The 72,089-nt window shown below is 40.2% G+C and overlaps 1 protein-coding gene across 4 annotated transcripts; it reads right to left on the bottom strand.

Annotated features, from left to right (window-relative positions):
- Window positions 1-19,695: 19,695 nt before the first annotated feature.
- SS18 (SS18 subunit of BAF chromatin remodeling complex) lies at window positions 19,696-71,727 on the bottom strand. Of its 4 annotated transcripts, none has more exons than XM_030012100.2 (11): window positions 71,499-71,727; window positions 68,188-68,264; window positions 66,803-66,887; window positions 53,290-53,443; window positions 39,536-39,757; window positions 30,356-30,523; window positions 29,500-29,604; window positions 27,215-27,307; window positions 26,376-26,498; window positions 23,593-23,726; window positions 19,696-21,416 (listed from the first exon to the last, which is right to left on the bottom strand). In XM_030012100.2, the coding sequence occupies exons 1-11, from the start codon at window positions 71,565-71,567 to the stop codon at window positions 21,390-21,392; spliced, it is 1,257 nt and encodes a 418-aa protein (XP_029867960.1). In that variant the 5' UTR covers window positions 71,568-71,727; the 3' UTR covers window positions 19,696-21,389. The 4 variants fall into 4 exon arrangements, with proteins under 4 accessions (XP_029867960.1, XP_040978979.1, XP_029867961.1 ...); XM_041123045.1 differs by lacking the exon at window positions 71,499-71,727 and adding an exon at window positions 70,226-71,059; XM_030012101.2 differs by lacking the exon at window positions 27,215-27,307 and having other exon boundaries at window positions 71,499-71,721.
- Between the last annotated feature and the right edge of the window lie 362 nt (window positions 71,728-72,089).

Below are 72,089 nucleotides of genomic sequence, written 5' to 3'. Positions count from 1 at the left end.
GAAAGTATGGCAAATTAAAATCTGTCTAAAGACGATTTTACAACAGAAGTTTGCAAAATTTTGAAAATGCTTGTAGTGAAAATTCTTAATTAAAAAGACATCTTTTTGGTCAATTAGTCAATTAGCATGACTGATGACAGTGTGCGTAAGTGAAAGGGTTAGTATATGTGTACGACTGAGTCTTAAACATATTGCTGCTCACCTTTTATATTGCCATTTGTAGTTTATTTGTGTTCACCTTTTATCTATGGCTGCTTGGAGTGTGCAAGGATTTAATACAGTCAAATGTTCCCAAGAAGAAGATGCCCACTTGGAGTAGCTCACATGCTGAGACTCAGAGCCTACTGCTACCAAACTGCTTGTAGCTACTACCCACTGTAGCTGCTCCTAAAATGATGAGTACTTACTTACCTTGCAACTAGTGGAGCCACCCAGAATAATAAGGTGCGGAGGGACGGTGGGGGTGGTGCCCCCCCCCAGCTGCAGCAGGACGGCCACCACAGCAACAGCCACTGCCTCTGCCGTTCGATGGGGCTGAGACCTCCACCTGGGCTCGGGGACAAGGAGGGACACACCGCGGCAGCCGGAGCAGGGAGAGGGGGGTAAAGGAAAGGGGGGACCCCATCCCAGCACCTGGGAGCAGGCCCCAGGGCAGTGAGGGGGAGGGACAACGGAGACTAAAAAAGAAATTGTTGCTTTGGACAATTAATTACCAGTTTTTAAAGTAAACCAAATGTCATATAATCACCAGCTAATTTAGATATTTGTGTGGTTGATTGAAAATATGCAAAGAAAGCAGCATTATTTAAAATGATTTTTAAATGTTTAGAATTTATTAGAGTTGACTATGGAAAAGAGATAATTAAGGATTCTAAATATAATTAATCTGCTGAGTTATAAAAAGCACTGCTTAGGTTAGGGGTTTCCCAGCAGTTAACAAGATGGTTGACACTGTAATGACAACTTTACATTTAAAGATGTTTGCATTTCACATAAATATGTATTGAAAAATAATTTCACAGTGGGTGCATAAAGAACATACCTCCATCTTCATTTTAGAACCCTTATATGTGAGCAAGTATAGGGGAGAGATGAGGCTATGGTAGAGAAGAAAGTCCAAACTGCTGCGTGACATGGATTTCCCTTGTCTTTCGCACGTGCAGCATCCCTACTTGAGCAGGCAAGGTGAGGTGTTCATTTCTGGACATGTTAAATGTTGGTTTTTCAAATAAAGTTGATGCACAAACAGTACAAAGGAAGTAGAGAAGAGTTTAAAAAAATAAAGGCACAGATGGTTTTTTTAAAAGCACACTATTTAGAAGGTTTTTTTATAATCTAATGACTGGGAGAGCAGCCTTTTCACTTTGATTCTCCTGCGAGAATCTAGCTCAGGATTTTTGATCACTCAAGGTTTACAGCCCTAGAGACAGGGAGGCATCCTTTATCGAGAAGGGGGCCAATTTAATGGCAGGTCCAAGCAAGACGGCAAAAGTCTTCCTGCAAATAGGTGAGTTTGGTTTGGTTCTGCATATGCTCTTACCTGCCATTGTAAAAAATGTTTGGTTTTCAGACCCTTTGCCAAGTTGACCTGTGTGTTGAAGCTCCAGCATACCCAAAGTGGAAAGCAACACTGGGATGTGGAGGAGGTGGTGCTCTGGCAAGGGCCAACTCGTGCTGCAGGTAGTTAACATCAGTCCCCAAGGCATCTACTGCAGTTTAGCTGCAAAGTCCCTTTGGGGACCCGATGCCAGGATGTGTTGCAGGGAGCCCACGAAGCGTGGATGCTGTGGGTCACTCACACCCAGGGAATCAGACCGAGGAGTGGTCCAGGCACTCAGACGCAGAGGGGAAAGTCATCCACACTGCATGATAGACTGTATCAAACCATCATACCAGCCAGGCACCAGACATTATGGACCTTCTGGAAGGCTGTGAAGCTCAGCTGAAGGACTGCTGCGAGTTTAAACCGCTTTAGGCTGGTCTTCCACATCAGCTGCTGGCAAAACAAACACTTAAGAAACAATCCTAAAAATGCCCAAAGAATTACAAGCATGAAAATTGTATGGAAAGGCCAGACTTCGCTGGCTAGGAGCCTGAGATTTAGCATAAAGAGACTTTGGCACTCACTGATTTCCAATAGGTTATAGATGCTTGAATCCCTGTGCCACCTTTTAAACTGGCAGATAAACATCTAAATCTATCAAAACATAGAGTTTGCCATCAAGTACAGTGAGACATAATACTTCACCCATCAGGAGGATGAGGCTTGCCAGATTTCCCCTGCACTATGCTATTTAGTTTTTGTGCTCATTGGTCCTCAGGAAAAGTAAATTCAGACTGTGCAAGGGAAAGCAAAGTGCAGATGGCGAGCTAGAGTCTGTAGAAGGGCATTCATTCTTCTCTGAAGGAAAAATGCTAGTATTGCAAATATCGTTTCCACAAATCAGGTCAGGAAGGTAAAAGAAAAATCTTATTTCTGGGCAGACCAGGACTGGTTTTCTTTGGTTTTTGTTTGTTTGTTTGTGGTTTAAGATCCTTACTGGATCCTTGCTATTGCCTGACTGGCTGCTGCACCTGGAGAGACTCCCTCACATTTAAGATAACCACTTAGCCTCCTGGAGAGCAAGAGCAGTCAGGGCGAGACTTGTGTAACCTCAACAAACTGAAATCAATCCCTCCTGTCATGGCTTTCCCAACTCTTTGCTTTTGTTTTTCTCCATGCCAAGGAGTATGTCTGAAACCAATGAAAGAGGATATGATACACAGTTCCCTTCCATGTCCTTACCACCTTTAAAACTAGAGCTTACAGTCATTTTTTTTAAAATCACATTTCCTTTTCTTTGGTGCTTTAAATGTGAATTTGACGTAGTAACTTTGCATAGGCTTTAATTGAACTTAGAGTCCTCGATGCTCTGTGTTCAGTTTGAATGAACACACTGTAAAGTAATCAGGACAGAAAGTTCTTCAAGTTGATGTTTTCCACAGACATCTGAGATGTAAATGCTACAACAAGCCACTTATTGCAGAGACCTTCATTGATTATAGCAGCGTTCAGTGCCTACTGTCTGCTGCCAAACAGTTATTCAACTCCCTGCTGCAGGGTATCTTGACTTTGCGTGGGCATAATGGCAGAAGAACATCTGACACCCCAAAATGAGTTGAATGTTGCGGGCATTTATTCCTAAGCTACGTGAATGTCCCCTGCAAGATCCTAGAAAAAAAAATTGCTGAGGTGTGAGCAAATGTAGAGCTGAGACTGGAGAGCTCAGTGCCACCTACCTTCTCTAGATGTCATTTTCCCCTCATTGCAAACAGGATCTTAGGTGGAGACCACGCTTACCTGTCTCTCTGCATAGTAGGATACTCACAAAATGAAAACACACCCCCAAAAGATTACTACTACTAATGGAAGATAATACTGTGGAAAGGAGGAGGATAAAACTCCTGGATACATGTTGCCTGGTTTTAGGGCTTTAATGGGAAAGAAGAGACCTCCTGAGGGCTTCGTCATACTCAGCCTATGCTCCAGTTGCAGTCTCATTTTTATTCAGGGTGCTGGAATTTGGTAGAGAAAATCCTTTTTCCAGAAAGAATCTCCCCCACTAGAATCTAATAAGATTCTGTTTTGGGGAACAAACCACAGAGATCTCAGGGGTGGCCGCAGATCTCCAGAGGCCAGCTCTGGAGATTGCTCCTCAGCCACCCAGGGGAGCAGCAAGCAGTGTTGAAGCCCGCAGCTGAACAGCCAGGGTGCGAGGACAGCACAGCGAGCAGCAGCCAGCCCTGACCAGGGCCTCCTTCCACCCTACCAGGTCCCCAGGACCCACGAGCAGCTTGAGGGCTCCACTTTCCTGTGCACTATTCCATCAGCAGAAGACCACTGACCCGCTTTGCTCTTCAGGAGTGGATTGCGTGGCGGGATTTCTCCAGGCGCAGAGCACGGCTGACGCTGGCACGCTGTGCTCGGTGGCTGTCATCACCGAGAGAGCAACGCCAGCCGCCTTCCTTGGGGGAGGACATGGGAGCTGAGAACGCAAACCTCAAACATCATGTTCTTCTTTTTCCCACAGGAGCGAGGAGTGTCTGCACTGAGGGGAGAGCAAATGGGCACTGGGAGGACCCCGCCACCCACCCACCCACACATACACACACTTGACTGCTTTGCTGTCCCAGGTCGTAAGCTGTTGTTTTTGCAGGCAAGAGGGTCCTGAGCACAGGCGGGTTTTCTGTGCTCCTCTGGCTTTGCTTTCCATCCTGATCTCAGCTATGGCATTACCCATTTCTGCTCCTACATCTGATCAGACTAAAAATAAACCATAAAAAATCACAACAACTCCAATCGGAAAGAAAATAAGTTATTGTACCTCTCTGGAGCAGCTGTTCCCCTCCACCTGTGAACCCTGACGACAGGAGAAGCATGATTCACCAAACTGAAATGAAAACCTTGGGAGGTGGGAGGGGAGCTGCCATGAAACTCAATGCCACCGAGGTCTCCTGGTTTTGGCTGGGATAGAGTTTATTTTCTTCCTAGTAGCTGGTATAGGGTTATGTTTTGGATTCAGTAGGAGAAGAATGTTGATAACACATTGATGTTTTCAGTTGTTGCTAAGTAGTGTTTAGATTAAGTCAAGGATTTTTCAGCTTCTCATGCCCAGCCAGCAAGAAGGCTGGAGGGGCACAAGAACTTGGGAGGGGACACAGCCAGGACAGCTGACCCAAACTGGCCAAAGGGATGTTCCATACCATGTCACGTCATCCCCAGTATATAAACTGGGGGGAGTGGGGCTGGGAGGGATAGTCGCTTGGGAACTAACTGGGCATTGGTCGGCGAGTGGTGAGCAATTGCATTGTGCATCACTTGTTTTGTATATTCCAATCCTTTTATTATTATTATTGTCATTTTATTATCGTCATTATTATCATTATTGGTTTCTTCCTTTCTGTTCTATTAAACTGTTCTTATCTCAACCCACGAGTTTTACTTTTTTTCCAATTCTCCCCCCCATCCCACTGTGTGAGTGAGTGGCTGCGTGGTGCTTAGCTGCCGGCTGGGGTTAAACCACGACACGAGGAAAGGATGTGACAGCAGGTCATGCAGACATATCTGCACCTTGGTTACGGTCTGGGGTAGCGGAGTTTTGAAATGATACATGTCCTGGGACTTCTAAACCTGCCCAGCTCCATCCTAGGTAGGTTTCAGACATATGCCTCTGGCTTCCTAATTAAGGGGGAAGCCACAAGCAAGGCAGAGTCAATCTCTTGGAAGAAGCTTCCCTCTTCTGTGGTTGTTTCTGTCAAAGGGAATGATTAAGATGACTATAAATTATATTAATGCTGTCCTTAAAAAGTCATAAGGAAATCTGCTGTGAGCCAGGCTGCTGTTCCCCTGGAATTCAGAAACGTGCCTGTTTGTTTCCCAAACAGCCATTTGCCGCAGACAAACAGAGAGCAAAAGGAAATATATGGCGCCGGATGGCAATTCAAAGAGTGGGAGAGCTGGGAAGCGCTACTGGAGCAGCACAGCCAGGGCTCTCCTGAGCGAGAGTGTGTGACCCCTCGGATTTGTCCTTGTTACCAAGCTGGTGAGGTTTGGGAGAGCTGCAACAAAATATTCAGTTTAGAAACAATTTTGTTCCCATATCGTATTAGCTGTATTTCCCTTCTGTCATTGCCATTTACAAAGATATTGACATATAAACCGATGTTTGTTTTGTTGAGCTCATTTTCTCTTCCTACCTATTTCCCCTCTGAAATCATGAGGTGAACTATTTGCAGAAACAATATATTTGATAAATATACTCCTTTTTCCTTTTCACAAATTATCTGGGAACAGACATTGATTTTTTATTACTTTGTTCATTATCTAAAGTATTTGTCAAATTGTTTACAATAATATTCCAAACCATGCATTGCTACCAAGCGGCCTGTCACAGCTATCATTAACAATTTGACTTAGTGATTTACTTTCTGGGGCTAAATCTTGAATAATTCTTCATGTCATTTCCAAATCCCAAAGAAACTGTTAATTTGCTTTGCAGGAGCATCTTCTAGTCCCTGCCATGCATCAGGATGACACTGTGCTAGGTGCTGCACAAACGCAGATCAAAAAAATTCTTACTGCAATACACAGTCTAAGTCTAGAAACAGCTGGATATCACCAGAAAAGCCAGAGCACAGAAAAAGGCGAGTATGATGGACACTGTTTTACCACGTGAGCCGTCAAACGGTTGTCAAATATTTTGTAGGTATCATAGCAAAGAAGAGTCTCTCTAAGCAGAGACTGGAAAAACAATGAGGTATTCTACATAAATACCTACGTCATTGGGGTTTATTCATTAATCTGATAGTTATTGTCCCCTATATTACTTAATGTTGCTTGAGTTCTTCCCAGACCTTGCAGGCTAGCTGCATGAACAGCTCTGGTATCAAAACATCTAGAAAAACAATATTTGTAGAGATATTTGTGATCTCCATTACCATTTCTTGTAATTACATTTTCACAGAGTAAAAGAGGTCACAAACACAATCAGAGCAAACGTAAGAAAATGTACTTTCTCGACCTTTAGTTTAAAAGACAATGTCCTAAGTTCAATCAGGAAAAATTCTCATTTTAACTGTAGTCTTCCTGCCTGAAAAGGAAAAAGTCTGCATAAAGAGACAGAGAAAAGACTCCACATATGAAGAATTTTCCCCATAATTTTCCACAAGGAGCTCGCAGCTCTTTAATAATCACCATTTCAATATATAAAATCAAGCTTCAGCAGAATCAGGCCACAGCATATCATATATGACTGCTGGGATTATATAATGGGAAAGTTCTCATTGATTTTTATAAAGCATTGGATCCCAGAGATTTTAAAATTAGGCACGGAGGCTGACCCAGTTTGGGTGGAAAAAGCTTACAGAATCCCAGGGAAGAGCACAGCCCAGGGAGAAGTCTCAGGAGGTACAGTTATTTTTAACCTTTCAGACCTGCGCGACAAAGAATGAATTCTGAAAACTCTGGGTAGAAAAGAGGTATTTAGTTTTGAAATTTTAGAATCCTCTACCCCCTCCCTTAGATCTTGACCCTGGTAGAAAACTTGTACAGCAAACTTTTTTTTCAAATTAGGAAAAAATTTTGAGGTAGACTGAAGCTGCCATTTCACTCGTCCCTCCACAAGTGTGCAAGGCAAAAGTAAAACATTTTCTAGGATGTGATTCAAATAAAGAATAGAATATGCAAGGCTAGAATACCAAGACAGAAAGGGTTTTCATTTTAGCTGGAATCAAGAAAGTTAAATTGGCATACATATGCTGTTGAAATAAAAAGATGCATTTACCCTCAGAATTAACATTTGAAAACTGCTCTGAAATATGCTACAGTTTTCCAGCGATTAAGTGTGCCTCATTAGATGATTCAAACAAAATTTGATCTGGACAAGTATTCTGTTCAAATTGTAATTGAATTTTCTTTCAACCTATTGCAGGTTTCAGCCCTTCTTATAAATGTGACGTGACCATTAGCTGAATACATTTTATTATACGTGCTGGACAGCATTGCAGATAGAAATTTGTTTATTTGCAGTGGAGTAATATTAAACAGGCATTTGTGTTTCAAATCAGGTGGGGATGAGATGTTTGTATTGGTACCTGATCTTATCATACCAGTGCATATATTTTTAGCTGCTCTGAAATGGGAAGAGGACTGAGTACACATTATTTTGACAATCTAGTTATATAGTACTTGCCATTTATGGATTGAAATCCTCGCTACTGTTTCAGCCTCATTATACCGTACAAAAGGGCTAGACTAGGGCTTTAACATACTCCCTTTCCCTGATCCCTAAGGAGGGAAAGATAGGGAAATGCAAACAATAGAAGAGGCAGAACAAGGATGCATACTTTGGGTCTCATTTCCAAAGACCTTCTAAAACTCTGGGCACAAACAGGATGGGGAGCCGTCAGCGAGGCAGGGGAGTCCAAGTTGGCTTACAACTTGTTGGTCTATGACTTCTGTGGCATCTCCCACAGGCATTTTAAGGCTGCCTTTTATTAGCCAGTGTGGAAATTTTACAGCATGGGACTTTGGAGGAGCTCATGAATCTGGTGACGTGGCCAGCGAGAGACAGGAGACCATCTGGAAGTGGAGCTCACCCCTCCCCGATGCTCTGCAGTCCTGACCCACACTGGGACCCTCCCCAGATGACCCCAGCATGCCGGTCCCTGCGCAGGCAGGGCAGGCGGCTCTCCCTGCGCTCGCTGCCGGCACAAACCGGGGGTTACAGCCCCAGCTGTTTGCTGCTGGCACTCGGGGTGCAGCAGCAGCTCAGCAATAGGTAGCTTTGGGCAACCGCGTCTGGGTTAGCTCCTGCTGTCTCTTATTCTGGCTCTCGTTCACTGTGCCTGTCAGGTGTCCCAGGACAACACTGCCTGGGGCAGTGCTGGGAATGGCTCAGGGGATGTATCTTGGTTTTTTTAAAAAAATGTTTCCTTCTTTTTCTGCGCAAGCCAGATCAAATTTCAGATCGTGTCCAAGTCTTGGCGCAAACGCGAAGGCAAGGCACTGTGGTACTGGCAGAAGGTGGCAATGCCTTAAGCTGGTATTGCCAATGAGGACACGGGCAATTTCTCAGATGGAAATCACTGGCCTCACAGCCATATTTTGTTAACAGAGCTGAACCTTTCTCATTCATTGCAAGCTGGCTTTGTTTGAGTCCTCCTTCCCATTTTTAGTGGAAGAAAAATAATTCTAAGTCAGCGCCTTAGAAATTAAGATATTTTTTTTTAATATAATAATCTTCCCTAGCTCTTACAAACTTTTCCTTTTTTACCCACGAATTTTAGTATTGCCACCTCAGCCCAGAAGTCAGAATTGCAATCCTGTCCTGTTGATCCTCAGCCAGCTGCCGTTAGAGACAAAACACAAAGCACACAGCCACAGAAAGGAGCTTGGACAAACTTCATTCTAAGGCAAGAAAGAGTCAGATTTCATTGATCTACAACTTGACATTCAGTTCCTGCAACTGAATAGAAAAAAGGCATTTATAACCTATTAAAAACCCAAGGATGATTTTAGTCTTTTTTTTTCTTCCTTGTTGGAGAAATCAGTCTTTCAGAATAGCCTGGGAGTTGTGAATAAAAAAGAACTTTGCTATGTTTATTTAGAGAACCTAACCCCTTGGAGCCAGCATTTTCACTAATGCATTTTACATTAGCGGGCTGCATCAGGAAATCCTGACTTTTGGTGCCAGGGGGGTAATTAATATCAGATCATGTTTGCAAAATGGTTGTGTTTATGTGGGAATGAGGGCTGAGGTCTAACTGGCAGGATTTGAAGTACTCAACTTTGCTACAGAGCTTCAACAACTTGCTAGAGAGTGGGATGCTGAAATTAAAGTACGAGGTCTGCAGTCTTTAGGATTCTGTTCAGAAAACTTTACAGAGAGTCTGAATGGTTTTTCTTAAAAATGTGAGGGGATTGGAGATAACATTGGAGTTGTTTTGCTCCTGTGGTCTCAGATGTTCCAGGAAGTGCCAAATTATGCATAATATGCTTGTCGGCCCCCAGTATATCCCCGCCACACACACATACTGCTCCCAAGTCCCTGTGCTTACTAGCTGGGAAATATCCACAGATGGTGCAAAAAATATTTTCTCAGCACACCTCAGAAGTACTTGCTTTCGTGTACGCACCAGCTAGCGCGGTCCAAAGCAGTAGGTGCAGGTCAATTAAATAACTCTGAAAAAGATTCTGCTGAGCTTTGTGTCTAGCAGGGACTCTGCTGTGCCACCCCAGTGCTCCCCACCCTAGGAAGTGCAGTTCCCCCTGCGCTTGGCACCCAGCTGCTCAGCAGACCTGCTTCTTCCTCCAGAGAAAGAGGAAGAATACTGACTCTTCTCTTCTTTACCTCCTCTTCCTCCTGGGTCAAGTAAGGGTGTCTAGGGATGGGAACTCCTTTTGTGATGGTGATATAGTCTCCTTCCCTAGCACAGGCACTGTCTGCATCTCCAGCTGGGACATCTCCAGCTCAGCTGAAGATGACAGTGGAAGGATATCCTGAACATCAGTAGGTTCTCAGCATCAAAAAGAGAAACAAACCATAGAAGATGCTGGTGCTTCAGAACAGCCTATTTAGCAGAGAACTTGGATTCTCACCTTCCCAAAAGCCACAGTTTCTCAGTACCAACTGGGAAACTTGCACTGATGCTTAATAAGGTTGAAAATCACTGAGGAGTCCGGACCCACTGAATCACAACGTCATGAATTTGTGTAGGCAAAGTTTAAACTTAAAGGATGTTTTCTGAAGTTAAAAAGGAGTAACAACAACTGAATAGCAGCTGCAACTGATGTTCAAAATGAGAGTTTTACCTACTGGTTTCCCAGCATCCATTTCCATGGGATGTGGCAGCTGGCAGGTTCTCTGCAAGACCATTTATTTACTCCCTCCCCATCAGATCCTTTGCTGGAAGTTCATGGCTCCCTCAGCGGTGGTGGGGATTAAAACTAAAGGTGTAATCTATGTTAGAGCTAATATAGGTTTTGTACTATAATGAGCCAATATACTATTATGGATCTTGTGGTCAGCTCACTATGTTTGATAAATACAATCAATACATGTTATTCCCCTCTGAGATCCACCCACCATCATCTCTCCATGCACACCTCTTGCCAGTAGTCATTTGGGGATAATTATCTCCACCAAAAGCCTACCTCTAATGTGCCCACTGTCTTTCCTCCTGCCATAAATTGGTCTGATACGGGCACTAAGATAACAAATCTAGACTGTATCATTATTATTGCTGTTATTTTACTAGTTACTTGATCCTAAAATAGGGGTAGCAATCTAATCATTTGCTGTAACTATAGTAAAGTTATATGTACCTAATGAATTGTTCCTCATCAGGTATTTGTGTAACTGATTATTCCTGCCTAGAGTCTAGGAGGAATATCCTAAGCTTGAATACTCGTCAGCAACACTGTCTACAGCTTTTGTTCTCTGTGAAGTAATGGAGCACCTCTTCCTTTTCTACCAGTATCTCTGAATAGTTGTAGTTCATTTTGTGGCTTGCCTTGATTTTATTTCAATGTATTCTACTATTCTTTTAAGCTTAATCCTAACAATGAGAGCTTTCTGTGCACTTCCTCTTTTGTTTGAAGGCACTGATAAGCTCTTGATCCTTCACATCGGGATAATTTGTACGTCTATCCATAGTATAATTTCTTTAAGGACTGCCACCTCTCCCAAACTCCTTTTTCTTTAGACTCTTTTCCCCATAACATGTTTCCTTTTCATTCTCTGAGATTACAGACGTCTTCTTTGTGGAAGTTTGCTGTTTGTTAGGCTTCCTGAGGAAAAGTGAACTCCTTGACAAATTTCAACCAAGTTTGACAAATTTCACTCAACTCTGAAAGAGATGTTTCAAGACATTACATTCCTACAAGGGTCATGAAACAACCCAACTAGGAAAGAAAAGAGATTTGATAAATACCTCAGTTCAGCAAAGGCTGCTGTTAGAGCTCAACTTGTTAGGCATCGGAGCATCCAACCATAAGTTATTCTTGATAATACAATGCAAAAATGGGCAACATTGGTTCTGCTGTTCAAAGTACTATTTGCTCCTCTCCTTCCTCCCTTTTCTAAGAGTAAACTCTTACCACCTCATGATCTCTTACTCGAGCTGCCTTTAAGCCCTGCATTGAGAGGTGATTCCTCTTCACTGGTGAGAATGAACACAGAAGACCTCTTCCATTTGGCTGCTTTCCCCATCCCTTCTGTATCAAAACTCCCCTAGGAACCTGCCTGTATTCTGCTGCATCCCCTTCCCAAGACATGTTTGCACAGTTACCATTCCCCATTACCATCAGCTCCTGTGTTTCAGATGACTTGGCTTGTCCTGGTCAATTGCAGAATGGCCCCGTGCACCTTTGGCAGATTTAATTTAAAGTCTATAGTAAACACCCACCACAAGGACAGCATTTGCTCTCTTCCCATTTGTTGCTGCCATGAATTCTCAATTGGCCTATCTTCCATACCTCAGAGAAGACATACTGCCTTATTCACTGACAAAGTATCTTCTCTTCAATTTGTTGTCCTTCTTGAAAAAAGTTCTGTATGTGTTAATGTTCAAGCCCTGTAAATAAATAAATAGAACCACGTTTCTGTTATGCCAATGCGGTCATAACTTTGATCATACACTTAAGAATCTTTCTTTATATTCCTGTACTTACTGCATTTACATACAGACATCTGGACTTTTAAGCATATTGATTCACTACCCTCACTCTTGTTCCTCCTCTGGTCTTACAAATTAACACCTCCCTCTATATAAGCTTTGGTTCCTGACACTTTCAGTTTCTGGCACTGACATCTTTGACTGCTAGGGACTGACTGTGTATTGGGAGCTGCATGGACCTGCAGTACTGTGTCCAGCCTTGTCCCACCCCTGCAAATAAATGGATGAAGTGGAACAAATTCAGTGGAGGGCCACCAGGATGGAGCACTTGCCCTTTGAGAAGAGGTTGTGGGCACAGGGCTTGTTCAGCCGAGATGAGATCGTTTTGGAGGGGACACAACAGCAGCCTCCAAGCACCTAAAAGGAGGTTAGTAAGACGACCAAGCCAGGTACTTCGTAGCAGTGCATGGTTGGAGGACAAGAGACAACATGCATGAGCTGAAGCAAAAGGGGTTCACACTTGCTAAAAGAAGAAACTTTTTCACACGGAGGAAAGTCAGGCAGGGGAATGTAGTGCCCAGAGAGGCTGTGCAGTCTCCATCCTTGGAGATTTTCAAGACCTGAATGGATGAAGACCTAAGCAACCTGATCTGATTTCATAATTGACCCAGCTTTGAGCAGGAGGTTGGACTAGAGACCTCCTTAGGTCCCTTCCAATGTGTATTAGTTTATGATCTTTCTGCCTTCCAAGAATGCTGTCAGCCATCAAAGTCATTGTAAAACATCAAGTTCTCCACTCTCCCCCATGTTGGCACTGGTGCTAGAGACCCTCCCTTCCTTGTCCTTGCAAGTCTCCCGGGTTACATTAAGGAAGCCTTTATGCTTGTGGATGTTTCTTAGTCTCACCATCTCTTCCTCCGCCTAGCTTTCTACACCTCCCTTTACTCAAACATGATTTTTTTGCTTTCAGAGGCTACACAGCTCTCAGATTCATCAGTGTACAGTATCGTGGATAAATGGACCCTCTATGCTCTCATGACTCTATGCCACAGACTGTTGGCATCACAGCCCAGAGTGCACTTAGGGATCTACTCTCCTTGGATATTCATTTATCTGGAGAAAAAGGAATACCAGTCTCTCCTGCTCTCAAGATCTACATCTGCAGGAGATGGTGGGGAAGATGGGGATCGATGGGCCGAGGCCAACTGCATGAGGCTCAAGAAGGCCAAGTGCCAGGTCCTGCACTTGGGTCACAACAACCCCATGCAGCGCTACAGGCTTGGGGAAGAGGGGCTGGAAAGCTGCCGAGCGGAAAAGAACCTGGGGGTGTTGGTTCAACAGCCTGCCAGCAGTGGGCCCAGGCGGCCAATAGCATCCTGGCCTGTATCAGAAATAGTGTGGCCAGCAGGAGCAGGGAAGTGATCTTCCCCCTATACTCGGCACTGGTGAGGCCACACCTCGAGTACTGTGTTCAGTTTTGGGCCCCTCACTACAGGAAAGACATTGAGGTGCTGGAGCGTGTCCAGAGAAGGGCAATGAAGCTGGTGAAGGGTCTAGAGAGCAAGTCTTATCAGAAGCAGCTGAAGGGACTGGGATTGTTTAGTCTGGAGAAAAGGAGGCTGACAGGAGACCTTATCACTCTCTACAACTACCTGAAAGGAGGTTGTAGTGAGGTGGGTACTGGTCTCTTCTGTCAAGTAACTAGTGATAGGACAAGAAGAAATAGCCTCAAGTTGTGCCAGGGGAGGTTTAGACTCAGTATTAGAAAAAATTTCTTTACTGAAAGGGTTGTCAGGCATTGGAACAGGCTGCCCAGGGAAGTGGTGGAGTCACCATCCCTGGAGGTGTTCAAAAAGCGCGTAGACGAGGCATTTCAGGACATGGTTTAGTGGGCATGGTGTTGGGTTGACGGTTAGACTCGATCTTAAAGGTCTTTTCCAGCCTAAACGATTCTATGACTGTATGATTCTAGGGGTGTCCCAGGCTGGGCCAGTGACACCAATCAGTACATCATGGATATCCATGAAGCCTCATATAAAAGGAGTAGTAAACTCTTCTTGTTGATGTAGTCACAGGTGCCCACAGTGCTAGAAATTGAGGACTCAGCACTGGGTGAGGTTCCACATTACCTTATGGATTTTGCCAGGAGAGGGCAGATTTTGTTGTCCATCTTCCTTGCAGTAGATTTTCCCACTCCAAAGTCATCAGCCACTGAGCAATAGAAGGAAGTCTGTTGGGCACTCTCTGCCTCACATGTACTGGTGCTTGGAAGGTGTTTAGAAACTCAGGGAGCAGCTCCCTATAGAGATCTTCACCCAAAAGCCCTGCTTCCAAATGATAAGTATGATGTCTATCCACTAATTGATAGCTGTCTCTTGGGCTCAGAGCCTCCTCATAGCAGTGGAGAAGGTGGTCTCAAACACATACCAAAGGAGGAACTATGATGATCTTATCATCCACGTGAGCAGTTCCATAAATAATTGCTATCTGTTCTTTGTCACAGTCATCTTGCAGTTATCTCGAGCAGCAATGCTACCTTTGTATCTTTGTCAGGCTTCAAGGTCAGTCTTGCCTGCTACCCTTCTAGAAGATGAGCATGGTCAAAAGGTGAGCTGTCATGGCTTACAAAACCAGAACAGATACCAACACAGTCCCATGAAGAGAAACAGCAACAAAAGAGAGCCTACAAGTTACTGAGTCATTGGACCAACATGTTGCAAAGACAAATGCATACCAGCCATCATGACACCCTGCAGCATTCTCCTGCAACAACTCTGAATGGAAAGGTAGGCAGCTCAACAAAAGGTGCTTTGGCCCACTAACTCATTTCAAAAACTGATACAAATCGGTCGTGCAGACATACTGCCAAGCGTTCATTCAAATGGTGACCAGCTGTCAGTGTCACTTAAATAACGGTAATAGGGCAGACTATCAAGAAAACTTAGTCAGCAGGTCACCTCTATCGTGCTTGGCCCATACACCTCAGGTCTACCACATTTTAAACAAATTTCTAAACAGGCAAAAGAACTACTGAAGCAGTCAAATTAATTTTGCTCCTTGCTCCTTCCCCAGCAGAGTGGGTCTCACGTAAGATTGCTGGGTTTCTGCCTTCCTTGTTTGCTGCCAGAGACCAGGAAAACCAGAAGCAATGTGAAATTGAAGGGCATATAATACAGGCCATCTAGAAGGAAGCTTCTGAGGTAATGAAGTATCAGTGCTGTCTTTACAGCAAGGGCATAGCAACAGTCACAACAAGCACCAATGAACACCAGGCTCCATTAGACATGTTAGCCTGCGCACAGGGTTCTCATAGCAGTTACAGATATCCTACTACCCACCAAGCATCTATTTATGGTCCTGAAATCAACCACTTGTCATCAGCCAAAAACTTTGGTGGATGCAACAGAAACCTTCATGCCTGCGTCAGTTTTGCTATGTTCTTACCTTTCCTGAGCCTACGCAGATGCTGAAACAGGTGATACATCTGAAACCAGTATGAAGCTAGCAAATACCTTGTCATACTCAGGTGGGCAGGCTCTCTGGGCTTAAAAAAATTAAAAACTCTGGTGTTTATAGCCAGAACCCTTTTCCCCAACAGTAAGTTTCTAAATAAGGGATTTCATGATAGAATGCAAACATTTTATCCAAGCTGGAAACAGCCTTGGGAGGAAACAGATAGATGTAGTTATCTAAGTGCTGAAATAAGAAGAGCTAGCTCTAAAATCATCTGTATCATTGCTGGGGGAAAAAAAAGAGAGAGAGATATACAGATCATTAACCTTTGAGACTGACACCGTATCAACTTGGCAAGAAACTATCTTAACAAGTAAAGCCATAATCAGTATTTAGATAGAAACTTAAGAACTGTGGCACTTGTTTATATTGTAGCCCTGTGGAAAAGAAGTCTAAAGGTTCTGGGATGAGAAAAGCTATTACTGGAAAAATGTAAAGAAGGCAACTTAATATTGGAGATTAAAAATTATTCACTTAAAGTTTGCTAAAAAACAGTCAGGAGGTATAACTGATCTAACTTAATTTCATAAAAACAAAACGTGTATTTCTACCAAGCCTGCCCTAGCAAATGGCATTTTTCTACAAAAGTATCTGTAATGGACTTGTGTTAAGATGCCAGCACACTTCTGGCAACACCAACTGCAGTAGGTGATTAGAATTTATGCTGTGTAAAATTAACTTTTAGATTAAATGAAAATTATGAACCAAAATGCAAAAGCATTTATATGGCAATTCACCTACGCCATTTGTTTAAAAAGTGTCACGGCAAGCGAATATAACGCAGTGCTCTGAAGAGTTCACAGACTATTAGCTCTAGCTATTCCAGCAGCTTCCTTCCCAGCCTCACAGCTCTTCCCCAGCAGAAACCTGACGAGTCAATATGCAGTCACTGCCATACTGAACTACCTTTGTTTCTTAAAGACCAAGTGAATAATAGTAAGGGAGAATTAGAAAACATTATGTATAAAAAACCTGAAAAAACCCTCCTCTTGTAAAATTATCAGATCTCAGGTATAGGAAAATCATACATTCTGCTGGGTTAGTCAAGAATTTTTCTTGAAAAACTGTGTCACGGGAAGCTTATAAGAATTGAGTGAATGCATCCAGCATCACGCTAGCTTGAAACATAAGTATTTCACTATTTTTAGTGAATGATGTATTTCACCATAGTGGAAAAAAAAAAAAATTGTGAATAGAACATTGCCACTCCAGTTCAGAATTACATTTCAGTTTAATTCTGCAACCTAAACCAACAGCCTCCTGCTAATAATGCCTACTTCCAGGTTTTGCAGAGTAAGGTTCTAAAAGTTATGGTAAAAAGAAATCTAAATACACTCCCAATATTTACTGTCAAGGCACCAACAGAAATACCTTCCAAACTCTAGCATGCTGCTTGTTGCATAAAGCTGTGAAGCATGAGGTTTTATAGTCTTTCAAAATAAACTGTTTCATCTGATCTAATGTAACTGTGCATGTTCTCATATATACATCCAATTCATTTTTTTATTCCTACTAAGCCCCTGGCTTCAATAGTATCTTGAGGACTGAGTTTGCAGTTGTGCATGTCGTAAAAAGCATTTCCTGATATTGATTTTAAAGGTGTTGCCTTTAATTTTCACCATGTCGTCCGTATCCTTGCAAAAATTACACTGTTAAGTACCACTGGCTTATACATACCGACTGCTGAAACAGAGAATCCCAAACATACTTCATTCGCTCTTGACCACTCATTACCGACTTATCTTATCTGAGCTATCTTTTTTTGATATGGGAGAGACAAGGATTAACACAGTAATTCAGAGTATTGATAAAACTCTGATCAGTGTTACAGTATTTTGTTAAGCGTTCCATGCCACCGCTTTTTGAACATTTTGGTGGCACTGTGACTTCCAATACCCACTGAACAGAAGTTCTAGTGCACTAGCTGCAGAATTTCTCCTGACAGTTGACTAACTGCGTGTAAGTAAATTGGTATTATCCCACCCAGTACCTGCTTTGTTGTATTTGTAAACATCAGCCATTTCTTAAGTTCTGCTATGGTCCACTGCATTTCCACTAAGTTTTACATCCTGCATAATCTAAGTAGCACCATTTCCACCTCATTTTGCTACTGGAACATGTATTCTTTTCTCCAATTTATTTGGTAAGTAAGTGTTAATCAGTGGTCCCAAGAGCTCTGGCATGATTTGTTATCCATCTCCATGATGTTTTTATATATAGCACTTACTCCTATTCTCCCCCCATCTTATCTAATTTCCAGTGCTTCACAGTCCATGTTACTGCATGCTGTATTTTTATGGTAGCACCTTCTCGAAGAACTTCAAGCTTTGTGAACATACAAATAAAAACCAATTCTATCAGATTGTGCTACCATCTTTTACAACAATTCTAGTAAATTAAGGGGCACATTTTGGTCTTTATTTATTTTTTTAAAAACATATTTAATATACTACTGAAAATATATATTTTTTTTTAATTTAACTTACGACTTTATCCAGTTATCTATTCACTTCACAAGGTTTGTCTGGGTTCATTTCACAGGATTTCACCCTTATGCTTCTACTTTATGATACAGCAACTGTTGCCCATGTAGGAAAATCAGCTACTTTCTCTCTAAACTTCTCCAGGGCTTCTGGCTGAATTCCACCCGGACTTGCTGATCTAACAATATGTCTTCATTTGGTAAATTTAAGTATTCTCTCCTTTTTTGGAATATAAAATCTGGGTGTTTGTTTTTTTTTTAAATCACACTAAAGTGTTTCAGCATCCTCTGTAGTGAGAACTGTAGAAGTACAATGATTCTTGCACTGAAGTCCTTGCCCCTCTTTAATCAGGAGTATTTTCTAAAAAAAAAAAAAAATCAATTACTTTAAACATATAAATGTAATTTTAGATATGAAAATGAAAGCAGGACTATTTTCAAAAAGATACAATTATCCTGCTCTATAAAGTGGCATGTTTGCTTACTTATGTTACAACATTGTGAAGTCAATTTCACTTGAAACAGTGAGCCAGCTTCTCCCTTCTGCAAGTCATTTACAGAGCAGAAAAGGAAATAAAAACATCTGAAAAGGAAGAGCAATATATGATGGCAAAAATGACAGTGCTATGATAACTAAAAGTCACTGAATTCATTAACTCCTCCTCTTTACTCTTTGAACATTTGTATCATTTCTGTTCACATATTTGATTTGCTGTGTCAGTCCCCCTCTTAGGTCTTATTTTCTACATTCCACATATAGAATGCCAAGCGTAACACCTTTTTTACTAGTTTCCTATTGGTTGGATTTTTATTTCGTAAAGATTACTTACTAAAATGAACCTTGTATCTTGCTATTTCACCCTGGTCCTGTCGTGCATTCCTGCTTCTTTTTTGTATAGGGAAAACTAGTTCTTTTTTAATACATAATTTTAGTAGAAATACTTTTGCGTGGAGCTATCTCCTCTCAAGTTGTTCTTCTGGCATAGTATCAGAGGAATAAGGTAATTTTTGTCACCACCAATTAAAAAGTTTTACGAAACAGGACCGTTATAAAACAATTAAACCTTGCAAATGCAGTAGTCTCTAGGAGGGAAACCCTGGAGGAAATTCTGCTTATTAAAATTGCAATTTTAGTTTCCATTAAAAAGGAGAATAAGACAACAGAAGATGGGCTGGCAAGACAAATTATTTCTTAATGTCAGTTGAGCTTATTTCAAATGAGATAACATATCTACACCAGGTTGGGTTCAACACATTTTTGCGTCCTCAACTCATTTATCTAATTCAGTCATCTTGATTATAGCCTCATGGACCTTCATTTTCAGAGGAAGAATTTTGCAACAAACAACCTACACAACACGCTGATTACTGAACAGTTAATTCTAATTAACTTGGCTATGGCAAGAGAATTTTGATAAAGTCCTAGAATGCAAATACAGTTTGGTTATTCTGGCCAAACTTCTATAAAATAAAAACCCACAGCAGAGTCTCCAGATGAGACATCAGAGTGATAGGGATCTAATTTAAAGAAACAAATGAGAAAATTAAAATCACAAATAATTTATTCTTCCGTTAGAATTGATGGAGTACAGTTTTAAATAGCAATGAAGTACACAGTGGTGGAAAATTGGCACAGAACCTACAAGCATTTCATTCATAATAATGTTCCTCATGCCATATCTGTTCAAACCTTGACGTTTATTTTCTACTGACTTTAAGAAAATTGTTTTCCCTTTAAAAATGAACAAATTGAAAATCTTGTCTTCCATGTATAATGTCATACTTACTATGAACCCCAGTTGTTTTCCTCTCCCCCCCCCTCCCCCCCCCCCCCAACATGATCACCAACTGAAAAAAAAAAAAAAAAAAATTACCATTTTACTCCTGGGCTAATTTTAAGTTTTGTCATTTATAAAAGTTGCCAGGAATTCTTGAATGCATATATTCCTGCACAACAGAATATCCATTTATTTATCTGATACACAGTTGCAGGACAGTCTCAAAACCAATTTTTTGTGTACTATGCTATTATCAAGGTGCTGCCTCTATCTCACATGCAACACTATAAGCATTAATGTAGTTCAAAACAAAATTTGGCATTTACCTCACCAACAGGTTTTATATTTGATGTCATAAAACATCCCTTGGTCTCATGTTAACCAATAAGAAAAATGGACACACACAAAAAATGCCCCCTTTCTAAAGATATTAACTCCCAATTAGGAAAATTTAGATAGGTTTTACAAAGTTGTCTAGGCTATTTTGATACATACAAATTATTCAACTAAAGGTTAAAATACACTTATACAATACAGTCCTGACCTCCATATTATTTTTCAAGTTCTTTGCATATTCAAGCCAAGTAAAATTAACACTTGTCATTTTCTTTGTTATTGCAATTATTAAGAGGGATTACAGCTTGCTTATGCAAAGCTGTGACAAAACACTTGAGAAATAAAACCCAAACGTTTATCTTGTTACCCAAAAAATGTTGCAGAAAATTGTCAAACTATGTTAGAAACAATTTTTACAAAAATGCTTCACTCAGAAAAATTGGAAAGCTTAAAAAATTAATCTTTGCACAAGACTATATTATACTGTCCTTAATTATGTTCCCATTTAGATAACTGGGATTCTCATTCTTTGTACATGGACCTATCAGTGATGTATGATGCTCTCCATCTTTTTTCACTGTTATCTTTATTGTACACCATTTCGAGACTTATACAATCAAGCACTTATCATGCCCCTACCCATTTTTAACAGTAGATTTCTTATCCTGCCCAGCGAGTAGTGTACTGTCTTGCATATTCACCACATGAAAAACATAATATACAAAATATTGCTGCTGTAAAAAGTGTGCATTTCCCCGTTCCCCCTACAAAAAAAATCTGTGGAAAAAATATTAAATTCCCATAACCTTCATAAACATACAAAGCTGTTCGCACCTTTCAGTCTGTAACAGTCTATTTGACATACAGTTCTCAACTCACTGCAAATTGTTATGTCACATATTTTCTGTCCAATATTGCCATCTAGAGTAGAGATGTGAAATCAGTTTCTGAGAATCTACAGTCTTTAACAATTAACCCATAAAGACTGTATACCATAAAACAGCCACAAGATTTTTCCAAAAGCTAGATGGAATGGGAGGTTCTCATCTCAGGAACATGTCCACAGTGCTGAGGAGACAATATGGCTGCTAATAGATATTGCCTACTGGAATGTGAGTACTTTTTCACTGTTGATAATTCCCATACTGACCCTAAAAAAAAACAAAAACAAAAAAACAAACCACATCAAAAGACATCATTAGACCACAAGGCATATTTTCCTGTATTAAAAGCTGAAATCAGAAGACCATCCAAATAAACTATGATGTTAAAAGGTAGAAACAAATAACAATAAATGATAAACCAATATGAATAAGTGGTACAGTTTCATCTCACTAAAAAACCTTTGTGTTTTAATGTAAAAAGTAAGACTGATGATATGGATTTAAAGCCAGGAACCTAATTTGACCAGAAAAGTATACCTTTGAATTCAACAGACTACTGTGAAATTTGCAGAACACCATCAGAAATAAAAGATGGGAATTACTTCTCACCTAACTTTGAAAATTATTTCAAAAAGACAAGGTCACCTAAATTCAAAGTAATTTAGGAAACTAACCTGCCTTCAGAGATACCTAAAAATATTCACATATCAAGCATCACAGAATGGACTGATACATGTATCTCAAAAACCAAGGCACATCCCAGTGAACATAAAGAACTAGTCAACATATCCTATGGGAATCAATTACTCCATACATCCGACACATAGAATTATTACCCTTATTGATATTCTCTATTTCTTTTGACAGAATGTCATGTACTGCAGAGGAGGGCAGAGGTGAAAGCATCAATGCTACACGCTTACCATGATCCTTCACCACAGGGTTCAAGGCTTGCAGAAACAAGTAGTGTGCTAGGAAGCGAACATTCTCCAAACCACAGTCCTGCCACCATTCCACATTAAGTACCATCATGATAAGGCAGTATTTTAAATTCCAGTTTTATGTTACAATGTCAGTTTTTTCCATTGTAATATGGCAATCAGTCAGGAAGAAGAGTTTCAGAACAGCTGCCAGATGAGAATTTAAGCAGCGCAATTCCTATGGGAACGGCTAGTATGAAAGAGAGGTCTTCTATAATTGAGTTTCCCAGTGGAACTTAGGCTCTACTCCTCCAGTTTATGCAGTCTATCTACAGAGAGGGCCATCCACTTCTACTGCAAAGAAAGCTGGAAGAAACTCAGCAAATTGAGATTAAGTTTCCTTGACCCTACATTTGCCACAAGCAAAGCATTTTCCTGTAGCTTATTATTTGCAGGAGGAAGCTATTAGTTCAGTGCATAAGCATTTTGTTTATCTGTTAAATAATTAGAAGTAATTGCATCTCTAAACTACCACACTGAAAGAGTTTGTTCCTTCTTCCTTGTATTTTCTAATTTCTATAGAAAGGAAGCCAACTGTTCTCCTTTAAAAATGTGGGCAATTGTGGTTATTCTTATTTCCAAGGGAAAGTTCTTCTTGAAAGTTCAACTGATCTACTGACATATCAGGATTTTATTTAAACACTAGAACCTCAACTTGATTATAAGGTATATTTAGTTAATCTCCATTTTATTTATGCTGAGAAAGTAATAGCGTATGTTTTAACGATATTTCTGGATTCATATTGCAAAGATTAATTTTTACAGTTTAGTACCTTCTACAGGAATAAAACCTCCACTTCATCCTTTAATTAGAAGACAGTTTTTTTACAGGAGTCCTCCACTACAATTCCAGCCTAAAGTTGTGGTGGTTCTTGTTTGTTTTAAACTTATCTTAGCAGTGACAGGAAAGCAGCAGTTGATTTGCAGGTCACCTCTTTCCCATGTTTAGTGTTCCTTTATATTGCCTGGAGAAAATCTGTGCAAAAATAGGCTTCATGTCTCCCCACACAGCTCTACAGTAGAAGGACCTCTGTTGCACACCTGAAGTGATTCTGCAACTGGAGAGGATTTGTGTTTGTGGAAAATCAATTCAACCATTTTTATTGCAAAGCAGTAATGAAGAATGATCTACCATGAGATTTAGGAACCTCATCTTTCATATTAGTCATTCACCATGAGGCTATGAAACAGATCACCTTAATTTTTAAGGTCCAAAAATATTGCCTGGAGGGCCTCACTTTGCCAAATTGCATTAAAACTTTGCAAACTCAGAAGAGAATGACTAATCACACCTCCAGACAAATGATTCTGGGTAACTTGCCTGGAAATAAAATCCCTGAGAATTGTATATACACACCTGACAAACCAGATCCTCAGGTTCGTTAGTTTAAACGTCCACAAGAAACTAAGATTATCAAATGAGTGTGTAAGAATCACAACTTTCTCATCAAATGAAAGAATACCTGGTCATATCCATAAGGCCTCTGTTGTGGTGGCTGTGGTGGCCCAGGCTGTGTGGGTCTGTATCCCCCATACTGCTGGCCTTGTCCTTGTGGATAACTGGGATACTGAGGTCCTGGACCACTCTGGGAGGGGCCTGGAGATCATTAAAATGGAAACAAACAAACAAACAAAAGAAAGATTGCTTAGGATGTTAGGAAAAAGAACAGTAAAACCATTGAATTTTACAATTGAGCAGGGCTGCAAGTATCACTACTGTGTAATTAGGTCTCTTCCTACTTAAAAACATAACAGGGATCAGTGGTGTTCCCCTCACCCTGGAAAAGCACCTTAGCTGACAGGGCCTGTGCTCCAACCACAGAAACCTTTACCTTTATTGATATACTAATTAGTTATTATCAATGCATGTAGTTCCACACACGAGGTCATAGGACAGGGAAGAACAAGGCAAGAAATGACAAATCACAAAGACGAGCACTTCCAGGATTTAGGGAGGCACACTCTTCTCCTGCTGTATGCTGCTCCGGTTCCAGAAATTTGTAATGCCAGGAGCAGCCAGATGATCGGCGGCGTTTAGCATTTGGACCTTTTGAAGAGACTAGCAGTGCTGCACTGCTCTAAAGTCAGTTCTCACAGTACAGCAGGCAATCATAAATGGGATGTCAGACGAGCAAGTTACATGCATAAAATGTGAGATGTAACAACAGTAAACACTATTGTGGGATGGAAAAAAACACCCTCTACTCCATACTCATCTGGTCATCTTAACTTTCCAGGAAAAGGGTAGAAAAAACCCCTTTGGCTCCAGCCTTTTTTGGCTGTAAAAGGAAGCTGTTCTTTTGTCAATACAAATTCTTTCTGTTACTACTCACAGGGACTCAGCCTGTCTACCATTGGAAGCTGCACATTACTACCATCAGGCAGTGCAGCTGTGTTCTGAACAAAATTAACCTCATCCCCTGCCTTGGGAGAGGTAGTGTACTGTGTATTTCAGTGACACTCTGTATGAATCTTTTGCAATGGATCGAAGTTAGCCTTTTTCAACACCACCCCTTAAAAACTGGCACAGTCAGCAAGATTTGCAACTTTTCAGAATTACTTTCTTTTAAACAAACCAACACCATTTTTTTTCCCCTCAGAAAAAACAGATGAGTTTTAGCAATAATGTAATTCAGTGCTACAGAAGGCTAGTTTTAGCTACATTAAGATGACATCAGCCGGTAACTCTTCCAGTAATTCTGGATCTGTAAGACAGTCAAGAAGCTGACCTGGAGAAGAAAAGCTCCATATGCTATTACCATTCTCCTCAGGCCTCAAATCCCCTTGAACTATGCAGTTTCAGCTTTCTACAGTGGAACAAAACCTTAAAGATTGATAATAATGACTGGGATGCTGATTTATTTTTGCAAATTAGAAAGCAATTAAATATTAAATCGAGCAAGGACACTACATCCTAAAAAGTGCTGTGCTCATCTGACAAATGAAACTTGGTTTTATTTATTCATGGTGATTTTTTATAGTTGAATTCTAAATATTCAGTGACAGGTTTTATTAAATAAAAATGGAACTTCAATATAGAAATTGAGAAGTATGCTATTTGGGTTTACAAATTATGGTGGGTAAGTCGCTCCGACAGATTTCTTCATTCCTTTCCTCTAGTACTTCTTAACCCGAATTTTCAGAGTAAGTCAGATTTTATTTCTTTACTTACAAAATTTAGAATAGTGAGCTAGATGGACCTCCACTCTGAACTTCATTCTGTTAGTATGTTATGTTTAGCAGAATATAAGTACATGAATATTATTTTAGAACTATCAATTCATCCATAACCTCCAAAAGGAGAAAACCTGCTAAAGATGCTCTTGAAACTTAACTCTGTCTCATTAATACTGTATTTAATGCAAATCTGGCATTTATCTACATGGCAAACAAGTCATCCATGCACTTCCTTGCATACCCACAATGCTGAAAGTTTTAGCACTTAAACATGCAACAAAACTAAAAGTTAAAATATATGGAATTAGATTTCAGATTCCTTCTTCTGAGATAAGTATGTTCAGCTTTACAATATGCAAGCAAGTAAAACTTAAAAGAGCAGTATTTTCAGCATGCTCTTCTGACCTCAAGTTTTCAGAAGTAATGCACAAAAATTACATGCTACAAGTTTCCTGTTTGGGAGGTTTGCCCTGAATCCAAGGACAACATTATCTCACCTGTGGCAGAGGATTTCTCATTCCTGCCATACATCAGAAGGTTTGCACTACTAGTACAAATTTATATGACAAACTCTCTTGAAAGCTGCATTGGCAATGCTTATATTCATTTCCTTACTGATCAGTACAAGAATTTAAAAAGAATGATTCATGTATGTTGGATGAAATTTTAAATTTTTAAAAGATTTTGCCCTAAATGGCAAGTCCAAGGACGAAACGGTATAAATGGCTCTTTGCCATCTTTATGCCCTCCTGACTGTGTTCACCTACAGAGGACAGAAAAGAGCAGAGTCTTTCTGGGTCTTTCTAAATTACAGACACCTGTTATAACATTGTCTAGTCAGTCACCTTCGGTTTTTTCTGTGCTACCACACCGTCCTAGATTGCCAGTAGATCTACCTCCCAAAAGATGCTGTCTTCTACGCTTTCTTGTTTGGCCCAGTGAAACTGCAGGCATACAGCTTTTTTGGACAAGCCTGGCCTTTTAACCCAGTAAAAACAGGGACAGAATAGCATATGAGGATCTCTCTTAGTCTTTTCTGTCATTGCTCTCTGTGTCTTCAGGTTCTTACCATAACCCTGCTGTTGTCCTGGATAGCCCTGTTGGCCTGGATATTGCTGCTGTTGTGGTGGATAACCCTGCTGTTGGGGTGGTCCTTGATATGCATCTTGCTGCTGACCATATTGTGAGTTTCCTGTAAAATCATTGCAAGAAAGCAAAAACTTATAAAGATACCTACTTTATTAATTTTTTCCTTCTAAGATGCACAGCCAACAACACAAGAACAAAATGAAAATGCAATATTGATTTCAAAAACTGAACAAAACAAAGAAAACTCAAACCAAACAGAAGGAATTCGGCCAAACAAACTGCAGTTAAAGCCAATTTTGCAAAGTTGAACTGCAGCATTTTCAGCATCTCTGCCAAACGAGCATTACATTTACTGGAACATCACAGTCATAAGATCATGACTATGCTAAATAAAATAAAAAAAGACAAAATTAAGGACAGCTACAAGAGCACAGACTAGCTACACAAGATCAGCAAGCTGTTTCCTAACGGCACTATAATTATACAAAATATATACACACACAAAAAGATATACAACTGAACCAACAAATTTATGTTTAAATAAAAATTTCCATTGAGGTAAAAAAAAAAAATATCTAGAGTGTTTTAGTCATTTTACTGTTGTTAGAAATGGCAAATTGTGGTTATATATTTTAGGTGTTTGCAAGAAATTATTCTGAATGCTTCAAGTTCCCTGCAATTTCCAAGACAGGCAGCAACTAGTATTCTACAAGAGCTTTGCATGGGTTTAAGTCGTGTTGTGTAAGAATTTTTGTTCCCGTTGCAGGTGGGGGAGGAAAGGGAATGTATGTGCGTATGTGTGTGAAGGTATATAGATACCTCCTTCGTAGTAATGTTGTGAGGAATCCTCATAAGGCCTATCGTAGCCTTGTTCAGGATACGACGGTTGCTGATAACCGTAATCATTATGACCTACATCAATTCGACAAGAGACAGGAAGAAACGTTAATGGCCTCTGAGTGAAAACGCTAAAAATATTTCATTTCTCAGAAAAATGAAAAAAATTTCAACTGGATATACATGAAAAAGAATTTTCAATTGTATTAGCCAAAGACTTATTAATATGATTTCCTTTCATATTGAATTAACATGTGACAGGAAAAAAAAAAAAAAGCTTAGTGCAGTAGTTTTAGCAACATCACAGCAAGGGATGGTCTTAACCTTCTGATAATCCTTGTTGGGGGGGCAGGGGGGAGAAGTACTTTATCTTTCACTCAAAAAAAAAAAAAAAAGGCATTTAGGCCTTTCACATGTAAATAACCTGAATTAAATTAGAATGAACAAAGAAAGCAATTATCATACTTTGTCTAACACCTGTTCTGCTGATCTCCAATTCAAAAGCATATGCTAAAAGCAGTGTGAAATATAACAAATAAAGCTCAATGAAGTTATGAACCACAGTCTACATTAAATTTTGCTTTTAAGTGACAGAAAAACAACATTCTCAAGGTTTTCCCTACAAACAGAATTCCTACAAGTCTTAAGAAAACTATTCCTCTTACATTCCAGTCCTGAGTAGGATCATTACAAACAAACCTTTCTTTTCAGAGACTACAGGCATCTCTGATTAAGAAACCAATATATGCAGTAAGCACCCCACCTGTTGTTGTTTTTAGAACAAATATATTTTGTCTTACAGATGGCCAAAATATATCTTTTTGCTAACTTGGTCAAGAAAACAAGTCAAAATTGTGTTTTAATTTGAAATTAAATTATAAAAATTATATACATTTGGAAAAAATTTTGGAATAAAAATAAAGAAATGAGAAAATAGTTCTAAAACTAAGTGGTCTTTGTAATTAGTTCTGCAACTGTACCATATGTCATTGACTGAATCTAATATAAATACATAACCATTAAAACAAGTCTTATGTTCTTTTTAAGTTCTATGTAAGAGTAATAATGAGGTAATGACCAAGAATGAATCTTTAGAAGGAACGGGTCTAAGAAAAGTAATCTGTGCTGCCACAGAGCTGTTGATGGTAACATTGAATTGCCCTTACTAAATTAAATTGCCTGTAACCATTTAAAGTTCATGAGTATAACGTAAAAGTTCCAAAATGAAAGCTTAATAATTAAGAGTTAATGCAACTTGGAAATTAACTCTGCACGTGTATCTCCAAAAATAACACATGTAAGCTTATATAGACATGGCTTGATGTAACTTAAAGTCAATTTAATAGAAATTAAAACTCAAACAACTAACTTGTATCCTTTTATTTACAATGAGTAGTTGCTTTGGCAATTACACAGCTTTGCTTTGTATACATTTTTAAAATGTTAACATCTACCACATTCCTTGAACTTCATAAGATACCATTAAGTTGCACACACGGTTATCACAGTAGTCATGAGTCAGCATCTTTGTTCTCCCAGTCTCTGCTCAGCCTAAAAACAGGTTAATTACAACTTTTCTAACTTATAACGCAATCCAATAGCCTTCAGCACTCTAAATTTCAAGAGGTAGGAGGACAGATATATGAAATTCAAAGTTCTGGTCTTGTCTTGAAAATACTAGGGGGACTTCTAAAGAGGATTCACAATTACAATCTCCTCAGGGCAGGGACCATTTTATTCCTTTGTAAAAATTAAACTAAAGGCCCATACCATAGCAGCAATAACACATTTGTGCGACTTATATGAAAACTAAACACTAAGTTAAAAAATAGAATATTTACAGAAAAACCACATCTTTGTAGCAAGTTTTTCCACTTCAATAATATCTTTAATAAAAGGATATCGCCCCATCTCTTATTTATAAGAAAGTTATGACTGTTTTAATTCATCTCAATTATACTAGATATGCTAAGGAACCCTCCATGCTTTTAGATAAACCAATTGCAGAACTTCATTTTGAAATACTAAAACTGTTGTTAGAGATTCAAATGGGAGTATTAGAAATTACATGCTTTGAGTCAGTTGTATAATTAACTAGTCATAGTAACTTAAACTGTAGTTAACAATTCTGAATTTGGAAAGTTTTGTAAACGTGAGGTATGATATCCAATTACTATTCTTGCCTTATTCCCTAATTTTGGGCATATGACTACATTAGTATTGGGCAGGTATAGAAAATGGGAAAGTTAACATTTATGAGAGATTACCATCAGGGTAATATTGCTGGTTCATGCCTTCTGGAGGACCTTGTCCACCATGACTGTATTGGTCCCCATAATAGTCTTCCTGGCCTGAGTACTGCTGTGGTGGGCCTGAAAAACCACAACCAGTCAATACGTAAATAACTTGTTTTCTCTGTTATAAAGCCTGCTAATTTCTGATTCTAGTATGAGAAATATTTCTCAAATGTACTCCCCACCCATATCGTTGCATTTCAGACAACATATGTAATCTGGTTTACTTAAAAAAAAAAAAAAAAAAAAAAAAGAAAAAGAAGAAAAGAAAGAAAAAAGATCTCTATATACACACACACACACAGAGTTGTTTGGCTGCACTAGATTGAGCACGTAATATATTAAACTTCAGTTTTGAGCTCATTTTAGGAACATGTGTATAACAGACTAAGGTGTTAAAAATAAAGTTATTCCTTTTCTAAAAGGACTGGAAAGAAAAAAAAAGAAAGAAGCAAGATTGTGCAACATTGTTCCTTTTTTGTAATTGAGCAAATTCAGAACAAAGCAGGTACTCTGTTCATTTTCTGTACCTATCATTTAAATATCGAAACAGAATTCTGCACCAGCGTATCTGAGATGTGTATTTTTATATACTTTTTGTCAGAAAGAACTCAAAACAAAAGAAATACTTGTCTTCACGTTTCATGGTGATACCAGTAATCTGTTGCTGCAAGAACCACCCTTAAAAGGATAACAAAAAGAGTCTGCAAACAAAGTCTGTGACACCCAATGACTTGATCAGAATTTGGTGTAAGCAAGGAAGTGATTTAAAATAGTTTTAAAGACGGTTATTTAAAATCAATGTAAAAACACTGAATTTAAGTCCTACCTTGCTGTGGCGGCCTGTATGGAGGAATCTGTCTCTGACCCATCATGTGATTTCCTTGGTTAACTTGGCCCATCATTCCCATAGGTGGCTGCTGCCCCTGGTAATGCTGGCCACCTGCTTGTGGCATGTTGTATTGCTGGGAGGGAGGCTGCTGGTGCATCATTGGACCTGCAAAAGGAAAAGTAGCAAATATGTCGTCTGTAACACATGATTTGTGATTAAATCTTTCAAGAAGAACATTGAAAACCCAACCTTTAAAAAGGAACCAAAAAAGGCTCTGTATTTCTAGTGCTCTCATAAGGATTCGTTGTTTCTGGACCTATATAAACACAGGCGATCAATTCAGTAACCAAATTACAAAATAGAACTCTGCCTAAATAAGGCTGCTTTCTAGATGATTTTTCTTCAAACTACACAGACATCAGTTTATTCATGCACAAAGATAACTGAAACACTTTCGCCATTTTTTGTTTGTTTTAAAAAGCTCCTGCAAAGTGTACATGAAGACCTGATAGTGAAACCTTGGTAAGTCATAGAAAAATCAGTCAACATTGTAAACTCTTCATGGCATAATTTTAATACACATGTAGTTGTTGTTGTAGTCCATCAACAAGCTCTTATCACAAAATAAGCAATTTTATTTAGCCTATAAAGACAAACCATGTGTACCAGTGAGTCAGGCAATCACACAACAGGCCGTATGCAGAAAGGCCCACAGGAATATACGCTCTGCCCTCCACTGAACAGTCCCAAGCAGCCTATAACAAAAAGTTTCTTTCATACCAAGCTGCACCAAGTTTCTGTGAATCACAGGAAAAGACCAGGAGAGATCAAGTACTGTCCATGTTTTATCAACTGAGAAAATCTGATTAAGGCTGAACTTGGAGAAATGCAAACTTCAGTAATGAAAACACAGTTAAAAGAGCACCCTATTGACACCATACAGCAATGAAAACTATGGTTACACCATTTCGTTATATGAGATTGCAGGTTACATTGATTTAACAAAGAACAGCTTCTTCACTTCCTCTGTAGTACCACTTCAGAAAAGTTATTCCAGTATAAAAATATGAGGAGGAAAGAGTTGTGACAAGGAGTTAAACTTCTTGAACAACATATTTTTATAATACATTAATTCAAACCACTTAACACATATTGCACACTTTCTAATGGTGAAACCCTAAGCTTTTTTTGCCTTTTTAAAAAATTTATTTTATAAACTACTAAGACAACAACTAACCAACCTCACAAATCAAACCATCAAACTAGCACAGCCACTCCTCAGCCCATCCCAGGAGAAAAAGGAAGGTTATCATCTAGTTTTCTGTATGCTAGATTTTGCCATTGCATTTATTATTTTTAAATAACTAGGTGCTGGAGCACAAGCAGAAAGTCCTATGTGAAACAACAGTACTGGAAAATTACCTAGACACAGTCAATACTGACAATGGATTTACATAAGGAAAGGAATACACAGTCACTTAGATCCTGTTTATGTGGGGTTACGAGAGAAAGTTAAGCCAAATTAATTAATGGTATGAATTCAAAGTGCGTTAGTTAAATCCCATTAAACCCCTGTGCGGAATGTCTCAGTGAGAAGCAAAGTGGCCTTAGTTCTGCTAAGCTTCATTTTCCTCTGAAGGTAAATATTGGCCACTCTTAAAATGATCCAGTTATGCTTCCACCCTTTAGCACGGCAGTTTCTGTGTCCTGATTTTGAAGAAAAAAAGTGGTTTAAATTGAGATACTGTAATTATTTTTCACTTAGCAAAAATATATTTCATTTTTTGATCTTCTGAACGAGTAGGTAATTTAGATCATTCTACTTCACTGCTCCTCTCTTCGGAGGTACTGAGAAACATTAGGCAGCCTCGAAAAAAAATAAAAACTTGTTGCCATAATATTCCTAGATCTCAAGAAAGCTTGTTAATTAACAATATTAATATTAGTCACAATACAATGTGATAAAATGTGTTGGGTCCCCATGGTGCAATGTAGAGGTTTTCTGTTTGCTTTTTAAATTAGAACTTCATTAACGCTTTGTAGAGCCACAATGAGAATTCACTACCCTGTATCAGACTGTGTATTGTGTTAATAACAGAATGCCTGGCTTCCTTCCAGTTTGGTTCACATCTCTCTCTTATTAAGAAGATACCTAAAAGAAGAACCATGGTCTCTATCGTCTCATGCAACAGAACCATTTTATGGGGTAGTTTTGAGGGGTAAGAGAACTTTGAATTTGTTTTTTCTTTTGAAAAATCAAGCCTACATTAAAGCTACATTTATTCATCGTATAATACTCAATATAACGTAAAACTAACCTAGAAAACCCCTTCACAAAACTTAAGTCAAAAACTTAAGACCATTAGTTCATGATCTAAGACTTTCTCATACTTGTAGTACATATTTTTACAGCCCCCTTAAAATACAGCTCTTGAATGTCCAATCAGGTTACCACAAACTACACTCAGTGAAAGTCATGACCTCTTCCTGACTTGGAGGTAAGACTTCACACACAGAAGTTCACCAAACTGTGCACTGCAAGAGAATGCTCGCTGTTTTCAAAAATTCTCCTTAGAAATTCTCTTTTGGTGAATTTCTACAACTATTTATTCCAGAGAGGACAAAATATCATATTTGTACAGAGTCCAAAATGAGTCTACAGTCCAAAATGTGTCCAAGAAAATATTGTGTAGGACTATCCCTGTAAATATGCAAGTACACAAGCAGACTGTTGTCTTTCCAAGAAACTATTTTAAATTTGGTAGTACAAAAGCCCTATAAATGTTTCTGTATATTCAGAAGGCAGCCTTCACACATCAATAGACTGGAAGCATTCCTGGAATAGAAGTCTAAAGAAAAAGATGCTAAGAAGTAATACTGTAGGTCCTGTGAGTAGTACAGGCAATTTTGGTAGTCATAAAACAGGCATTTGAAATGCACAGTGTAGACCCAAATCAGTCTTATGAAGTAAGTGAATGTATAAAGCAAGCCAGGACAATAGGTCCTAACTGAACTGCTCATTGTTCAATTTTATTAAAAATAGTGTACATTATCAAGAATACACAACATTTTCCTCAACTGCTCATTTCAAATCTGAGACCAGAAGTGCACTGAGGATGAATCATAGAATGGTTTGGGTTCGAAGGGACCTTAAAGATCATCTAGTTCCAAGCCCTCTGCCACAGGCAGGGACACCTTCCACTAGACCAGGCTGCTCATCCAACCTAGCCTGGAACACTTCCAGGGATGCGGCATCCACAACCTCTCTGGGCAACCTGTTTCAGTGTCCCACCACCCTCACAGTGAAGAGCTTCTTTCTTACATCTAATCCAAATCTACCCTCTTTCAGTTTAAAGCCATTACCCCTTGTCCCATCACTACATGTCCTTGTAAAAAGTCTGTCTCCAGCTTTCTTGTAGGCCCCCTTTAGGAACTGGAAGGCTGCCATAAGGTCTCCCTGGAGCCTTCTCTTCTCTGGGCTAAACAACCCCAACTCTCTCAGCCTGTCTTCATAGGAGAGGTGCTCCAGCCCTCTCATCATCCTCATGGCCCTCCTCTGGACCTGCTCAAGCAGGTCCAGAGGAGGATGAAAGAGCTGCAGAAAAACTTAGTGGTTTAAAAAGGTCTCCTTAGCTTTATCTCTTCTACTGAAACTCAGATACTGGTGGTAAATGCTATCAGAGGACAAGAATAACTGCTGACATAGTTGAAACTTCTGAAGAAGCAGAAAAGTGAACAACCACACGCATAAGTGAACTGGTGGCTCTGCTGTTCTGATTAAAGAGCTATGGAAGCAGCTGGGTGTAACCAAAAAGCAATGGTACAAGCTATTGTCTCTTCAGTCTTCAAAAATATTTTAGTTTTGCTCCTAAGAAGAGGTCTATTCTTTAGGCATTTCTCAACATGCACTCGTATCAGTAATGCAATTGAATATGCACATCTAGAGTATTAGAAAAGTACACCGTGCCAGATTACCATGGTAAATCTTGTCATTGTGTCCACTGTTACATAAATAACAAAATCTATACCTAGCAATGCAGCAGCTCTCAGCAAAACTTTCTTGTTGTTTTTCTTTGTTTACAAAAATGCTTGTTTTTAAACATAAGTGATGGTGGTAATTCTTGCAAGAGCTAGCTTAGGAACTCTACTGTAGGGTAAATTTAACTTGCCATTTTCTCAAGATTCTTGACAAAAGCTACAATTCAGATGTACTCGGTCAAATGAACCGAAATCTTAAAGGTGTTTTAACATGAGGGGCAGTTTAAACACCATCTCAAAAGACTATGAGGATACAAAATTTTTTACTACTCCTAATGTATGATTTAGGTTGCAAATTAAAGGTAGTAGAAATTTCTTCACACTTGCTTATTCCACAAAGTTCTCATCTCAAACTGAACCATAATTTCAAGTGTCGTTTAAGAAAAAAAAATACATAAAAATAAGTCATACAAGAAAATTCCTTAGTACCAACATCACCTATCACATCTTGCACTAGGGAAGGAAGATGAAAGAACAAGCACTATGGCACCTGTTTATATCTTTTTTTTTTCCACGATAGGAGAACTGCAGTGTCTTCTACAGCTAGACGTGCTACAAATCCAGCTTTAGCATGATGGCACTTCAGAAGGTGGAAGCAATTTTATTTTTCTTTAACAGGTTAGGTGTGCAAAAAATTGAGACTGTCCTGCTGTGTCCATGACATCATGACTCCTGTAAGCATTTGAGGTATTTAAACATAACAGACTCTGCTTACATGGGAATGAACAGATGGCAAGACATTCACAAAAGGTACTCAACCTCGGGAATCATTTTATCCTGATCTGTCATACATGAATATGTTTATATTTCAGATAACACTGGATGTTCCTATCTTTATGTTCCTTTCTTTGTATGGACAACAAAAGAACAGGAATTCTGCACCTGCCTCACCTCTGCTGTCTCTGTGATCTCTTCATATTTGCTTGTAATTGAAATAGCTCTCAAACATTAATGGAATTTTTGTAAGCTTATATAAATGAAACTGTCATTAAAACAATCTCGGCACCAGATGCAACAATTGGTCTTCTGCAAATAATTGAGTCAACATGATATTTTCATGTAGAGTTCACCTGTTAAAAGTAAACTAGTTCCTCTCTCTCATCCCAAGCAACATATAATGCTCATTAAATACAGACTGGGGAGTTTGGCAACTTTGCTTCAAGTGCTTCTGGCAAGGGAACAGAATCCTAGCAAAAGGATCTGAGAAAGAGTTTCTGAGACGGCCAAGCTTAATAAAACTATCTGAGAAACAAAGTTTCTGAGATGGACAAACTATAATTTCTTGGTCCTTGAAGTATTTGAATTCTACTGCTTATTATTATTCTCTGACTGTGAAAGATCTGTTCAACATAAATAAGAGGAATTTCCATGTAAGTTTCAGGTTCCAGAAAATCATGCTTACACCTCCCCTCTGAAAAATCAAAAACTGGCAAGACTTGAAATATTTCATTCAATATAAGTAGCTTCTCATACAAAAGAAGAAATGCACCCATAAGGAGTTTCTTCCACATTCACTCAGCTCCTGCTGCTTCCTATCTTTTCCAAAAAGGTAGCCAATACTCCTTGCGGATGTCCCAGGCTGCTACAGTAGCTTTTTAATCAAGAGTCATCTACAGAATCTTCCACTTAAAACATTCTGCTTCCTATGTCCAAAATGACTAAACTTCTTTTTTTAACTGGACTGACTATATAAAAACAATACCGTGAAAATTTTGCTTGTCATTTAAGATATTTCTCTGGCTAGCATTTTTATTAACTAGTGCAAATCAGTGATGAGTACAAAGTGGAGACAGAAAGTAAATCCAACAATGGGTTCTGTTACTATGCATTTTATTTCTTAACTAGCACTTTCTCATTTTTTCTTACTAACACCATCTGCCTCAAAACGTGTATATACAGCAAGATGTTTTGCTAGAGAAAGTTTTGCACATAAAAAGTTATGCTAAAACCACACAAAAGTTAGATCAAACCTTTCTGCGTGTTATGGTGTCTTTATCTATTATACGATAGCATGCTTTTTTTCTACAAGTACTGGCCTCATTCAGTACACGGTAGCTATTACTCACTGAAAAGCTATTTCAATATTTTGTTTCCTCCTAATTGTTTGTGTGAGATGCCATGTGTAGTCAAACACTGAAGACAGAATTATTAATTTACTCATGGGTTTTCTTATGGCACTCGTAACTCATAAAAATGTCCAAATCTTCATAATGAATATACTTTCACAACACTCTGGTGAAATCAGATGGTGTCATAATCTTACCATCAGATTCATTCCTCTACAGATGGGGAACCCATGCAGGGAAAGATTAAGGTCAAAAACATCTAGTAATTTTTAACAGCCAACTTGAGATGCCAAGACCTTATCTTGCAGAATATTTAGCATTATATTTAGCTAGTGCTGCTATTAACTGACAGCTATTGTAGGATATCTCATTCTCAATACGGACTACCTCTTTATAAGGCAAAGCAGCAAAGCGTGCTTAGGGGTTCACAAACATCTCTTGACAATAATACTGAGGTTCAGAAATTTTGGTTCGTCTCTGAATGGCAGCACATGCTACCAGTTAAGAAATCTTCAAGTCACAATCTGTTTATTCCTTTTTTGTTAAACTGCATCTCAATGCATTTCCTAGCAGCTCATTCTTGTTTCTTCACTTTGATGAGACACCTGCAGTGTCCATGCTTGGCTGAGACCTCTGCCCAGACAGACTGGATCTTGGCTACCTATCTAAATCCCTCATGGTCTCACAGATTCCTCTGCTATTCTCCCCTGTGCTGTCTTGGAGTCACAAGAGAGTGAAGATACTAAAGTATTTCCTCTAATTTGTCACCAAATCTCAATACAAATGCAACAACTAAGAGTCGAAAATGGAGGAAATGTATTAAGTAGACCTGACTGGGAATATTCTTAGGTCAAAAACCTTAGCTACCAATACATAACAAACATGCGCATCTTCAGACTTAAAGACTTTCTCCCCCCCTAGGTATTTAAAGTTTGACTAATTTAGGACAATATTTTCATTGAAACAGCAAATAGCACCTTGCTGACATAACAGCCAAGTTTCAAAGCCTTGCTCTAAAGCAAGGGGCGCCTGCACGCCTACATTTACATACGAAGTGCTCTATTTACTAATGTTTTTTCGAGACATTAAAATATTTTAAAGAACATAATTTATCACCCCCCTGTCAGAAATCACTCTCCACTTCTGTGAAAGTTCCACAAAAAAAAATTAAAAAAAAAATCAGCCTTGAAGCAGACATTTGGAATGGAAAAAGTCTCAGCCTTAAGGGTCAAAATTTGGCAAAATTAGAGTTACCCAATGTGAAAGTTTACTGTGGCCCTAAGTGCAGGCAATGGTACTAGCTCTTGTTTTAACTAGAGAATTTGCTCTTGTTCTTGAACCTGTAAATCGGCTAGATACTGCTTTATTCTTTATTCCCCAAAGCCACTTCAGTACTATTATTTGTTCAGAACAGAAACCTTTTAAGTATCTTTCTGTCTAATTCCTAATGAGCAATTTTCAAGTTTGACAGAATACTGAAAATACAGCAGGGGAATATTATGAGAAAGAGTAAAGAACACTACTTAGAGATGAAATAATCACTAGTCCTAAATTGTAAGCCAGTCATACAAAGTTGTTTTCTGTAGCGCAACTTAGATGACTCCCTCACACATTCTGCTACATATTTACTGCTAACTCTCTGCAACTAAGACATTTAAACTGAGCATGCACAGGACTTTCCAAAAGCATCTTACAGCATTTACAAAATTACTCCATTGTGTATTGCCCAGAATACACAGATAACTTGCCAGTTCAGAGAAAGAGTAAAAAATATTCCCACTTGTGATGGTTTCCTCTGCTGTGTGCCCATCTTTTGTTTCCTCTGCTGTTAAATTTTAAGAAAAATGCCATTAGCAATGTGGACAATGAAGGACTTCCCACTTTCACTACTGGCAAGAAAACGTCAGAATCATTTGTTTCATCTTGACTTATTTTTGGTGTCTCATTAACTCTGTCTTTTGTCTGTTTTGAACCTTTCTGTGATATAATAATCAAACTGATTGATTGTACACCTCACGAACAAATGGCATCTATGTAACAAAGTGGAGCTTTGGTCTCCAATTAGAGTATACTGCAAGAAGAACCACCTATGCCACTGGAGGATTATTTTTTCTACAATGACCAGGGAGGGAGCCTTAGAAAAAGAAAAAAACATATTCTCCTACAGCACTAGAAAAGAGACAAAATCCTCAAGTCATATCCTTCAGCTAATATATCTATAAGAGTTCATACATATTGGGGAAAAAAAACCATACTTGCTGTAAACATGGCAGCAGCTTTTTTTTTCTTCCTAAAATTCTACAGTATGTCTTTTAGCAGGTGGTATGTCCAGATCCAATGTAGTAACGGACTTCACAGGTAAGCTGAAAATACTGCTTGCTGACTTGTAAAGCACATTTAAAAGAAAATACAGTATATATACAATTTAATAATTTGGTCTGTTGTGACTCTAATGCAATATTTTAATTCTACAATGTCCTTGCACTTCAACAAGGACGTCAACAGGATACATCATCTGTTTATGCTACGCAAATATCCTAGATACAAAATTAGTTTTGAATTTTACTATATACACAAGGACATCTCTTGAAAACAGTAGGGAGTAGCAGATTTGTTCCTGGAACTGAATTTTATTTCTCTAAGATTAACAGACATTCCATGCTAAAACAGCATGCAGCAGAGAACACAGATTAATTGGGTATAAAAATCTGAGGGCTACCTGACTTTAATTTTTCAATTTACCCAAGAGACTGAAGAGTAGAGATGTATTTTATCAACTTGAGCAATAATAACACTTAGATAGAAGTGTAAAGTCTGAGAAAGATAAACTGTAGTTCAAACTTATAACTGATGAAAGCAGATCCATTCCCAGATTGTCACACAATCCCTGAAAACAGTTCAATGAGTGCAAGTAAATAAAAAGTCACTGACACATGGGAGAAAGGAGATGTAGAGTCCTCCAAACACAGGTACAAATGCATTTAGAGAAGGGAAGCTACAAGGAAAGACCTTTAAAAAAGGCCTGTAGCTGAGAGGTTTCCTTTGCACAGAAGCTAACTGGCACCTCACTTACCTTGGTTTGGTTGCATGTTCATGTTTGGTCTGGGACCATAGTTGCCCATTGGCTGTCCCTGGCTCATAGTCATCTGATTCTGCACTGGCATACTCTGCGAGGATGGCACTGAGTGATTATAGCCACCCATTGACCCATGGCTACTTGAAGGCATGTTCATGGAACTGTTCGTCATATTGAGTTGGTTAGGTCCAGGTCCTTGCATAGGCATATGGTTAGGTCCTTCAGAACGAGACAGGGAAAAAGGTTCTACATTAAGTATCATAAAACAAGCAAATATAGTCATACTAAGTCACAAAACTTAATGAAACTAATTAAATACAATTACATTAAAACAAGGCTAAACCAGAGTTTGCTCATGTTTTCCCAATTTAAATTAAAAAAAAGTTAACGAAGTTCAGCTCTACTATGCAACACATTTTCTTTTGTTGAGCAGCCGAAGCTACTACAACAAAGGTGTAAATTATCATATAGCTCATTTTATATCCATTATCATATGCAAAACTATCCTTTTTAGTACTTGCACAACATACCCTGAATTTCAACCTGAATTGCACAAGATCAGTTTAACAGCCAACTTGGTGGCTCTATCACAGCTATATAATTGTTACAATAACTGTAACATTCCCATTTATTCAAACAAACCATACTATACACTTTTCTGAAAGTAACAGTTAATACTTTTTTTTTTCCAAAAGTCAGGCAGTATTAACATTAACATGGTACAAATACATGTAGAATAAAAATGGCTGAAGGCATATTTAACATTGTTTGAACGTATAATCTACAGCCAATATTCTGCAACTGTGTTTACAGGTTATTAGGGTGGGAGATGATGACTGGAAGGACAGCCATCAAGTTATCACCTCACCTCTCATGCCTGCAAAGATGCAAAGGAAGAGCAACCTGTTCATATACCCATGAGGCCAACTACATCTCTTCACCCTTTACTTCCCCTCTTCCTGACAACACAGGTTGGAATTGGATTGTTCTCTGAATTAAATCTACCCTCAATGGGTATTTTAAAAGTATAAATGTTACAATACCATCTGATCAGTTTACTTACTACTTTAGCTGGGTTAAGTGAGCAGCTACTAGGAGTAAAATTAGTAAGAGGTATGACTGGATATAAATATGACAAGTGAAAAAAGTAAATGAAATGCAAGAATTATGCATTTGACAAGCGCCACATGAAGAGTTTACAAAGTGTCCTGGTTTCAGCTGGGATAGAGTTAACTGTCTTCCTAGTAGCTGGTACGGTGCTATGTTTTGAGTTCAGTATGAGAAGAATGTTGATAACACTGATGTTTTCAGTTGTTGCTAAGTAGTGTTTAGACTAAAGTCAAGGATTTTTCAGCTTCTCATGCCCAGCCAGCGAGAAAGCTGGAGGGGCACAAGAAGATGGCACAGGACACAGCCAGGGCACCTGACCCAAAGTGGCCAATGGGGTATTCCATACCATGTGACATCACATCCAGTATAGGAACTGGGAAGTGGGGGCGGGGAATTGCCGCTCGGGGACTAGCTGGGTGCCGGTTGGCGGGTGGTGAGCAATTGCACTGCGCATCATTTGTACATTCCAATCCTTTCATTATTACTGTTGTCATTTTATTAGTGTTATCATTATCATTATTAGTTTCTTCTTTTCTGTTCTATTAAACCGTTCTTATCTCAACCCGCAGGTTTTGCTTCTTTTCCCGATTTTCTCCCCCATCCCACTGGGTGGGGGGGAGTGAGTGAGCAGCTGCGTGGTGTTTAGTTGCTGGCTGGGGTTAAACCATGACAGTCCATTTTAGCGCCCAACATGGGGCCCAAAGGGAGATAACGACAAACCTGACCAGAGCTTGTTAAAACAAATTTGTTATAAGCATTCATTATATTGGTCTAATAGTCGCTGGTCATTATGTTGATTTATGTGTTCTTAGAGTTGTTGCTCTGGTTTTTAAAGTTCTGTTATGTATCACCTCGCTTGCTGTATGTAGTCCCTCTTCTGCTGCTTATCATCCGTGGGAGGTGGATTAAGGTTTTCGCTTTGATGTATTGTATAACACTGGTTTATGGTATGATAAAGTCGTCGGCTGTGGGATTAATTTGGTACTTGCACTCAGCACTGTCACCTTTATACTCCGGGAGCCATGTGTGGGAAACTATTAATAATTACACCATTTACCTTTCCTCCTTGGAAAACCAGTCTATGGGTGGGGTACCTTTCTTCCCCTCTCCTTTCTCCTTCAGTCCAGTTACAACGGTGTTTGAGAATTTTGAAAAATTTGAACACTCTTGGGATGTTGGGACCAGCACGGTCCTAGCCCTACTGCTAGGAATTAGCATGCTTCTGAATGTGGTTCAGCTGTTGTTTAAGGTTAAACAACTATTTAAGAAGATCACCCAGAGATCTGCCCCAAGGCTGGATAATTATGAGTGGCAGGGTGTGTGTGGTAGTATGGGCAAGTACCTAGAAAAGTGGACACCTCCAATGTTTTGGAAATTCACCCCTGAACAAGTGCAGAATCCAGAAGAACTAGTAAAATATTTAGAAAAGGTATGCTGTCACCCCAGCAGCTCCAGAGAGGTACAAATCACTGCAACGTGCTGGGGCCTGGCCCATGCCTATCGAGCCCTGTTCGACACCACTCAGTACCCTCAAGGGGAAGAGAAGGTCTCTGGACCTAACAACAAAACGATGAGCACTGCAGTCACTCAAACCTCAGCAACAGGCACTGTGGCCCCTCCAGCCCCGGCGACGACCACTGTGGCTACCCAAACCTCAGCGACAGGCACTGCAGCCCCTCCAGCCTTGGCAATGAGCACGGCAGCTACCCAAACCTCGGCAACAGGCACTGAGGTCCCTCCAGTCCCAGCAACGAGCACAGCAGCTACCCAAACCTTGGCAACAGACACTGCGGTCATCCAAGACCTGGCGAGCGGTACTGCAACTGAACGAGCAGACCAACCTGCACCAGTATCAGTTGCCCCTGTACATAAAAAGAAACATACCAAAAAATCAGTTCACTTAGCGAAGGATGAAGGCAAACCAGGGTCATCACGGGAACAGGAGGAAGAGGCAGAACCAGAGGTAATAACCCGGTCCCTATCCTCGATTGAGCTGCGGGATATGCAAAAAGATTTTGGCCGCCGTATAGGTGAGCATATTATCACCTGGCTCCTCCGATGCTGGGACAATGGGGCTAATAGCTTGGAATTAGAAGGTAGGGAAGCCAAGCAGCTGGGATCGCTTGCCAGGGAAGGTGGCATTGACAAGGCAATTGGAAAAGGGACACAAGCCATCAGCCTCTGGAGGCGACTCCTGTCAAGTGTGAAGGAAAGGTACCCCTTTAAGGAAGATGTTGTATGTCAATCAAGCAAGTGGACAACCATGGAAAGAGGTATCCAGTATCTGAGGGAATTAGCTGTGCTAGAGACGATTCATCATGACCCGGACAACCCAGAATTACCCAAAGATCCAGACGAAGTCCAATGCACATGACCCATGTGGCGGAAGTTTGGTGCGATGGAGCGTACCATCGGCCTATGCCAACTCACTGGCAATAATGTTCTAGAAAGACAAAGAGGCACCGACAGTGGATGAAGTGGCTCGCCAACTCCATCAATACGAAGAAAATCTCTCCTCCTCCCTACAAGCCTGCATTTTGGCTGTGGAGAAGCTGTGCGAGGATTTCCAGCAATTCAAAGAGGATATGTCCTATTCCCCACCTGTAAGGACCAATGTCTCAGCTATTAGGAGTGAGCGCTCCTCTGCCCAAGAGAGAGAATATAGAAGGTACACACTGCGAGGTGCCCTGTGGTTTTACCTATGTGATCATGGAGAGGACATGAGGAAATGGGATGGAAAACCTACCTCGGTCCTAAATGCCCGGGTACGTGAGCTGCGAGGAAAAAACACCACAAAAGGGGATTCTACTAGGAAAAATGCCGCTCCAGTTTCCAAACAGAGTAGAAGGGCTGATCTTATTTCTGATCCTCTTGAAGGGAATTCTGAGCCAATTTTACGAGAAGTGAATACTGGATACTCTGACCAGAATTAGAGGGGCCCTGCCTCCAGCCAGGTGGGTCTATTGGACTGTATGGATTCAATGGCCTGGCACGTTAGACCCACAGGAGTATAAGGCTCTAGTAGACACCAGCACACAGTGCACTCTAATGCCATCAAGTTAGAAAGGGGCAGAACCCATTTGTATTTCTGGTGTGACAGGGGGATCCCAAGAGTTAACTGTATTGGAAGCTGAAGTAAGCCTAACTGGGAATGAATAGTAGAAACACCCCATTGTGACTGGTCCAGAGGCTCCATGTATCCTTGGCATAGACTATCTCAGGAGAGGGTATTTTAAGGACCCAAAGGGGTATCGATGGCTTTTGGTATAGCTGCCTTGGAGACGGAGGGCACTGAACAGCTGTCTACCCTGCCTGGTCTCTCTGAAGATCCTTTGATTGTGGGGTTGCTGAAGGTTGAAGAACAACAAGTGCCAATTGCTACCACGACGGTGCACCGGCGGCAATATCGTACCGAGACTCTCTGATTCCCATCCACAAGTTGATTTGCCAACTGGAGATCCAAGGAGTGATCAGCAATACTCGCTCACCCTTTAATAGTCCCATATGGCCAGTGCGAAAGTCTAATGGGGAGTGGAGACTAACAGTTGACTATCGCGGCCTGAATGAAGTTACGCCACTGCTGAGTGCTGCCGTTCCAGATATGCTAGAACTTCAATACGAACTAGAGTCAAAGGCAGCCAAGTAGTATGCCACAATTGACATTGCTAATGCGTTTTTCTCAATCCCTCTGGCAGCAGAGTGTCGTCCACAATTTGCCTTTACTTGGAGGGGTGTCCAGTACACTTGGAATCGATTGCCCCAGGGGTGGAAACACAGCCCCACCATTTGCCACGGACTAATCCAGACTGCACTGGAAAAAGGTGAAGCTCCGGAACACCTGCAATACATTGACAACATCATCGTATGGGGCAACACAGCAGAAGAAGTCTTTGAGAAAGGGAAGAAAATAATCCAAATCCTTCTGAAAGCCGGTTTTGCCATAAAAGAAAGTAAGGTCAAGGGACCTGCACGGGAGATCCAGTTTTTAGGAATAAAATGGCAAGATGGACATCATCAGATCCCAATGGATGTGATTAACAAAATAGCAGCTATGTCTCCACCAACTAATAAAAAGGAAACACAGGCCTTCTTAGGTGTCGTGGGGTTTTGGAGAATGCATATTCCAAACTACAGTCTGATTGTAAGCCCTCTCTATCAAGTGACCCGGAAGAAGAATGATTTTAAATGGGGCCCTGAGCAACAACAAGCCTTTGAACAAATTAAATGGGAGATTGTTCATGCAGTAGCCCTTGGACCAGTCCGGACAGGACAAGATGTTAAAAATGTGCTCTATACTGCAGCTGGAGAGAATGGCCCTACCTGGAGCCTCTGGCAGAAAGCACCTGGGGAGACCCGAGGCCAACCCCTGGGGTTTTGGAGTCGAGGATATCGAGGATCCGAGGCTCGCTATACTCCAACTGAAAAAGAGATACTGGCAGCATATGAAGGAGTTCGAGCTGCCTCAGAAGTGGTTGGTACCAAAACGCAGCTCCTCTTAGCACCCCGACTGCCAGTGCTGGGCTGGATGTTCAAAGGGAGGGTCTCCTCTACACATCACGCGACTGATGCCACATGGAGTAAGTGGATTGCACTGATCACACAACGGGCTCGCATAGGAAACCCCAGTCGCCCAGGAATTTTAGAAGTGATCACAGACTGGCCAGAAGGCAAAGATTTTGGAATGTCGCCAGAGGAGGAGGTGGCATGTGCTGAAGAGGCCCCGCTGTATAATAAACTGCCAGCAAATGAGAGGCAATATGCCCTGTTCACTGACGGATCCAGCCGCATTGTGGGAAAGCATCGGAGGTGGAAGGCTGCTGTATGGAGTCCTACACGACAAGTTGCAGAAACTGCTGAAGGAGAAGGTGAATCAAGTCAGTTTGCACAGGTGAAAGCCACCCAGCTAGCATTAGATATTGCTGAAAGAGAAAAGTGGCCAGTGCTCTATCTCTATACTGACTCATGGATGGTGGCAAATGCGCTGTGGGGGTGGTTACAGCAATGGAAGCAGAGCAACTGGCAGCGCAGAGGTAAACCCATTTGGGCTGCCACACTGTGGCAAGATATTGCGTCCCAGCTAGAGAATCTGGTTGTAAAAGTACGTCATGTAGATGCTCACGTACCCAAGAGTTGGGCCACTGAAGAACATCAAAACAAGCAACAGGTGGATCAGGCTGCCAAGATTGAAGTGGCTCAGGTGGACCTGGACTGGCAACATAAGGGTGAGGTATTTATGGCTCGGTGGGCCCATGATACCTCAGGCCATCAGGGAAGAGATGCAACATATAGGTGGGCTCGTGATCAAGGGGTGGACTTGACCATGGACACTATTGCACAGGTTATCCATGAATGTGAAACATGTGCTGCAATTAAGCAAGCCAAGCAGTTAAAGCCCCTGTGGTATGGAGGGCAATGGCTGAAATATAAATATGGGGAAGCCTGGCAGATTGACTATATCACACTCCCACAAACTCGCCAAGGCAAGCGCTATGTGCTTACAATGGTGGAAGCAACCACCGGATGGCTGGAAACATATTCTGTACCCCATGCCACTGCCAGGAACACTATCCTGGGCCTTGAAAAGCAGGTCTTGTGCCGACATGGCACCCCAGAAAGAACTGAGTCAGACAACGGGACTCATTTCCAAAACAACCTCATAGACACCTGGGCCAAAGAGCATGGCATTGAGTGAGTGTATCATATCCCCTATCATGCACCAGCCTCCAGGAAAATTGAGCAATACAATGGACTGTTAAAGACTACATTGAAAGCAACGGGGGGTGGAACTTTCAAACATTGGGATACACATTTAGCAAAAGCCACCTGGTTAGTCAACACCAGAGGATCTGCCAATCGGGGTGGCCCTGCCCAGTCAGAATTTTTACGTACTGTAGAAGGGGATAAAGTCCCTCTAGTGCACATAAAAAATATGTTAGGGAAGACAGTCTGGGTTATTCCTGCCTCAGACAAAGGTAAACCCGTTCGTGGGATTGCTTTTGCTCAAGGGCCTGGGTGCACTTGGTGGGTGATGTGAAAAGATGGGGAAGTCCGATGTATGCCTCAAGGGGATTTGATTTTAGGTGAGAATAGCCAGAATTAAACTGTATTATATTAGTTGCTATATAACCCTGCTACTGTATGTTATCATTACTATAATTGTTATATGCTATATGCATAGTACTATAGTAAGAATTACTTAGATCAAGCAAGAAAGAACTGTGATAAAACTGAGCAAAGCTCAGTAGTGATGGAACCAGAACTGACTCCAGCATGCAACAATCCAACAGTGCACACCATCCTCCTGCTGCGCCAAATGTCACCTGCTCATCACACCGCACTGAAGCCCAATTCTGCTCTACCGACTGAGAGGACTTTGCACCATCCCTCCTGCCCAGAAAGACTGGTATGACAGATGGAGCCCAGAGTCGGAAACTAAATGAACTCAATGAACATTTTATGAACATAACCCATAAACTAAAGGAATGACATCTCTGTGTGTGTATACATATATATATCTCATTGTTCATATGTCTTAAAGGGATGGAAAGGTGATTATGATTGAACAGGATGTAACTAAAGGTATGGGAACTGAGCATGACGTCAATGGTATAGAATAAGGGGTGGATACTGTCCTGGTTTCAGCTTGGATAGAGTTAACTGTCTTCCTAGTAGCTGGTACAGTGCTATGTTTTGAGTTCAGTATGTGAAGAATGTTGATAACACTGATGTTTTCAGCTGTTGCTAAGTAGTGTTTAGACTAAAGTCAAGGATTTTTCAGCTTCTCATGCCCAGCCAGCGAGAAAGCTGGAGGGGCACAAGAAGTTGGCACAGGACACAGCCAGGGCACCTGACCCAACGTGGCCAACGGGGTATTCCATACCATGTGATGTCACATCTAGTATATAAACTGGGGGGAGTAGGCGCAGGGGGATTGCCACTCAGGGACTAACTGGGTGTCGATCAGCAGGTGGTGAGCAATTGCACTGCGCATCATTTGTACATTCCAATTCTTTTATTATTGCTGTTGTCATTTTATTAGTGTTATCATTATTAGTTTCTTCTTTTCTGTTCTATTAAGCCGTTCTTATCTCAACCCGCAGGTTTTGCTTCTTTTCCCGATTTTCTCCCCCATCCCACTGGGTGGGGGGGAGTGAATAAGCAGCTGCGTGGTGTTTAGTTGCTGGCTGGGGTTAAAGCACAACACGAACATATGTACCACCAGAGTAAGTCAACTGTAAACAAGTCAAGTGTTGATATACACAGAGTTCACCAAGAAGATGCCATTGTTGCCAAACATGCCACAGGTTTTTTGTTAAGCTACAAAACCCTAAGAAATACAGAGAACTCAGAGAAACCTAAAGAAACTATGCCAGTGGAGTTGTAGGAAGATAGTGATTTGGTTACATATCTCTCTGTGAAATAAAAACAAACAAAGAAACAAAACAAAACACATATCTGCCTTCAAATGTAAACACCTCCCGAGTCCTGTCTTGGCTAAAGAAATAACTGCACTATCTAGGACAGAATGAAGGTGAAAAATAAGGACATAGAGAGTTGTATGCAAGGTCATAGAGGCAATACTAACTGTATTGGATTTGTGTGGCAAGGTTTTGGTAGCGGGGAGGTTACAGGAGTGGCTTCTGTGAGAAGTTGCTAGAAGCTTCCCCCATGTCTGACAGAGCCAATGCCAGCCCGCTCCAAGACGGACCCACCACTGGCCAAGGATGAGCCCATCAGCAAAGGTGGCAGCACCTCTGTGATAAGATATTTAAGAAGGGGAAAAAAAAAGCTGCAGCAGCACAGAAACTGCAGCCGGAGAGAGGAGTGAGAACATGTACGAGAAACAGCCCTGCAGACACCCAGGTCAGTGAAGAAGGAGGGGGAGGAGGTGCTCCAGGCGCTGGAGCAGAGATTCCCCTGCAGCCTGTGGTGAAGCAGGCTGTCCCCCTGCAGCCCACGGAGGTCCACGGTGGAGCAGATATCCACCTGCAGTCTGTGGAGGACCCCACGCCAGAACAGGTGGGTGCCAAAGGAGGCTGTGACCCCGTGGGAAGCCCACGCTGGAGCAGGCTCCTGGCAGGACCTGTGGGACCCATAGAGAGAGGAGCCCACGCTGGAGCAGGTTTTCTGGCAGGACTTGTGACCCTGCAGGGGACCCACACTGGAGCAGTTCATGGAGGACTGTCTCCTGTGGGAGGGACCCCACACTGGAGCAGGGGAAGAGTGTGAGGAGTCCTGCCCCTGAGGAGGAAGGAGTGGCAGAGACAGTGTGTGATGAACTGACTCCAACCCCCATTCCCTGTCCCCATGCACTGCTGGGGGGGGTAGGTAGAGAATTTGGGAGTGAAGCTGTACCTGGGAAGAAGGGAGGGGTGGGGGGAAGGTGTTTTAAGATTTGGTTTTACTTCTCATTCCCCTGCTCTGGTTTGATTGGTAACAAATTAAGTTAATTTTCCCCAAGTCGAGTCTGTTTTGCCCTTGATGGTAATTGGTTGAGCAATCTCTCCCTCTCCTTATCTTGACCCCCAAGCCTTTTGTTATATTTTCTCTCCCCTGTCCAGCTGAGGAAGGGAGTGATAGAGTGGCTTTGGTGGGCACCTGGCATCCAGCCACGGTCAACCCACTACACCAACTGACCTGCAAACAAAAAGATGCAGAAGAAAAAGATAACAATTATCAAGGAACACATCTACTAAAAGCCAATATGAAGAAACAGAGAGTAAGTTTAAGAATATGTTTATCCTCTTGTCCTTTTCAAGACACCTTACTGAAATGAACACATAAGCTTATTTTATCAAGGAAAGTGAAAAAGCTGAAAAAGGTATCATATATGCAGTTCACTGTTCCTGCAAACAAGGCAAGCCGAGATTGCTGAATTGTACAAAGGCGGATCCAACACAAATGCAGAAAAAATAACTCAGTGAATAGCATTATGACCATGACAGAGAACTACAGATGCCTATACTGTCCCCTCTTCAATTCAGCACTGCCTAACTCTGTAATAGTGGAGACAGTTTAATTCTGAAAAAGTGAGATTGTCTCTAACCACGAGATCAATCAATGTGTTAAAGTAAAGATAAGGTGAAAAAAGCTCCAGACTGTAGAGCCAAGCAACTATTGGAGGACTGCTAGAAGACTACTTTCTTAATTTCTTTCTGAATAAAAGGAAGGAATACACAGGGTTAGTGCCAGAAAGTCAGGGCCTGGGAGTGGTTTTGTTCCTTTTTGTTTAAAGGAAGAAATTGTCAATAACAAATTTCAGAGAGCTAGCCAAACACACAGTGGAGTAAGTTTTTAAAAACTGGTAATGTAGGAAGCAAAATGGGGGAAGGCAAAAATCATTGCAAGAGAGAAGTTGAAAAAATAAAACACCTTCTCTAAATGGCTAGTTTATACTTCACATCTCTGTTAGCACCAAAATAGGAGAAAGCACTCATAACAAAAAGCTGGCACATGAAATGTCAGGCATGCATATGTTCTGGGGTCACAATCAGGTAGTTTGTTAGGGAGAAGCTAGAAGGCAAGGACAGAGGAAAAGCTAAGACCATATTATCAAAAAACCTTGCAAATGAAAAATAGTAAGAACACACTTTACAAATACATTTTTTTTATATTTTGCCAAAATACTTCACGGGGTTCTCCTGCACATAAGGACGCAAGAGTTGATTTTTTTTTTTTTCTTCATATGAATACACGAAATAGGAAGAACGGAATATGAATGAACGAGATATGAAGTGCGTATCTGCCATTAAAGTAACTGCTTTAAATGCTATTCTATTATAACACAGAATCTAATTAAAGTTAGTGGAATAAGTATCTATCTTGACTATGAACAGAAGTTCTTTTTCCTCTTAACCACTTATGGACAGTATCTTGGCTCTGAGAAGCTGTAAGCCAGCCTAAGTGCATTTGAGACTACATTTGCAGGAAGGAAAGATGACTTTGAGAGAACTTCTTGGTAATACACAAGCACCTGTTATTCAGGAAGGTCACCTACCAGTACCAGGACAAAGGTCAGAGAACCCTACAGCTAGTCTTACCTTTAAACTTTCTACATATGATAAAACAAGCTCAAAAACCCGGAAAGATAACTTGTCACCAGCACAACCCAGTTCTTCATCTCCTTCCAAATCCAGACCACCCTTACGTTGCATCACACAAACTCTCAGTCAATGTAACTCTTCAGATAGGAATTTTTTCAGGTAAAAGCCATAATCTGTCACAGGTACAGATAACACTCAATTCCACCACAGGCTGAAACAGGTTCGTCATGACTGTCTTTCCTGGTAAGAGGATACAGACACTTATTTGTCAGGGGATGCAATTAAGGGCCTCAGCACCACTTCAGGTCCTTCATTAACCAGAACACGGGTATGAGAAAAATCATCCTTTTCCCTTTAGGTAATGGGACAGGTCTACAGCAGAACTTTAACTCAACTCATGCCCTGACCATCACTAGGCAGTTTTTTTAATCCTCCCATCAACCCTTCCATGCATACTCAGGCCTGTGGAAGCCCCTACTCAGATAAGCCCTCCAGAAATCTGATATTTTTAAGAGCCTGCATTTTATTTCTTCCTGGCTGGTCAACTCATAGTTGTCAATCGTGGATTCTCTTGGTTTGCACATTAGTGACTTTATTCCTTTTGGACAGATCATCTCATCAGATATTTAAGGTTTTGTATCTGGCTTCTATTACAAAGTGTCTACATAACTTTAGAGTAAGTGCCCTATAAACAGAAAGGAAATGAATACACTGCAGAAATTATTACAAATACATGTCTATGAAATACAGAAAGGTGTACATACAGGCAAACTAGCAAACACTTAAAAAAAAATCATTCAGCTATCCACTTAACAAGATGATTGTGTTTCTCCTTTTCCAATTCCTAACTATGAAATTATTTTAGCATGCCTTTCTGACATTAGAGATGCCCTCATCCTAAGCTGTTTATCTTCGCATCCTCAGAGACAACCTTAAACAGAGAAGGGAAGGAACAGACATTCAAAAAGAGGGAATATGTTGGAAGAAAGGCTAAATTAAAGCTTAGTTGGAAACTGTATTTAAGTATCTGTCTAGGTGAATACCAAAACAAACCTATTTACCTTGCACATATTTTTCTAAGAGCTCTTTTCTTATTCTATCTAATTACAAAATATGTATGTTTAAGGAGTGACTTTTCTCCCCCGTGGCTCTGCAGTGAAGTCATTATGCTCACATTGCGACTCAGTAATCCTTCTCCTTGGAAAAGATCATTATAATAACAATAATATGATTACACTAGAGGGTCAAAGAGACTGATTTGTGAGAGGCAATGCTATTCTCCATGGGAGCTGATGGATCTTAGATGGATAGAGGACTCCACAACCAGAATATCTCTGCCCTACTTAGGGAGCAGCATATATTGCTCTTTCCAAATCCAAATGCAGACCATGACCAATATGCATGATGAAACTAACTTCTTCTCTAGATCTTTTATTACAGTTCTTACACGTGGCCTCTGGAGGCTATTCAGCCACTCTTCTCAGAAAAGCTGTCACTACCAGGTCTGTTTTATCAAGATTTGCACAGAATTAGAGACTACAGCAATCATATCTTTTTACTTCATAGTAAGTTTTGCATAGTTATTTACTGTGTTTGCTGTCATGGAGCTTATCCTTGTGACAACTGAGCGACGAATTTTCAAAGATCCTTTGACAGCAGTTACCTTTCCTGAAAGAATCAATACCTTGAAGAGCTTTTGTATGAAAAGTTGCTCCATACAAAAAAAAAGAAGGGGTCCGGAACAAAAGCAATCCTGGGACTGCAATTTTAAGCTGAAAGCCAATTCACATGAAATAGGCAGTATGACTTTATGAGTGGAAATTCTGGAAAACTGCCTCTATATAAAGAGGCAAGCTTTTCCAGGGCCTACTCCATTCTGATCTGACTGCTAAAGGGAATAGTTACCCCAAAGCCAGTACTGGTAGGTACAATGTGGAATTTTATCATCTTGTTTCACTGCTTTGTTTCTGACTTCCCAAGCACTTTTCTTTTTATTACAAAACAGGATGGCATAAAAACTGACTTAAAATTTACACCTAGAACAATAATCTGGAGGCTATTTCTTTACAAATCCCTTACGATTCAACACATCTTCAATAATAAAGAACACAGAGGATTAGTGGAAGCTGGATGACTTTCTGTATAAAAGCAATTTTTTTTTTAAAAAAAAAAACATTTACCCACATTTGAAACACCCTCTTTAAGATGTATCTATTTTATTATTATCTAATTATTTAGCTACAATGATTTCACATTATCTTTTGATGGAAGGATTTGTGTTCACTCAGCCACAGGCCAATACCTTTCCCCAATAAGCCTTCTAAAGCCAGCTGTACTGCACGGTTTCAAACAGACTAAATTTAGCCAGTTCTGTTCATCAGAGGAATGCTGTGTGTCAGCTACATCAAAGCCCAAGGGCAGCCTGATAAACACTGAATACAGGTCACGTAGCTCTGTAGCTAACAAACTCTAAGAGAGCTTGTACTCGGGGGCATTCAAAGCAGTTTTGTCATCAACAATCTAGTATCCCTTGAGCCCCCATGTCGTTTCAGTTGCCAGGCAACGCTGGTGTTAATGTCTTAGAGGAGAAAAACTTACCAGGCATCTGGCCGTTCATCTGGTTCTGCATGTGTGGCGCAGGAGGGCCCCCACCTACCATACCATCTGAAGACATGTTGTGCGAGCGCGGAGGTGGGGGAGGGCCGCTCTGACTCATCCCTCCCGGACCCATAGGCATATTCTGTGTGGGTGGCTGAAAGGAGACAGTTTAGTCAAACACGAGAAGCAGTTAGTCTGACAAATATATTATATGTACATATGGTACAGCAGTTGCCTATATTGTTCAGCGGGGTATGAAAGAAAGCACTGAAATGCATTTCTTGCTCTTTCTGATACATTTAACTCCTCCCAATATTAATTTTGGCAAAACATTTAACATTTCAATCAATTTTACGTGAAGTATTACATGCAGACAACACCACAGCACCTTCAAGCACCGCTTTATAATAAAATAAAAAACAAACAAAAAAACCAAATCAATGCCTCATTAAAAAATTATATCTGAACAGTTTAAGATTGCTGGAGTCGCTCCCTCCCACATGCGCACAAGCTTGCCTTCGAAGCAACATTTGGTGAACAGAAAAATAACTCTTCCATTATAATTCTCTCACATCAACAATTTGTTACTGTTAACAGACCTTGCACCAGGACAAAACAGGTACAACAGGAGATGAAAGCCTCTGAATACTCATAGACTAGCAAAAAATTTGCACCTGGGTGTGGTAAAATGTTTGCGATCTCTTCCCCTCTCTCCCCCGAAGCGCTGAAGGCCTAGTTCATAATTTTGTGCCAAACACCCCCTACAGACTGGAAGCACATTAGTGCTGGCCTCCAAAGGTCCAGAGACAGCTGCCTAGAAAGGATGTTTTTGGCAAATTTCCTAATGAAATTGTGAGGAAAATAACTGAATAACCTTGAGAGTTCAAAGAGGGAGAGCAAGAAAAACAGTAAATACAAGGGGGAATTCACTAGTAGGTTCTACTCACGGCAGCGTAAGGAGATGCAGAGACTGCTAGTAGCCAGCTTCATTTTCCTATTAAAAACACCTGTGACTGTATGATCCTCTTCACATACCTTAGCCAAATGCTTTCAGGGGAATGAAAATCAGCTCTGAGAGAGCAAATCCCTGGATCTCTGGCTTTTGAGGACCCTCTCTAAAAGGCCGTAACTATTCATGCAAAACCCTTCCCGCGAGACAAACGTTTGTGTATTTTTCAACATTTCTCTTCATAGAAAGAGCCAAGGAGGTGATCCCTAACTACCCATCTAGCCCAGCCCCCCTTATACCTACACCTATTCATCAGGACATTCACAAAGACAAGATGTAATACAGTGGAAAAGAGTAACACTTTCCAAATGAGTGTAAGGCAGGACCCCTTTTTGGCCTTGGAGATAGCAATATCTGGGTAATACAGACACACACAGATGTATTGACTTCCCAGGGGAAGGGGGTAATGGTATTAATTTATTTTCTCAACATTTCTTCAAATACCTCAAGCAGGTATTATTTTCCCTGCAATGTTTTTAAAAATTCCTCCAGAAATTAGTGAAAGGCTTTTTTTCAGCAGGAGGAAGGAAGGAGATGAAGGAAAATACAAGCAAGTAGATGACTTCTCTTACTGAATTCCTTTCATTCCTCCACAATTAAGAGAATGACCTTTTATAAGCAAGTTTTTCCCTCATCCTATAGCAGAACTGGCAGAAGGCAGAAAAGGTAAAAGTGAAAGGCAGCTCTAATCTGAACAGTGGGAGTGAAATGCTGCTCCATTTTGCTCGATCTTCCTCTACCAGTCAGCAACCAAAGCAAGGCTGCTTCAGTTAAGCCTTCCCTCCCTTCACCTTCAAAAGCTCACAATCATCCTACTTTTGCATCTAACAGATATTATGTAAAACTGATATACAGAGAAACAAACAAAAAACAATAAAACGAGAATATTTTTAATTTTTATTTAGAAAGTATGTTTTGGAATACCAGCAAAACCAACACACTTGGTACCTCCACACAAGCAGCTAGAGCTCAGAGCCTGACAACCCCACCACGTCACCAGAGAGCAAAGCCAAAAACCATTCAAGCTGAAATGTTTTCAGAATTAAAATGAACTTCTTAGATTCCAAGTATAAATGATTAGTAAATCCAACGCTCACACAACATGCTGATAATGAAAAATACTATAAAGTACTAAAAAACATTAGATCACACCTAGGTTTTAGCTATCCTGCAGGTGTTATTGCACAAACACAGGCATGCCCTTATGCATGGAAAGAGGGACAAAAAAACCTCCAAAGGTTATTTGAGACAAAACTATATTCCAACTCTGAAATTTATTCTCAAAGTTTTCAAAACAATTATTGTTTAACACTAAGACAAACACTGCAGTGATCAGACAGTGTTGAGGGCACAAAAATTCAAGGACAGGGAAAAAAAAAGTATTGAGGATTTTAAAAATCCCATTAGATACAAAAACCTGCAAGAGACTTCACAAACCACAGGGAATTGAGAGAACTGAGGGAGTAATTAAAAACACACAAAAAGGTACTACCAGAAAATAATTTAGCAAGAGGAGCTTCTGAATATGGACACAGCCCAAAGACCTGTGTGAACCCATTTCAGATCTTGAAAATAATGCAAGAAAAAGGTCCAAGCTGCTAAAAAATGCAATCTTCCATTAAAATAAACTACCCCATAAGATGACCAGAAGGTAGGTGAACACTGTACCTCTTGTTATAAAAAAGTAGTGGGACCAATTCTAGGAATTGTAAGTCTGTGAGTCTTGTTCCCCAAGCTACAAGTAAATTGATGAAAATAATTAGAGTATTATAAAACTCCAAGGATGACAAAAATAAAGATGGGTTAGTAAAGCATCAATAGAGGGAAGTCGTATCTTTCTAATCTATTAGAAATTTTCAAAAATATAAATTAAACCACTTAGCTGCATATTTAACAGAAACTTCTTAATGCAAGTTTTTTGACAAAGCTTTTTGGAAAAGTATGTTTCCCAGGGGTACACACTTTCACTGATCAGAAACTGCCCAAAGGGAGGAAATAAGAAATAATCTTACATGAAGTTCAAAGAATACAGGAACACAGGGAGGTCACCTGAAAATATGTTAGTATATGTCAACATCTGAAGATGTTGCAACATTAATTACCGAAAACTGTGGAAGAAAGAATAAGCAGAATGGTGCTACATGAAGTTCAACATGAATAAATATACAGCAATTACACTGAATTTTGAACCACTCTTTCTTCAGAAAAAAGAAACTCCTATTGTAACTAGTCCAGAGAGAAAAAAAAAACAAACAAACAAACAACAAAAAACTGAGCACTACCCAGAGAGTTTGGTGTGAAAAAATAATAAAAAAATAATCCATAAAAACTATTCATAATACCTCTGTTTACTTTCTGGAGTACTTGATATATCAAAAGTGAGGTATAATATGCAAGGAAAAAATGCCATGGTATTTGTGATCATGATGTATGTTCGCTTTGAGGAAAGCAATCACAAAAAGATCCTGTAAAAGCAGAAGGATTCCAAAAGACAGGCAACTAGTGATTAAAGACTTTGAAAGTTATCACCTGAACCAAGTCGAAAAGGACAGATTCCCCCCCCCCCTCCCCCCCATCAAAAGGAAACGAACATAAGAGGCTATGACAGAAATACAATTTAATGTACGATACATACAAAAAGTAGATCATCCAATTTATGCTTTAACAACAAAGAAAACCCCAGGAGAATAGTCAATAAATTGAGGAATAACATTAAACATACAAGACACCACATAAATCACATAAACCTGAGTAATTAATCAACACAAGACACTGAACAAAGTTTAAATAAGATTCAGAGATAATTACACATACATACATGCAATTGAAACAGTTATGTTATATAGTATATTACATAGGATATTTTAAAAGTGTGTTACAGGCCTTCATGTCAGGGTCATAAATGAATCACTACCTGAGAGTAATTAGAAACAAATGCCTCCTGCAGATAAAATTATTTTCCAGTGAAATTCCTCCAGATTATTTTTCTACTGGCCACAGACAGAAGAAAACAAGAAAAAATTGTTTTAAAATGGCAACTTCCCTATTTCTATCAAGAGTTGATCCAGGCTTTTATGGGTGATAAACTTCTTTTAAATCAGCTTTAATTTAAAAAAAAGAAATAAAAAACACCCAAAACAAAAACTCAACACCAAAACCCCACAAAACCTGGGTCATTTAACCTTTTTTGTTCTTTACAGAAGTTAAGGAAATTGACTAACCCCAGTAACATGCACTATGCATGATAAAAATACAGAATGACCAGAGAGTATTCAAAAGCCAAATACTAAGAAAAGAAAAAAGAAAAAGAACCCCTCCACACCCTTTATGAAAGGAAAGTTACCCAACATGAACCCTACCCATTCAGTCTAGGTATGAAGGGTGAAATCGCATCCAAATGTAGTTAGGTTAACAGAACCAAAGGCAAGGCTACTTTCCTATTTCTGCTGGATGAGTGACAGAAAGGAATGGAAATTAAAATCACTGCCAATTTTATTCGAATTATGAAGTAGAAAATGTTAAATATTTTACTATCAGTAAAAAGTAAATTGAAGAATTAGATGCAAGATGTTGGACATAGCTTCACTTGCTAAACACTAATTTTTGGCTTACTTCCCCAAAAACACAGATTACAATTTATAGCTGCTATGAGCATTTAAAATTTATCAGAGCATGAAAAAAAAAAATTATAAGCTGTTTTGTCCAACTTTGGAAATCTGAACTGGAAAAAAACTGGAACTGACCTGCAGTTGTAACCAAAAAAAGAGACAAGAATAAAACCCATTAGATTTTAACTGACAACTTTCAGCAAACAAAATCCTACTAAACCCAAAAGTTATTTGAAAGCATACACTTAAAACAATAACCAAACTGCATTTTTTTTTTAGACTATTTTCTCTTAAATAATAAATTAGATCACATGCAAGACAGCAAACAATAAAAGCTGCCATGGTGGAATTGTACACCTGGAACTTTCATCTATCATCTCTTCTCTGCCATATCAGATTTTTCTTACCATCAATAGCAGGTTGAAAGATTTGTTTATGGAACATTTATTGTTATAAAAACTGAGGTGGAATACCAACTCAGTTATCAATAAAATGTAAAAGACAGGAAATGCTGTTAAGCACATTAAAACACGGTATTGTTAATCAATACAAATAGCAATAGATATTTAAAGTGCACCATCAAAAATACAATTTTCTTGAAATTGTTTCAGAATAAAAATTAAAAGCTACATGGAACACAAACATAAAAGCCTTCTGATCTTTCCAAGAGAAGCTCTAACTCAGGATTTAGAGTTAAAATCAATCATCTTTGTTTTCAGCTCTCAAATACCATTTTCTGCAAAGCAAAATATCCCCTCCCAGGAGGTACCCTGCCCTGCTAGTATCACATTGCTAGTATCACAGCAGCTGTCCCAGTCTCAGAGAGCAGTACTCTGTTGATCAGTGGTGATGTCACCTGCAGAGTACTTACTGAGGTGTCAGACTGGGAAATAAGATCATAAAGGAATACATTTTTGAGATTTGAAAGGGGCTAAATTTATTTAATTGGGTTACAACTCTTCTTCGACAAGGTGCAGGGTATTCTAGTACTGACAGTATCTCAACTGAAAAAAATTAAAGAACCTGTATCAATTCTCAGCAAGTGTAATATTCAGGAGTAGGGAGGGTTTCTACATGAAAAGCATTTACAATCATGTCTAAATAGTGAAGTTAATTACAAATATAATTTATGCTTTCACTGTTGGAGTACCAGTTGTGACATTAGCAGTAAGGAATTCTAAATTTACAATGACAACCGGTTTCTAAATCTCGATTTAGATCAGTATCTTCAAAAATCAGAGAAACTCTGTTAAAACAGTGCACAAAGTAATACTTAAACACTTTGTTCAAAAAGGAAATTGGAATCTTTAGTTGTTTCAAATTGCATATATCACTGTATAAAAATATTTCACTGTACAAATATTCTTTTTCACCATTTTAACAACCCAAAAATTTAACCTTTAAATACTTAATGTCCACATAGCAATAGTTCTTCTGATACTTAAAAAATAATCACATGAAATTCTTAACTCTTGATATAACTACAAATTATTTAAATCAAAAGTTGAATAATCTGGTATGAATTCAGATGGTTTTATTTTAAGTGACTACGAGTAAGTTAATTGTGGACATTAACTTGGGGAGCACTGAGCTATAGAAACTAGATGACTTCAGAGGTACTCTATAATTCCCCCATAAAACACAGTTCATATCTGTCCTCAAAAGCAGGAGCTTTCTGTTCCACAGCTGTTTACCTCCTGCCTCTTTGGCTTTTAAGGGGGTTTAATGTCTGGTCCAATATTTACAGGTTTTGCTTGTATTTAGTAACCTAAGAGAAAAATTCCATCTCTATTCCAGCTAGGCGGCCTTATATAAACTCAAAGCAGAAAGAATCCTGCAGAACCCTCAGAGCATTTTGTTGGGAAACAGCAAAACCATACAGGCTAAAGGACTTGGCATCTATGTTACCAGACCGCCTGGTACAGCTCTGAGCAAACTGCCTAGGGTTGAAATAGGTATTTATTGTGCAGATGCTGTACTAGAGAGGCGAATCACATATTTAAGTATGAATTAATTACACTTTAGAGCATACTCCCAATTCAAATTGGCTGCTATTTTTACTGATTTCTGAATCAGCCACAGAAGTTAGTAGGCAATGTAAGTAAGTTTTTGTGTACAGTGCACTAGCTCCCCATGTGGACACACCTGATTAGCAATACACACAAAGTAGCTTACAGAAGTTAGTGATCCTCTTGGAGTACACTAGTGGTCTATGAATTCACTCCTAACACGCTATCAACTTAAATTCCCATATTCCGATTTTTTTATTTTTAGTGAAATTGCTGGCTTAAGAAGCTCCCTCCAGCGGCTCTCCACTTCCCAGGAGTACCCTTTCAGTTGTGCCAACACAGCCATTATTAACATAGCCCTGTGGTTAATCTGAACTAATCCAGAATGAAAATATCCCCCTTTCCACCTAATTAATCTAGACTGATTCTCCAGATTGGTTCATCATACAACACCTTTAAAACATCACACAGCAGAACTGCAGCTGATGAGACTACAGTTCTGGTTATGTCAGCAAAACCATCACTATCAAAAGGAAATCTCATCAAACAACACCCAAACTTCTTTCCAACATTTAAAAGCTTCTCTGGAGCAAAACAAACAACCTGGAAAAGCAATTTTTACTATAAGACCATGGTGTACACAGATAAACTGAGGATCCACAATCTGAAAATTCTTTTTAAAATGCAGCATACCCAATTCTCTTTTGCTAAAGCAGGATGACACTATTAGCCCCAAAAGACGCACATCAACACATGGACTGGTGGGTGGTGTTACAGAGATTCAACAAACAGGCTAGGGGAGAAACAACCCATAAACTTAAATCATAGTAAATTTGGTTGTTTTGCCTGTAAGTCTTCTAAAAAGCTTGTACTACTGACAATTTTACGGTGAGTAGTTTTTCAGTTTCCTGGTATAAGTGATGGATTTGTTCTTTCATGCTCCACCCAACAAAAAAAGAAAAAAAAAAAAAAATCTGAGTAGCTATTTGTAAAACTAGTTCTCTTTTGGTTAGTATCCCACAACCACATTTTTACATACAATGAACATGTAGGCAATCAAGAGTATTCACTGAGAGGTCAGAAGTCAAATAGCATGTAAAGCCTCAAAGGCAGAAAATGGATACAGATGATCACTTGCTGGCCTTGGAGCAAAGACAATTAAGTGATACACACTAGACCTCTCTGTAAGCACTTATACAGCTAGATCATAATGCATTGCTTTTATGACTGGTTATTGCAGTCATACCTAAGAACTAGGCTACTGACAGCAATAATGGACTAAATTACATCTGTAACAGACCCGTAATACTGTACAACTTCAGGAAAAGTCTTATTTACCATTTTGTTTAGTGCTGAGTCTCTGAGATCACTAACATAGTGGTAACCCTTAATTCTTAAGAGTACTGTGGTACTACAGCATGAATCTAAATGTCCCACATTTCCATTCTTTAGTGACAAAGCCTAACTAACTGGGGGCTAGACACTATTACCAAAGGAGGCTTACCTCATGTGTTTCTTTCTCACAAAACACAGGAAGTATTTTTTGCTATGCAAAACCAACAGAGCAAACAAAAATGTAGACTACAAAGGGATTGAGGAAGGAATAATTTAAGAAATTATGTTCTTCAAGGAGGATGCAAGCACAAATACATTAGCTTTTATCAATTATGGATTTGCACTAGTTTCACAGTTTCTAGTAACAGTACGGGAATGCGAAGCTTAATTTCTTTTACCCATCCCAACCACAGTGGCTCTACTTGCCTCTCATTTGAAGAGCAGCAGGAAAGTTCCTTGGAGTGTACTTGCATAATATGGTAGGTACGAATGTAACATCTTTCCTCCCTTTCTCAAAAAATCTGCCACCTAATGTTTCTCTTTTTAAAAGTCTTCAGAAATTATTATGATTTTTGAAAACTGTTTAACAAACATTTAATCAGAGCAATTATTCTTCAAAATCCAAGCTCCACTTCTGACTAACAGCTCACTTGTCTCTTGACAGGAAACTTGCTACCTTTTCTTTTGCTCTGTTCTCTATTAATTCAGTTTACAAACAGTGCAACTTGAATTTGGCATGGACTTGTGTTCTGAAAGGCTAATGCAGAATAAACAAAGCAGTATAGTGTATCTGCTTTAAAACTAATTCAACCAACACACATATACAGAATTAAGCCAGAGGTTTAAAGACTGATGCCAGCTGTGATGAGCAGGAATGCAGATACCAAGAACAGACTTTCTGCTATATTACCACAGATATCAGACTCTCCCAGGCATTTGGTACAGAAGTGGACATGAATTTTATTAATTTAGGATTCCTCTCATCTTCAGTAACAGGAGTTTTATCTGAAAATTTTATTTTAAGCTGTTAAAACTGAGCCGTATTTTTCTTTTCTGGATGCCATCTTTCTTTTTTCAAGAAAAACAGTATCAAGATAATTCAATTAACATATGTATTTTAGACAACTTTTACGTTCAAAATGAAAGCTACTAAAAAAAGCAGAGTGCACTGTTGGGTTCCTAAGACTCTGAATTGTTTCAACAAACTAATCACAAGTACATTAAAGCCACAGATTGAACATTGCCCCTTTGAAAAATACTAAAGTGCATTTAAGATCATATGAGACTTTCCACTGATTGAGTGAAACCATTCTTACATTGAAGACTCCTATTTAGCCACCCGAACTCCACAGCTTTTAAAAAAAACACAAACCAAAAAAACCCAAAAAAACCACACACCACAAAACAAACAAACCCCATCTTCCAATAAGGAACTTGAAGAAAAGTTTTAGTTAGGTGCTAATAATGATGTTTAATGGTTCTACCTCTTGAAGCAGTTTCTTTGGAAGTAACTATCATTTCAGTGTTTGTTGATGTTGAGTGTTTGTAAAAAGCAATAACCATTTTATATATTAGTGCTTTGTAACTGAAATGCCATGGACTTCCATCCTAATCTGTGTGACAAGTTTGGAAACAGCATACATTAAGGGATTTTACAAGTCCTACAAAAAGCATTAGATTTGAGAGAAGTATTTCAAGCAAGAAAAAAAATTCCTTTTTTATTACTAAGTTTATTAATAACCTTTTCAATATTATGAAATTAAGAAAAACAATTTAATGCAACGTGCACATTTTCCTACAATTCAGACAATAAGTTTTCTTGGAAACCACTTCACATACAGAGTTTAGCTTGCTACTGGAAGAAATTGGCACTTTCAATACAAAAGAAAACTGGTACCTTATAGAAGTGAGTAATAATCATAAGCATTTATTTTCATCACCTTCTTGAAATACACACTGAAATCAAGTGCTTTGCATGCTGACAGAAGGCAAGTTGCATTATGTAAAAAAACCTCTGAAAAATAAAATCATTTTTTCTGTGTTTAAAAAAAACAAAACAACTGTTCTCAATCAAATAATTCCTGCAGACCTCAATATTTGCCTGTTGCAAAAATAATGCCAAAGTGAAAAGGCTGGAGTGCAGGACAAAAATTCCCCTGTACTTTTTCCGATAGTGACAGTCATGGGTTGTATTCTTATAAATATTTGGCAAAATGAAGACATACGGGGGAGGGAAAATGTCCAAGTGGAAAAGTTTGGGGTGGTTTGTTGTTCTGTGGTTTTTTTTCAACAGTTTGCAATGACTTTTTAATGGCACTAAAACACTCTTTATCAAGAAAACAAAAAATAACTAAAAGTCGGGGAGGATAAGATGCCTGCCTGTTCTGCAGTTTGAGACCTAATGTATTCAGAAACACATGCACACAATACTTCACTACTATTCTTTGGAGGTTCTCTTGAAAGTCGCAGTAACAAACTTTAATTGCATCTTTGCTCTCTACAGATCAAGGAAACTAATACTTTGCTGTTGCCTCCCTCAAAAGTAGCACCAATGAAAATCAAAAGAACACAGCAGTGTTGCATTCCTCACTGTTCAAGCCCTTTTTGGGAAGCTAGCTTATCCCATATGGTGGTGGTAAACAGACTTTCGACTGCTGTCCAAGAAAGAGAATACCTGCCATAACTCAGAAAGAGACAGCAAAAAGTTGCATCAACTTCACACGTGGACTTAGCCACCACTCTGGTCTAGCTGTGAAGACACTCCAAAACAGCCCTGCCCTTAATAATGCTGCTGTTCACACGGCTGAGAAAAGACTGGTTGACTGAAGGAGATTAACCTCACACTTCTTTTGTCTTCTGATGTGAAGGAAGGTCTCTTACCCCAGAAGTCATTATTTAATACTCTAAATTTATCATGCATACAACGACAACAGGAGCTTTCTTATGACACTGGCGTTTCAAAGTCCTTCCAGTTCCCTTCAATCACGCCTTGCAATGCTTGCTTCACCTGTTTCACCTTTTCCTCACTTCCAGGCCCCCTTTACAGAAGCATTTCTCTGCACAACACAGTTGGTTCACTATACTTTTGTTTAGTGTAAGATTTATCTTGTTCTCTACAGGCAACACCACACTTTCAGAAAGGATGTACAGTCATTTGATTAGAATAGTGCATTCTAAAAGATGCGGACAGAGGCACAGAAGCTGACTACAAGCATTTTTCCCAACAACATGAAGCATTAAGTCTAAGGAGCATCGTGAGAGGATACAACGAGGTTATCATCAGGTTCAAGTCATTTTAGCTTACATTAAAAACTTCAATGAACCTGATCACTTAGCTCTTTTGTTCAGTGTGAATGCTATCTTAGCAGTAGTCTCTTTTCAACCTCATTTTATCACATAAAGCATTTTATAAAAAGTAATAGTTAAGTTTTGAAATTTCTTGAGAGTGTATTTACCCGATTAAAACAAAAACAGTAAAATTTAAACAAAAAAGAAAGCATAGTTTACTAGGGGAACAATCTTCCAGATAGGAATAGATCAGATGAAATACAACTTCAGAAGCTATCCAGACTCAAGCCTTCCTAAGTTACGTGGGGAACTACTGCAATGGTAGTATCACAAGGTTGAAGTATTTTACTATTAAAAATAGTAGATGTTTACACACACAGTATCTTGCTCCATATTTAACTGTTGCCACCCACAACCCTTGAATTTAGTAAGACTGTTCAACAGCTGACACAGAAGCATGGTGAACAGAAACATAATACTTCCAAGTCAACTTGAGCCTCATCAGTTCTTAAACAGAAAGCCAATAAAGGAAAAAGAGTCTGACGTAGTTTATCTTGCATTGAAAAAAGCAGTAGCTCGCATCTTCCCAAATTCTTCCGATTAAAATTTGTTGGGAAGACAGAAAGCACTTAAAGAATATTTTTCTAAAAACCCCTATAAAAAGTCATTTTATCCTATTATGTTACCACATTTCAGGCAAATCTTCAAAGATTTGATTTGGTAGGTCAGATCGTTTACACTTAGGTAAGACCTAACATCTAAATTTCATTTTGTATTTTAGTTTGACAGAAAAAACAAGAAGCTAGCTTTTTATTCCCCCCTCAGTTGTCCAAAGGGGACTCCTCCCCGCACCCCCAACAAAAACACACTACACTATTTTCTCACTACTGTCAAATATTCCTTACATTCAAGATCAGAAATGCACTTCCGTCCTGATCTGCAAAAGTCTTTCCTGGCCCTATCTTCATTTTCTTTTAAGAAGAGAATGTCATCACATTCAACTTTAAGAACAGGGCTGTTCACCAGTGACTAGGATAAGGTCAAATTCATTTCCAGTTGTCATCAGAACCAGGATATGAATTAAGCCTCCAAAAACATATTAGCTGAGTAATACACACTGCCCTCTTAAAGGTTTCTTTCCCTCCCCCTCAACTACAAGCATGGATTTATGAAAAGAGAAGCCTCTACAGGCAGAACAGGTTGGACATAATGAAGCACTGTTTCTATAGTCCTCTAGGTACCAACTTGAAAGGATGCCTCACTAGTAGCAATGATTGGAGAACACTTCTCCAGAGACCAAAGGAAAAGTAATTCAATTTCAGTTGGTGAAAGCTAGTATCTAGGAATGGCTGTTTTATAGACATCCTTTTTAGCTTCATATTACAGAAATGAATCAAGACTATATTAATTTAAGAAAAGTCTCATTACCAAAAAATAAAGAACTTCCTTGTGTTACTCACAAAGAACTCTCCAAGCTTTCAAATTAACACAAAAAGCAAACAGATAGCAAGCTATTTTCATGTTTGTTGTGTCCTTCCTTACTGCTCTGTAACAGAACGGGGGAAAAATCTGAGGTATCTTATAAAATAAAGAATTCAGGAACACAGATTCAGAAAACTCCAGATTAAAAAAAAAAAAAAAAAAAAAAAAAAAAAGCAAGTATTATCCAAGAAATGCTTCATTTTTAAAGCAATGCGGTGTTTCAAGTTAAGCCTGTGTGATCATATTTCTTGCATATTATCATTATCCACCTTAAAAAAAGGTTGCTTTCTGATACAGGAGAGAGGCAAAGAATTTAAGAGACTCACCTAGAGTACAGAAAAGCAGACAAAGATCTACCCAACCTCATTCCACTGAGGCAAAACAATGGATGATATTCCAGCGAAATACCATCCCCACCACCACATTTCTCTAATGTAAGAGAAAAAACCAGAGTACTGCTGTAGGAGCCACACCACTAGAGTTCTCAGTTGAGAAAAAAAAGAAATCTAAGACTATGAGGCAGGCCAAATAATCTGTGCACTGCACATTTAATTCAGAATAACAGTCTTCAATTAAACAAGTCAGATTTTGAGCAAGACCTAAGCAGTAAGATTATTCCAAATAGAGCGTGAAGAGACACTGCATCATATATTCACTGTACAGTAAATCAGAGGCTAAATGTTTGGTCATTACCTCAAACACTTCTCTTTGGTTTTGTTTTTTTTATCCTCCAGTAACCCAAATGAAATCTATTCCCTACTTTTACACTATTTTGTACTTACTGCTGGTAGTAGAGACTGCATGTTCTGGTTGGAGTCAGCTATAGTGGCTAGGTAAACCAAGTTTGTATGCAGCATCTGCTGGTATCTATCAAAATAAACAAAAGCAAAACAGATCTTAAGTCACAAATAACATCAGAATTTACTTTCATTCTACACATGTACACATATGTAAAACAAGATTCAAGAGGCTTACAAGAGTATCATTATTAGGAATCCTGAGCCTTTCCCCTCACGCTTACCTATTACCCAATCTTTCCCAATGTCCCCATCAAATCTGTGCTTTTATCTTCTCTACAACTTTTGTCTTGCTATGAAAAATCTAAAGCTGGGTGACACTGTTCTCACCTATTTCACTTTCTGTCCCAGTCACCAGGAGACATATAGAGCGTGTGTGGCTGTTTGGTGTAATTTTCATCACAAACACTAGGGAAAGAAAGCTCCTTCTATTACGCCCCCAGATACAAGATACCATAGATTTATGTGAATTGTGACCAAGAACAGTGCAAACATTTCATCACGACCCTTAACTTTGGAAGATTGCTATGGAATGATTTTTTCTGCTACAGAAACACATTCCAGTCTCAACATCTAGCTCACAGTCACAAAAATAACCTTGAAAGCAGGAACAGATTACAAATACATAACTATAGGCTTGTAAACAGCTTAATACAGTAACTATACTACAATGAAAGCATTCCCTTAAAGCAAAAATATCTACTATTTATGACCCCCCTTCTACTCCCAGACTACCAGTTCTCAGTAAGGGACTCAAGCCATAGTGTGATGCCCCATCTGTCACATGACTCTGTATTTGTCCGATTACAAGGGTGCCATGATCATCCCACGCCAGAAAAGAGTAATGGGAAAATAATATTCCTTAATAATTCACTCCTTCCACAGTTCTCTCAGACCACTCTCCAGAGACCCCACTAGACAGCAAGTCCACATGGGATATTCTGGCAAGCCAAACTTTTAAGACAAGCCTGTTTGATCTTGGGCAAGTGGTAAGCAGGTAGTTTTCAAGCATGCTGTCAGGAAGAAGAAAGGTCCATTCCTACAAGATTGAAAGGTTTAAGAAGAAAACTACCTCTTTCCCAAAGTGTAATTATGATGCAGAGGAAAAAGATCTCGGTTATACAGTCCCCATTTTCATGACTGTCATCATCATGACATCAACTTGCAGTAGGCAAGCTGCAACTTTTCAGTGACAGAAGTGGTAGTCATATGGCAAATCAAAACCCCATAAATTTTAAGTGTAGTATCTGTAGCAATACTTTTCTGTTCTTCACAGCACAGTTCTCCCACAGGGTGAGCTAAACAAATTAAGAATGGTGATCTAGATGGAAATTCACCCAGTCCACAGTAGATTTGGATTAATGTCTTACTGTGAGCATTCAGACGTCTTTCCTTTGTTCTGATAGTCCATTATACACTGAATAAGATGATTATTTTCATCCAACATCTGAAACGATAAAGAAGAAGTTCGGAGTAAGTTTCACGTTCTTTGTGGAAAGAAACCAAAGATAAGTTTGAGTCTTGCTCCTCTTCTCAGAGGTTTTAAAAACAACGGAAAAAGTAGTATTCCAGAAAGTTCTACTTTAACCAATTATTTATAGAACACTCTTTTGCTCCCATTTTCCCCCTCCAATTAGTTTTACAGCTTTCAGTTTAAGGGTTTCATATCACTATTATAGCTACATTTGTGAAGCTTCCCATTCAAACACCTATGCTTGTTCTGCACCAAGTTCTTCTGAAGTCTTCAGAGTTTTGCATTTCTTCATTTGATCTCTACCAAGAAATTTACTTAAAAATTTAAGCCCTGAGTTTCCCTTCTCCTTCTAAAGCCTGCAACTGTTCATAAATTTAATAATGAAAGGCATTGAAATTGTTATTGATAGAAACTGAGCCTACCAAACAGGTTTGTTTCAAGGAAATGCACTGGAAAGCTTGGCCATATTTATATGAAGGATCTCTAATTAAACTGCACTTTATAAATATTCTGTATAATGGGCACAATAGTTTTATAATACTTCAGAAGTGTTCACGAATATGAACTTATATGAATTAATTTTCTGACAAAAAAAGAAAAAAAAAAGGTAGTTCTAATATCATGGGAAATTTCAGACCTCCTGACTTTCTACAAAAAGCTCACGAATTCAAGGTGTTCCAAGCTCCATAAATAGGAAAAAAATATAGCCTGGTTTCCTAGAGCTGCACGTTCCTACAGTCATGCCTTTTTAACCACTCTCCCGCACTCTGATGAGACAAGAGTCAGCAGAACCATGGCTAATCTGAGCTACCAGCCAAGTTACCCAAGTCAACTGAACTAAATGGAAAGTTTACTGCCAAGTGAAAAATTTTGCATTGGTTTCTCCCTTTGCTTCCTCTTAGTGGAAGGGTAGTTTAGATCCCTTTACTCTACCCAGCTGTTGAATTTCACAAAACTAATAGGATCTTAACCATCTGCAAGACTTTCCTTCTTCCAGACACGGTTGAGACTAGTCAGAAGGCTCATGCCTCTACAAGGAAAGCACAGTGTTATTACATCACCTTTATTTCCCTAGGAATCCAACCTAAACAAATACTATAGGAGGGGGCGGGGGGGGGGGAATAGGAAATAAGTACCTACACTTTTTTTTCTTCCGACTAATCCATCTCTACTATGAAAAGGGTACAGGGTCAGAAACCTCATGCAGTCCGCTCAGGACTTATATCCACGTAAGAATGAGCCAACCAGCCGAGTCTTCCTAAATTCAAACCAGTAATTCTCCAGAACACTAGAACAATCCCTGGGCAATTATTTTGCCTGAAACTGCTGGATCTGGAAACACTGTCATTAAGCACTAAACACAGACAGAACTGTAGTATTTTGAGTTACCGTCTGAGCCTCAGAAACTAGGCAGAACTGTAGTTGCACACTCTGAAGAGGATCACAAACACACTGCCACACAAATGCATTTCACAGGTACTAACATCAATTTCTATAAGAAACAGAGTGGCTATTTTCACCAGAAAAAATAAGGAAAAAGAAGCTAATACCTTTCATACCAAAGTCTAATAGAGCACTTGCAAAGGAAGCCTTGAATCAAGGCTCTCCTCAGAATGTCTCCCACCTTCCAGAGCAAGGCAGCAGATACTTAAGGCTTAGCAGACATGTAGACCTTGAGACTGCCAGTTAGATGGCTGCATTCTTCACTGATGCCATGTAAGCTGGACCTGGGGGGGGGGGGGGGGGGGGGGGGGGGGGGGAGCTGTGGTGCAGGGGGACAAGAGGAAAGGAATGCTAGGGCTAAGAGGAAAGCAAACAAGAAAGAATACAACTGTAGCCAAGATGGGGCTGCAGGCACTGTTCTATACACGTTTGATTGAGCAGTTGTTGATAGAAAATTGAAATAGTTCTTTGAAAGAGTTATAAACACCTACCATCAAACGAGAATTTAGTTTCCAGCTGGATGAAGACACCTCCAGGGCTTCTGACAGCTTATGTACATTACAAAGATTCTTCAGCTTTAACTATCCTAGGGTTTTGCCAGGGCACCACCATCAAATTAATGGTTTGACTACAGCACAAGAAAAACTTAATTGTGTGCGCTATCCATAAGCACGCTGAAGTTGCTACTGACTACCTTGAGGCAGCTTTTCACCCACTGGGTATGTATTTTTCATTTACACTTCCGAAGCACGCACTTCTGCTACAGTACCCTGGAGATTCCACTATAACTTGGGGGTCCTCTTTGAGGTCCCGATCCCTGCAACACCTATCTTATTGATGCTCTCATTCTTTACTAAATCAGAGCTTAGCTATATCTACCCGAAAGACTCCTATACAAGGAGCTTGTAGTAATCTGAAATCTGTTTGATTCATGGCTATTTACACTAATAACAGTGCGAGTCTTCAGTTAAGTCTCTAAACACCACCAAGTTACCAGCGAACTTGAACATGCTCCTTTGCTTCTGCCGATACAGATTATTACAAACCCTAGACAGGCTTTTCTTCGATTGCTTCAGCGAGTTAACTTGCTCCCTCCCACGAAAGCTTAAATGGAGTCGGCCGGAGTCGCTGTCATTGGCTCCGACCATAACGTTCTTCTTTAATAACACTTAAGGTTTATGGGGGAGCCCTACTACTAGGCCGACCAAGTTTGGGAGCTGCAGCCGCCGCTTGCCCCGCGGAGGCAGAGCCCAAAGCCAGGCAGGGTTTAGGAACGACCCGACTCGAGTCCGACTCACAGGCAGCCCTCGCAGGAAGGGCTTGCTCGACTCCGCCGCCTCCCCGCGGAGCCAGGCCGAGTCCTTACGGGTGAACTCAGGCCCGCCGCCCCGGGAGCGCTGGGGGCAGTTAACGGAGGGGGGGGGGGGGGAGACCTAGGGCCATCGGCCGCCCCCCCCCCGCCCTCCACCCCCGCGCGGCCTCCGCGCCCCGCCGCAGACGGCGCGGCCCGCCCGCTCGGCGCCTCCCCCCGGCGCCGGGACCCCCGAAGAACTACCCAAGTGCAGAGAGGCAGCGCCCTGCCCACCACCACCGCCCCCGCCGGGCCGTGCCCCGAGCGCCGCCAGCGCGGCCCGGCCGCCGCCCCCCCGCCGGGGCCTGGGCGCTCCGGGGCGCCGCCACCCCTTTCCCCGCGCGGCCCGGCGGCAGGAAGCAGCTGCAGCCCCCGGCGCCGGGCCCGGCCCCTCCTGGCCCCTCGCCCTTCACCTTCTGGATAGCGGCCGGCGTGATCTCGCCCTTCCCCCGCTGCCTCGGGGCCGCGAACGCCACCGACATGTCGGGCCGCTACCGGGAGGGTCCGCCCCCGCCGCCCAGCTCACGCGCCCCGCGGAACCAGCCAGCGGCGGGAGGCGGCAGCGATCCGGGAAGAACGCTGCGCGCGGGGGGGCGGGGGCGGCTGCCCAGCGGGACGGCCCATCCCCGTCCCGCCGGGGAAGGGTTAAGGAGGACCGGCTGCTCCTCCCCCTTTCCCGCTGCGAGGGGGAGCCGCGTGAGGCCGCGGCCGCCCCGCGCCGCTCGGCCAAAACGACGGGACCGAGAGTCGGCGCTGCGCCGTTTGAACGTGACCTCCCCTTCTCACGCGACCTTCCTGGCTACCCCTTTCCCTCCGCGGCGTTGGTACGTTCCTGCCCAACGCGCCTCAGCGCCGGACAGGCAGCGAAGTGGTACGGCCGGCGGGGGGGATGGGAGCGCTGTGGTGCGCACGTTACAGGGGACGCGCTCCGGCTGTGCCGAGCGGCGCGCTCTCCTCCCCCCTCTATCCGCCGCGACAGTTGGTTGCACCCGGGCAGCCCGCTT

The sequence above is a fragment of the Aquila chrysaetos genome, chromosome 4 (genome assembly GCF_900496995.4).
Source record: "Aquila chrysaetos chrysaetos chromosome 4, bAquChr1.4, whole genome shotgun sequence".
NCBI classification, from domain to species: domain Eukaryota; kingdom Metazoa; phylum Chordata; class Aves; order Accipitriformes; family Accipitridae; genus Aquila; species Aquila chrysaetos.
This window is presented reverse-complemented; position numbering and strand designations above follow the sequence as displayed.

Excerpts from the sequence above, each read along its gene's own strand:
- SS18 (XM_030012100.2), bottom strand. The coding sequence starts at position 71,567 with ATGTCGGTGGCGTTCGCGGCCCCGAGGCAGCGGGGGAAGGGCGAGATC. Across the intron at positions 53,444-66,802 it reads TGCAGTCTCTACTACCAGCA|CCACCCACACAGAATATGCC; the intron begins GTAAGTACAAAA and ends GTCTCCTTTCAG. Across the intron at positions 39,758-53,289 it reads GATGAACGGCCAGATGCCTG|GACCTAACCATATGCCTATG; the intron begins GTAAGTTTTTCT and ends CTCGTTCTGAAG.